Source organism: Platalea leucorodia, assembly GCF_965183815.1.
Source record: "Platalea leucorodia genome assembly, chromosome: 26".
NCBI lineage: Eukaryota > Metazoa > Chordata > Aves > Pelecaniformes > Threskiornithidae > Platalea > Platalea leucorodia.
The window spans coordinates 27,725-99,813 of NC_138848.1; the positions used below are offsets into that span (position 1 = coordinate 27,725).

Below are 72,089 nucleotides of genomic sequence, written 5' to 3' on the forward strand. Positions count from 1 at the left end.
AGGACCGCCTGGAAACCTCCCAGATGCCAGACCGATCCACGCCGCACGTTTGGAACGCCAGAAAAGAAGTGCCCGATCGGCACTGGGTCGACGGATACACGCGTTCGAGATGCTAGGGATGATGCCCAACTCACAACACCTGAGGCGCACGGCACCCTCCTTGGGCACAAAGGCAACATCGAGACCCAACAAAGTCCTAAGACACACAAGACACACCACGCAAACTGCACAACAACAGACACAGCCTGGAACCGCCCTGCCCGGCACACGCTGCCATCCTGCTGAAGACTAACCTGCTCCCTTTACCCGACCAGAGGGCACTGTTCCCAGACAGCCCTCTCCGCTGCGCTACACTTAGAAACCCCACCCCGCAACGGCCAACCTCGCACCCTCCCTCCCCCGACCCCTCTCCGGCACCGGAGCCGCAACTTAGCTTGCAGACAGCCACGAGTCCAAATCCATCCTGGACGAGGAAAACCACACTCGGCCCGCTGCATTCAGCCTGCCGTCACCAGGTTCCGCTCCACCGTCTGCGAAACAAGAACAACGCCGTCAGTCAGCATCACAGCAGTCATCACAGAGCTATCGCACAACATCCGCCGCCTCAGACGTGCCAAGGCGTGCCGCTGAACCGCTCCGTACCTACGCCAGAGTCCGACGCCGTGGCTCTGGTCGCTTCCAGCACCTAGGATACAAAGAGACACAAAATGACCTATGCGCTTGCCAAAAACACACCAGCCCCACGCTCCCTACTCCCCAGCTCACCTCAAACGCTCCTCCGCTTCCAAATGCGACCCGCACAGAGCCTGCAAAACCAAAGAGAAACACTGCAACTCCATGGCCATACAAGACTTGGCTATGAGACACCAACGCAAACCACAACCACCTCACCTTCCAGGAACGCTCCTCAGCGGGCGGCATTGCCCCTCCAAACGGCACCTACAAAAACCAAAGCCAAAAGGCACTTCCTGAAACACTGCCCAAAACCACAGCCTGCCCACACCTATCCCCTTCTCCCCCTCCTTTACCTTCAACAGCTTGCCTCCCCCGCCTCCGTCACTTTGGGTTCCCGCTTGGAGGCTGACGCACCACCTCTAAGATGCAAACAACAGGGGTGGCTTAGAACCGCACCAGCCACACGCAGCACCTGAAAAATAACCCCTCCTTCAGCCCACCCATCCCCGAGTCAGCTCCAGGGCCCATACCCCACATTGCTCCTCGCTTGGAACCTTCACGTTAAAAAAAAAAAAAAAAAAAAAAAAAAAAGTCAGAAACACCATAAAGTAGTCAAAGAACCACCAGTCACATCTTCCCTCTAACCCCTCAGCTACTCCGTCCAACCCGACTGAACCACCTTTGCCTCAACAGTCTAGGCAGAGCAATGCATTAGCCACAGACCCTTCGCACTACTCCACCTACCCCCTGACTCTACACCCGCCGGGCAGGGCGGCTCCAGGCCACACGCACACCCCGACGATCCACAGCGCACTACAAACAATGTGCCTTAAAAGACGAGAGAGAGAACTCTCGGTAATAAGAACGACACCCGGACGGAAGACGCCGTCCGGCGAGAAGACCTGCGGGACCGTGACGGCCATGTGATGAGGTTCTACGGCAGCCCCAGAAAAAGAGAGGAACGTCACGGCCCCCGACAAGGGGTTATTCTGAAAACCGAGAGGACGCAGGCGCAACAATCCCGGCTTCAAGACCTAAGAACGTAAGGACGCAGGCGAGAAAGCCCAGTCCACAAAAACGGACCGCAAGAGAGCAGAGCTGCTGACGCAGCCGAGAACGACGCCGCAAAAAAGGACCGCCTGGAAACCTCCCAGATGCCAGACCGATCCACGCCGCACGTTTGGAACGCCAGAAAAGAAGTGCCCGATCGGCACTGGGTCGACGGATACACGCGTTCGAGATGCTAGGGATGATGCCCAACTCACAACACCTGAGGCGCACGGCACCCTCCTTGGGCACAAAGGCAACATCGAGACCCAACAAAGTCCTAAGACACACAAGACACACCACGCAAACTGCACAACAACAGACACAGCCTGGAACCGCCCTGCCCGGCACACGCTGCCATCCTGCTGAAGACTAACCTGCTCCCTTTACCCGACCAGAGGGCACTGTTCCCAGACAGCCCTCTCCGCTGCGCTACACTTAGAAACCCCACCCCGCAACGGCCAACCTCGCACCCTCCCTCCCCCGACCCCTCTCCGGCACCGGAGCCGCAACTTAGCTTGCAGACAGCCACGAGTCCAAATCCATCCTGGACGAGGAAAACCACACTCGGCCCGCTGCATTCAGCCTGCCGTCACCAGGTTCCGCTCCACCGTCTGCGAAACAAGAACAACGCCGTCAGTCAGCATCACAGCAGTCATCACAGAGCTATCGCACAACATCCGCCGCCTCAGACGTGCCAAGGCATGCCGCTGAACCGCTCCGTACCTACGCCAGAGTCCGACGCCGTGGCTCTGGTCGCTTCCAGCACCTAGGATACAAAGAGACACAAAATGACCTATGCGCTTGCCAAAAACACACCAGCCCCACGCTCCCTACTCCCCAGCTCACCTCAAACGCTCCTCCGCTTCCAAATGCGACCCGCACAGAGCCTGCAAAACCAAAGAGAAACACTGCAACTCCATGGCCATACAAGACTTGGCTATGAGACACCAACGCAAACCACAACCACCTCACCTTCCAGGAACGCTCCTCAGCGGGCGGCATTGCCCCTCCAAACGGCACCTACAAAAACCAAAGCCAAAAGGCACTTCCTGAAACACTGCCCAAAACCACAGCCTGCCCACACCTATCCCCTTCTCCCCCTCCTTTACCTTCAACAGCTTGCCTCCCCCGCCTCCGTCACTTTGGGTTCCCGCTTGGAGGCTGGCGCACCACCTCTAAGATGCAAACAACAGGGGTGGCTTAGAACCGCACCAGCCACACGCAGCACCTGAAAAATAACCCCTCCTTCAGCCCACCCATCCCCGAGTCAGCTCCAGGGCCCATACCCCACATTGCTCCTCGCTTGGAACCTTCACGTTAAAAAAAAAAAAAAAAAAAAAAAAAAAAGTCAGAAACACCATAAAGTAGTCAAAGAACCACCAGTCACATCTTCCCTCTAACCCCTCAGCTACTCCGTCCAACCCGACTGAACCACCTTTGCCTCAACAGTCTAGGCAGAGCAATGCATTAGCCACAGACCCTTCGCACTACTCCACCTACCCCCTGACTCTACACCCCCCGGGCAGGGCGGCTCCAGGCCACACGCACACCCCGACGATCCACAGCGCACTACAAACAATGTGCCTTAAAAGACGAGAGAGAGAACTCTCGGTAATAAGAACGACACCCGGACGGAAGACGCCGTCCGGCGAGAAGACCTGCGGGACCGTGACGGCCATGTGATGAGGTTCTACGGCAGCCCCAGAAAAAGAGAGGAACGTCACGGCCCCCGACAAGGGGTTATTCTGAAAACCGAGAGGACGCAGGCGCAACAATCCCGGCTTCAAGACCTAAGAACGTAAGGACGCAGGCGAGAAAGCCCAGTCCACAAAAACGGACCGCAAGAGAGCAGAGCTGCTGACGCAGCCGAGAACGACGCCGCAAAAAAGGACCGCCTGGAAACCTCCCAGATGCCAGACCGATCCACGCCGCACGTTTGGAACGCCAGAAAAGAAGTGCCCGATCGGCACTGGGTCGACGGATACACGCGTTCGAGATGCTAGGGATGATGCCCAACTCACAACACCTGAGGCGCACGGCACCCTCCTTGGGCACAAAGGCAACATCGAGACCCAACAAAGTCCTAAGACACACAAGACACACCACGCAAACTGCACAACAACAGACACAGCCTGGAACCGCCCTGCCCGGCACACGCTGCCATCCTGCTGAAGACTAACCTGCTCCCTTTACCCGACCAGAGGGCACTGTTCCCAGACAGCCCTCTCCGCTGCGCTACACTTAGAAACCCCACCCCGCAACGGCCAACCTCGCACCCTCCCTCCCCCGACCCCTCTCCGGCACCGGAGCCGCAACTTAGCTTGCAGACAGCCACGAGTCCAAATCCATCCTGGACGAGGAAAACCACACTCGGCCCGCTGCATTCAGCCTGCCGTCACCAGGTTCCGCTCCACCGTCTGCGAAACAAGAACAACGCCGTCAGTCAGCATCACAGCAGTCATCACAGAGCTATCGCACAACATCCGCCGCCTCAGACGTGCCAAGGCATGCCGCTGAACCGCTCCGTACCTACGCCAGAGTCCGACGCCGTGGCTCTGGTCGCTTCCAGCACCTAGGATACAAAGAGACACAAAATGACCTATGCGCTTGCCAAAAACACACCAGCCCCACGCTCCCTACTCCCCAGCTCACCTCAAACGCTCCTCCGCTTCCAAATGCGACCCGCACAGAGCCTGCAAAACCAAAGAGAAACACTGCAACTCCATGGCCATACAAGACTTGGCTATGAGACACCAACGCAAACCACAACCACCTCACCTTCCAGGAACGCTCCTCAGCGGGCGGCATTGCCCCTCCAAACGGCACCTACAAAAACCAAAGCCAAAAGGCACTTCCTGAAACACTGCCCAAAACCACAGCCTGCCCACACCTATCCCCTTCTCCCCCTCCTTTACCTTCAACAGCTTGCCTCCCCCGCCTCCGTCACTTTGGGTTCCCGCTTGGAGGCTGGCGCACCACCTCTAAGATGCAAACAACAGGGGTGGCTTAGAACCGCACCAGCCACACGCAGCACCTGAAAAATAACCCCTCCTTCAGCCCACCCATCCCCGAGTCAGCTCCAGGGCCCATACCCCACATTGCTCCTCGCTTGGAACCTTCACGTTAAAAAAAAAAAAAAAAAAAAAAAAAAGTCAGAAACACCATAAAGTAGTCAAAGAACCACCAGTCACATCTTCCCTCTAACCCCTCAGCTACTCCGTCCAACCCGACTGAACCACCTTTGCCTCAACAGTCTAGGCAGAGCAATGCATTAGCCACAGACCCTTCGCACTACTCCACCTACCCCCTGACTCTACACCCCCCGGGCAGGGCGGCTCCAGGCCACACGCACACCCCGACGATCCACAGCGCACTACAAACAATGTGCCTTAAAAGACGAGAGAGAGAACTCTCGGTAATAAGAACGACACCCGGACGGAAGACGCCGTCCGGCGAGAAGACCTGCGGGACCGTGACGGCCATGTGATGAGGTTCTACGGCAGCCCCAGAAAAAGAGAGGAACGTCACGGCCCCCGACAAGGGGTTATTCTGAAAACCGAGAGGACGCAGGCGCAACAATCCCGGCTTCAAGACCTAAGAACGTAAGGACGCAGGCGAGAAAGCCCAGTCCACAAAAACGGACCGCAAGAGAGCAGAGCTGCTGACGCAGCCGAGAACGACGCCGCAAAAAAGGACCGCCTGGAAACCTCCCAGATGCCAGACCGATCCACGCCGCACGTTTGGAACGCCAGAAAAGAAGTGCCCGATCGGCACTGGGTCGACGGATACACGCGTTCGAGATGCTAGGGATGATGCCCAACTCACAACACCTGAGGCGCACGGCACCCTCCTTGGGCACAAAGGCAACATCGAGACCCAACAAAGTCCTAAGACACACAAGACACACCACGCAAACTGCACAACAACAGACACAGCCTGGAACCGCCCTGCCCGGCACACGCTGCCATCCTGCTGAAGACTAACCTGCTCCCTTTACCCGACCAGAGGGCACTGTTCCCAGACAGCCCTCTCCGCTGCGCTACACTTAGAAACCCCACCCCGCAACGGCCAACCTCGCACCCTCCCTCCCCCGACCCCTCTCCGGCACCGGAGCCGCAACTTAGCTTGCAGACAGCCACGAGTCCAAATCCATCCTGGACGAGGAAAACCACACTCGGCCCGCTGCATTCAGCCTGCCGTCACCAGGTTCCGCTCCACCGTCTGCGAAACAAGAACAACGCCGTCAGTCAGCATCACAGCAGTCATCACAGAGCTATCGCACAACATCCGCCGCCTCAGACGTGCCAAGGCATGCCGCTGAACCGCTCCGTACCTACGCCAGAGTCCGACGCCGTGGCTCTGGTCGCTTCCAGCACCTAGGATACAAAGAGACACAAAATGACCTATGCGCTTGCCAAAAACACACCAGCCCCACGCTCCCTACTCCCCAGCTCACCTCAAACGCTCCTCCGCTTCCAAATGCGACCCGCACAGAGCCTGCAAAACCAAAGAGAAACACTGCAACTCCATGGCCATACAAGACTTGGCTATGAGACACCAACGCAAACCACAACCACCTCACCTTCCAGGAACGCTCCTCAGCGGGCGGCATTGCCCCTCCAAACGGCACCTACAAAAACCAAAGCCAAAAGGCACTTCCTGAAACACTGCCCAAAACCACAGCCTGCCCACACCTATCCCCTTCTCCCCCTCCTTTACCTTCAACAGCTTGCCTCCCCCGCCTCCGTCACTTTGGGTTCCCGCTTGGAGGCTGACGCACCACCTCTAAGATGCAAACAACAGGGGTGGCTTAGAACCGCACCAGCCACACGCAGCACCTGAAAAATAACCCCTCCTTCAGCCCACCCATCCCCGAGTCAGCTCCAGGGCCCATACCCCACATTGCTCCTCGCTTGGAACCTTCACGTTAAAAAAAAAAAAAAAAAAAAAAAAAAAAGTCAGAAACACCATAAAGTAGTCAAAGAACCACCAGTCACATCTTCCCTCTAACCCCTCAGCTACTCCGTCCAACCCGACTGAACCACCTTTGCCTCAACAGTCTAGGCAGAGCAATGCATTAGCCACAGACCCTTCGCACTACTCCACCTACCCCCTGACTCTACACCCCCCGGGCAGGGCGGCTCCAGGCCACACGCACACCCCGACGATCCACAGCGCACTACAAACAATGTGCCTTAAAAGACGAGAGAGAGAACTCTCGGTAATAAGAACGACACCCGGACGGAAGACGCCGTCCGGCGAGAAGACCTGCGGGACCGTGACGGCCATGTGATGAGGTTCTACGGCAGCCCCAGAAAAAGAGAGGAACGTCACGGCCCCCGACAAGGGGTTATTCTGAAAACCGAGAGGACGCAGGCGCAACAATCCCGGCTTCAAGACCTAAGAACGTAAGGACGCAGGCGAGAAAGCCCAGTCCACAAAAACGGACCGCAAGAGAGCAGAGCTGCTGACGCAGCCGAGAACGACGCCGCAAAAAAGGACCGCCTGGAAACCTCCCAGATGCCAGACCGATCCACGCCGCACGTTTGGAACGCCAGAAAAGAAGTGCCCGATCGGCACTGGGTCGACGGATACACGCGTTCGAGATGCTAGGGATGATGCCCAACTCACAACACCTGAGGCGCACGGCACCCTCCTTGGGCACAAAGGCAACATCGAGACCCAACAAAGTCCTAAGACACACAAGACACACCACGCAAACTGCACAACAACAGACACAGCCTGGAACCGCCCTGCCCGGCACACGCTGCCATCCTGCTGAAGACTAACCTGCTCCCTTTACCCGACCAGAGGGCACTGTTCCCAGACAGCCCTCTCCGCTGCGCTACACTTAGAAACCCCACCCCGCAACGGCCAACCTCGCACCCTCCCTCCCCCGACCCCTCTCCGGCACCGGAGCCGCAACTTAGCTTGCAGACAGCCACGAGTCCAAATCCATCCTGGACGAGGAAAACCACACTCGGCCCGCTGCATTCAGCCTGCCGTCACCAGGTTCCGCTCCACCGTCTGCGAAACAAGAACAACGCCGTCAGTCAGCATCACAGCAGTCATCACAGAGCTATCGCACAACATCCGCCGCCTCAGACGTGCCAAGGCATGCCGCTGAACCGCTCCGTACCTACGCCAGAGTCCGACGCCGTGGCTCTGGTCGCTTCCAGCACCTAGGATACAAAGAGACACAAAATGACCTATGCGCTTGCCAAAAACACACCAGCCCCACGCTCCCTACTCCCCAGCTCACCTCAAACGCTCCTCCGCTTCCAAATGCGACCCGCACAGAGCCTGCAAAACCAAAGAGAAACACTGCAACTCCATGGCCATACAAGACTTGGCTATGAGACACCAACGCAAACCACAACCACCTCACCTTCCAGGAACGCTCCTCAGCGGGCGGCATTGCCCCTCCAAACGGCACCTACAAAAACCAAAGCCAAAAGGCACTTCCTGAAACACTGCCCAAAACCACAGCCTGCCCACACCTATCCCCTTCTCCCCCTCCTTTACCTTCAACAGCTTGCCTCCCCCGCCTCCGTCACTTTGGGTTCCCGCTTGGAGGCTGACGCACCACCTCTAAGATGCAAACAACAGGGGTGGCTTAGAACCGCACCAGCCACACGCAGCACCTGAAAAATAACCCCTCCTTCAGCCCACCCATCCCCGAGTCAGCTCCAGGGCCCATACCCCACATTGCTCCTCGCTTGGAACCTTCACGTTAAAAAAAAAAAAAAGTCAGAAACACCATAAAGTAGTCAAAGAACCACCAGTCACATCTTCCCTCTAACCCCTCAGCTACTCCGTCCAACCCGACTGAACCACCTTTGCCTCAACAGTCTAGGCAGAGCAATGCATTAGCCACAGACCCTTCGCACTACTCCACCTACCCCCTGACTCTACACCCCCCGGGCAGGGCGGCTCCAGGCCACACGCACACCCCGACGATCCACAGCGCACTACAAACAATGTGCCTTAAAAGACGAGAGAGAGAACTCTCGGTAATAAGAACGACACCCGGACGGAAGACGCCGTCCGGCGAGAAGACCTGCGGGACCGTGACGGCCATGTGATGAGGTTCTACGGCAGCCCCAGAAAAAGAGAGGAACGTCACGGCCCCCGACAAGGGGTTATTCTGAAAACCGAGAGGACGCAGGCGCAACAATCCCGGCTTCAAGACCTAAGAACGTAAGGACGCAGGCAAGAAAGCCCAGTCCACAAAAACGGACCGCAAGAGAGCAGAGCTGCTGACGCAGCCGAGAACGACGCCGCAAAAAAGGACCGCCTGGAAACCTCCCAGATGCCAGACCGATCCACGCCGCACGTTTGGAACGCCAGAAAAGAAGTGCCCGATCGGCACTGGGTCGACGGATACACGCGTTCGAGATGCTAGGGATGATGCCCAACTCACAACACCTGAGGCGCACGGCACCCTCCTTGGGCACAAAGGCAACATCGAGACCCAACAAAGTCCTAAGACACACAAGACACACCACGCAAACTGCACAACAACAGACACAGCCTGGAACCGCCCTGCCCGGCACACGCTGCCATCCTGCTGAAGACTAACCTGCTCCCTTATACCCGACCAGAGGGCACTGTTCCCAGACAGCCCTCTCCGCTGCGCTACACTTAGAAACCCCACCCCGCAACGGCCAACCTCGCACCCTCCCTCCCCCGACCCCTCTCCGGCACCGGAGCCGCAACTTAGCTTGCAGACAGCCACGAGTCCAAATCCATCCTGGACGAGGAAAACCACACTCGGCCCGCTGCATTCAGCCTGCCGTCACCAGGTTCCGCTCCACCGTCTGCGAAACAAGAACAACGCCGTCAGTCAGCATCACAGCAGTCATCACAGAGCTATCGCACAACATCCGCCGCCTCAGACGTGCCAAGGCGTGCCGCTGAACCGCTCCGTACCTACGCCAGAGTCCGACGCCGTGGCTCTGGTCGCTTCCAGCACCTAGGATACAAAGAGACACAAAATGACCTATGCGCTTGCCAAAAACACACCAGCCCCACGCTCCCTACTCCCCAGCTCACCTCAAACGCTCCTCCGCTTCCAAATGCGACCCGCACAGAGCCTGCAAAACCAAAGAGAAACACTGCAACTCCATGGCCATACAAGACTTGGCTATGAGACACCAACGCAAACCACAACCACCTCACCTTCCAGGAACGCTCCTCAGCGGGCGGCATTGCCCCTCCAAACGGCACCTACAAAAACCAAAGCCAAAAGGCACTTCCTGAAACACTGCCCAAAACCACAGCCTGCCCACACCTATCCCCTTCTCCCCCTCCTTTACCTTCAACAGCTTGCCTCCCCCGCCTCCGTCACTTTGGGTTCCCGCTTGGAGGCTGACGCACCACCTCTAAGATGCAAACAACAGGGGTGGCTTAGAACCGCACCAGCCACACGCAGCACCTGAAAAATAACCCCTCCTTCAGCCCACCCATCCCCGAGTCAGCTCCAGGGCCCATACCCCACATTGCTCCTCGCTTGGAACCTTCACGTTAAAAAAAAAAAAAAAAAAAAAAAAAAAGTCAGAAACACCATAAAGTAGTCAAAGAACCACCAGTCACATCTTCCCTCTAACCCCTCAGCTACTCCGTCCAACCCGACTGAACCACCTTTGCCTCAACAGTCTAGGCAGAGCAATGCATTAGCCACAGACCCTTCGCACTACTCCACCTACCCCCTGACTCTACACCCCCCGGGCAGGGCGGCTCCAGGCCACACGCACACCCCGACGATCCACAGCGCACTACAAACAATGTGCCTTAAAAGACGAGAGAGAGAACTCTCGGTAATAAGAACGACACCCGGACGGAAGACGCCGTCCGGCGAGAAGACCTGCGGGACCGTGACGGCCATGTGATGAGGTTCTACGGCAGCCCCAGAAAAAGAGAGGAACGTCACGGCCCCCGACAAGGGGTTATTCTGAAAACCGAGAGGACGCAGGCGCAACAATCCCGGCTTCAAGACCTAAGAACGTAAGGACGCAGGCAAGAAAGCCCAGTCCACAAAAACGGACCGCAAGAGAGCAGAGCTGCTGACGCAGCCGAGAACGACGCCGCAAAAAAGGACCGCCTGGAAACCTCCCAGATGCCAGACCGATCCACGCCGCACGTTTGGAACGCCAGAAAAGAAGTGCCCGATCGGCACTGGGTCGACGGATACACGCGTTCGAGATGCTAGGGATGATGCCCAACTCACAACACCTGAGGCGCACGGCACCCTCCTTGGGCACAAAGGCAACATCGAGACCCAACAAAGTCCTAAGACACACAAGACACACCACGCAAACTGCACAACAACAGACACAGCCTGGAACCGCCCTGCCCGGCACACGCTGCCATCCTGCTGAAGACTAACCTGCTCCCTTTACCCGACCAGAGGGCACTGTTCCCAGACAGCCCTCTCCCCTGCCCTACCTTTCAAAACCCCTTCTTGCAATGGCCAGCCCCGTCTCCTCACCCCCTTCCCGGTGCCAGCCCCTCAGCTTAATCTTTCAGAGGGCCAGTGGGTCCGCATCCATCCTTGACCACCCACACATCGGCTAGCTGATATTTTCCTGCACTCCCCAGGTTCCTCTTCCTCACCTGCAAAACAAAACCCCACGGCACCAGCAGTAAGCATCGCGACTGTGAAAAGCAACCTTTTCTGCGCCACCTTCTACCCTCGTAAGCGCTGCAGCATTCCGCTCGCCTCCTCCACGCCCATTCCAGAGTTGGAGGCCGGAGGCTGCGGCCGTCATTCCTTGTGGTGCCCAAGATGCTAAGAGACACAAAATTACCTTTGCGCTCGTGAAAAGTCACAAGTCCCACACTCCTCCTCTCTACTTCCCCCCTCGCCTCCAATGCTCATCCGATTCCAAAGACGGCCCGCACAGAACCTGCAAAACCAAAGAGAAAAGCTTCACCGAGTTGCCGCAGGATACTTGACTCTCGGGCGCCAACAGGCCTGCAACCACCTCACCTTCTCAGACCTCTCAGCAAGTTGCTGCTTCGCTCCTCTGACGCTACATGCATAATCTACAACAATCAAAGCAAACACATGCTGAGAAACTACCCAATTAAGAGCCCACCCACACTGATTCCCATCTCCTGCTCCTTTACCTTGGCCAGTTGCCTGCACTGCCTCTGTTGTTTTCAGGTTGCCATGTTGAGGTGCGGGTACCACCTGTAAAACCCAAACAAGAAAGGATCCTTAAAGCTTCACCCACAAGATGACACCTGAAAACTAACTGCGACACTTGCCCGCTAGTCATTGCTCATCATGCCTGAGTCAGCTCTGGTGCCCATATCCCACGTGGCTTCACATGTTCAAAAGAAAGCCAAAAACCCAAACCGTAACCTAGTGGTATACCCGCCAGTCACATCTCTCTAACACCACACACCGACCCACCTTAACTCTGTCACCCTGCACAGCTCGTCCTTCTGCATCTGCAAAACAGTAATATCAAAGAAGTCACACAGATGCAGAGCGACAGCTTAACAATTCCAGAGGTCTTGTTCCCATTAGGAATACCATCTAGAGCCCAACTACAGCCTGCCATTAAAAGAAATATGTAACTCAAACATGAAGCCCCGCCCATACAAGCCTTAAGACCTTTGAGATTCAATCTGCTCAACTAGCAGCGCCCTAGTGCCACTCCCAAACAGCTCTGGTCATCCCCTCAGCACCCGCAAAATGCTACGGAAATTACTGTCCTCGCCTGCTGCCGATGGCTGCTTGCTCTGAGATGGGCTGTACAGCCTTGGCCAAAGCAGTCTAGGCATATTAACATTAACCAGATGCTCTTAGTGCTAATCTTCCCCTGACTCTACCATTGCCACGCCCCTAGGCAGAGCAGCTCCAACCCACACACAGACACGCACAGACCGACGCTGCACTCAAACGCTACAAACGACACGACCCAGAGACCTAAGAAAACTCTCAGCAAGAGGAACAAGTCCCAGCCCAGAGATGCTGTCAGTCAAGAAGATCGACGGGGCCGCAAGGAAGAATCTACGGCAGCCCCTGAAAAGTCAAATGCCATCGCCAATGGTAGAAAGATATGTATAAACATATGTCCGTAACTGTGATGGCAGATGCATGAGAAGCCGGGCTTAAAGACCCAAGAACATTAAGACGCAGGGAAGAAATCCCAGAAAAGTGCTCTGGGAAAAGCGACCACTCTTGAGCGACGATGCTAACGCTGCCTTAATCACCAGCACAATAAATTGCCATCGATAATCATCTGATACACAAGACACACAAGAAAGATACGTGCCTTAGACTTAAAGTGTGATAAAGGAAGCGCTCAGTTAGTGTTATGATGATGAGCCGAGGCTTGCAAGACCCTGGGTATTTCAATGTTCCCACTGGACACAGAGAAGACTGAAGACATCAAGACCTGAGTAAGGTATGGTATGAGACACAGAAGACAGACTACACAGTAACACAGACACAGGCTGGACCTGCCCTGCCTGGTAGATGTTCTTGTTTTACGGAAAGGACCCCGCGTCCTCTCCGTGCCCAAACGTGCCTGATCTCAAACCGCCTTCTCCACTACACTGATTTTATAACCACTGCCCGCCCCACCTGCGCTTCCCCCACCCAACCGACCACCTGCACAAAGATAGCGTCAGCCCCTCAACTTGCCTTTCAGAGGGCTGGGACTCAGAAACCATCTTCTAAAAAGACCCCATCGGCTACCCAGGATGTCACTGCAATCACCCAGATCCTCTTCATCATCTGCAAACACGGAGTGCCATCACTCAGCATCACGCCAGTCAACGCTGACCTCTTCCGCAAGGACACCCTCCTCAGAAGCACCGTGGCATGCCACTCGGTCCCGGTCTAATGCCAGATGTTGCCGCCGGCATCACCCGTGGCACCTAGAAAACCAGTGATGCAAAGCGCCCATCGCGCCTGGAAGCGGTCCCTGCTCACAAACTATTCTACACACCTCAAAAATAACTGCTGCTATGGTTTGCTGTTCATTGCTCACCTTGCCTGACAAGCTCAGGGCAGACATTCCTCCACTGGCCTCCCGTGCCACACCTCCGGGGTCAGCATCGACGTCAGGTACACGCTCGTATAGTCCATCTCCAATGACTCGAGAACCGTAACCTTCGATGCCGAGCCCGCCTTGGGAGATTGCGGAGACACACACAGATGTTATATACTGCTTTCCAAAAGAGAGCCCACCATGCAAATCCCTTGGACTGACTTACGTACTCAGGCAACACAGAGACCCCAAAACCACAAATCCCAAAATGATTGACCTCAACCTCCATCATGGCCCATGATGCCGCCTGCTCACCTTTGCTGTCATTCCTCACTCGACTGTGCTGCTTTGCCCAGACCTATTACTTAAACTGCAAGAATAAGTCAAACCACTCACCGACACACAATAATTAGTTACTGCCAGATGACTCAAATATAGGCAAAGACCAACAGGCCAAACACCAAAAGAGCTACAAGTAGCAAATGACCATAGCTGGTGTAATGACAGACTCTTCCTTTACGGATAAGTAACTCCTAAATGACTCCATGAACTGCAGCATGGAGAACCCCTCGGTGGACAGCATGCTCGCATGAGAGCGCCGACATATACGGGACAGGACAGTGGGCTGCCAGAAGCTGCTTGCATACACAATGCTACCGTTAGACAACGCGGCACTATAAAGTCTTAAGCCAGAACTGCATAGTAGTTACAGGAGACCTGACAGCAGACAGATGCTGAACATGACTTGATGGTCACAGAATCTCATGGAGACGGGTGCCAAAAATCTCATGGAGGCCCCTCAGACCCCCCAAACGCTTGATGAGAGATGCTTCTTGCCAAAATACAAGCTCAACAAGGAAAAGCCAAAGGTGATGCGCAGCGAGCTATTCAAATCTCCGTACAGAAGCATGCATTACTTCAGATGGCGGGACAGTCCTGCCAGGTCAGTCAAACCCAAGCACTGGGTTCTAATGCGTGTCCAGCGGTGTCCATGATATTTCTCACGGCCTCCCATGTCACAGACAGCTCCCCCATCTGGGACCGTGTTGTGCATGTCCCAGCCCCTGGCCACCCCCGTGATGGAAATCAAACAGAACAAATAAGGACTCTACTTGATCACCTTGGCCTCCTAAAGAAGCTTCCTTCCTCTGCTGACAGTCAACACTGCTATCCTGGTGCTGTTCCTTGAATGCGGGCTGGCCCTCGGATGCCTCTACTGCCGAAGGAAGAGAAAATGATTATGCTCCTACAACGCGCTCCATCCTCCTCTTGTTCAAGAAATCAAAAGACAGCTACCATCCCTGACCGCTACACAACAGGAGTCTGTGCAGGAGATGGCTGAGCCCCTCCCCATAAACGGAAAACTCTGCTATGACCCTGCTTTGCCTTGTGGCACCAGCACCCACCATCAGGGTGCCCCAAACCCATTCGTGACTCCCTAGGAAAATCCAATATAATTAGCTCAAAACACCTGGCAAATAAGATACCACCTAAAAACACATGTACTCCACCTGATCCCAAAACAGTCAGATAGCTGGCTTCCTCCTACACAAAACTCACATCTTCAACAAATACACAAAACAGAGCAACACGACACCAAACATAACAAAATCCTTACCCTCTGACACACTCTGAAAGGGACTAGTGCACCCACATAATACATGCTCACACTATCGACCCGCATACCAGACTTCCTCAGGGTCAGACCTGCAGAGACAGGAGGAATCCTGACACTGCCTCCCCAGATGCCCCCAGAGCTCCGCTCTCATCATGGGAAAATGCTGGTGAGGATAAGTACAAAAGAAAAAAAGGAAAAAAAAAAAAAAAAAGAGAGGAAAGACAGCCACAGGGACCTGGATGTCAAAAGCCTGACCTTACCTGCAGGAATAAACAACAGAAATCCTGCAAAAAAAGTTCTAACCAAAACCCAGAAAATATGAAAAACCCAGGAACCTCAAAAAAAGCTCAGAACATTGTACCACGTGGCAACCGAGACTGCCTGACAGATGCCACCACAAGGACGAGAGGTCTGCCTCAAGAGCGGCTCGAGACCCTTGAGCCCAATGACCTACAAAGCCCCTTAGGGAATTACACCAGCAGTCTACCGATGGAGAAACCGCAATGGCTTAACACAGCAACTCAGAGATCTGAAATGGGCACCTGATGACTACAGAAACCAGTGCTAAAAACACTATAAACAAGAACATCGTTATCATGACCAACACTAGAGCAAGCCTCCTTGGGCGCTCAAGGCAAAGGGCAAAAAGAAAAATAGAAAAAGTTTGCGTGCCCAGGACTGCGATAAAAGACACAGCCCTCCCTAGAGATTTCTAAGAGCACAAATAATACACATCCTCTGCTCCAGAAGAGGAGAAGGGAAGGGAAGACAGCAACACAAGCCTGCGCTGGAAATAAGTGTCCAGTCAATGCCTCTAAGTAACAGTTTCTGTGACATCCTGATGGACAGATGCAAAAATTAGCTCAGGGAGTGAAATGAGAAAGAAGCAAAGAGGAGTGGAGACCCGAGAATTCCAGAGGGTACATTTTCATGTACCTTAACGTACCCAGTGCTTTCCGAGTTGAGACTTGTCTGATGTTTGTCCCCGCACGTTGAGATGCACAGGTCCAGATAGTTTACGCTGCGTCTCTCATGACTCCGTTGTTTCTCCTGTTGGCCATGGAGAGACAAAAACAGAACAGACCTGATCAAAATCTAAATAAAACTGCACAACCCATCTGAGAAAGGCTGGTGAACCTGCCTCCCTTTCCCAACCATCCCCTGCTCCGAAGACTTGAGAAACACCTACTCTTCTCCCGACGTGGCAGGGAAGGAAGGTTGCTCCTTCCCGACAGCTCCTGCCCTGTATTTGCACCCCTGAAGCCCCCATGTCAGCTGCTCCTTGGGAGCTGCTCTTCTGAGCTGTGCCCCATGTTCTGCGAGCACCTCTCATCTTTCATCTTCGCAAAGACTCCGGGCTCTGGAGCAGACCCACAAAGTAACTGAAGTCCTGAAGCTTATCATCTAGGAGGGGCCTGCTGCAAACCCAAAAGATTCTAGGGACAACATAGTACTCTGGAAACAATTAGGAACAGTGATTAATTATTCCATACGCTGAAAGACTCTACCCCTTATGACCTGGCTGCTTTCTTGAAAAAAGCTAAAATTCCATATACAGATGCCCACCTTAACCCCTGCTAGATCACCTCACCATCACTTCTATTAAGAAATAGTGTCACCAACTTACACAGCAAAACTGGTGAGGAAAACAAGGTTCTGTCTTCAATAAAATCAGGAATTCCAGAAAAAATACAATCCATTTTCAATCAAAAAAAAAAAAAAAAAAACCACCATACAAACTCAGACTGTTAAACCATCGTGCCACCCCTGAACACCCATACAACATTGCTGAGCAGGAAAAAAAAAGAAAAGAAAAAAAAAAACTGCATTCAAGTGTACTTTCTACTATATAATGCTGCTGAACCTTGACTGGTCCTGAGGCCCTTACCTCAAACACACACACCTGCCCAAATAGTTGAGGCAGGTCAAAAATCTGCAATCACCTGAAGGAACAGCAGAGCACTGACACCAATGAAGCCAGGGAGCAGAATGAGCCCCCTGAGCCAAGGCTGTGGCTCATATACCCCTGGCCCTGCCCACCACCCTTCCCACAATCCCCTGGGAAAGGGGAGGGGCAAACCACCAGAAGGCATAAGGGCTGCCCGAGGAGCAGCAGGGAGGTTTCTCCTGTGCCTTAGATTTGCAATGTGCAAAGCACTTAAATGGGGAAAGTGACCCTTACTAGAAACAAGACCTGCTCTTGTACAACAACTACATCTATTGCATCAGCAATGCAACCGGGTAAGGAATTAAATGTATTTTTTCTAGGGTGTGGATTGAATGAGGTCAACATCCTGCTAAGCTGTGTAGGAAAGAAGCTCGTTAAACTCATTAGCACTGTTATTATAAAAAAAATAAAAAACACAAGATGCTATGGGGTTACGCTTCATTTCTAGCAAGACCACGCGTGCTACCTAACTTCTACTGGAAGTACGTTCTGGATAGGACTGAATGACAAAGCACAATTAGATCCCATAAAAACCCTTTCTCAAAAATTCCTCCAGTTGCAAAGTAAATCACTTACTGTAAATCACCGACAGTTCAGAGTCCCCTCGACGGTCTCTCCGACAGACTCCCTTAGCAGAACCAGATGAGTCCCAAGAGACAAAAACCACAAAAACCCTATAGAAATACAAAAAATGTCTCAGAGGCCGTATGAAGCAGCTGAATGAACGCCTAAGTAGCTAGAACAAACATAAATTGCAAAACACAACCAAAAAACCCACAGGAGATCTGTCGATAAAAATAGAGGAAGGCTATCGCCTTCTCTGAAAAAGTCAAGGGGAGATCTGAGCCGACGATAAATGTCTTTGGGGTACCAACCGCCAAATAGAAACGTACCGTAAGACAAAAAACCTAAGGGACTGCTGCGGAGCACAAAGATGGCTTTAGAAAAGGTTCTGACAGAATGAGAGGCATCGTTGCAGGGATCAGAGAGGCCCCAAAGGGGCCAGAGAGACCAAAGAAGCCTTGAGGACGCAATGAGTTCAAAAGGGAGTTCAACAAAGGACGGGTGTCCTCGGGGACCGAACGGAGGTGCGCCGAACAAGGGAGAGGACGGAAGGACTGACCAAGGGAATTGAAGTGGACTCAGGAAGGGTTTGGAGGGGAAAAGAGGTGTGCAAAGTGCCCTGCCGAGCTAAAACGGGGCTCTAGGGCGTAGGAGATGTCTCACGAGAGCTCGGCAATGGGAGCGGAGGAGTCCCGAGGGGGCCTGAGAGACCAAAGAAGCCTCAGAGGTATCAATGAGGAACTCCGAGGGGGATTTCAACAAGTACAGATGTTGTCAGGGGGGCGGGGGCTGAACGAAGGCATTCTAAATACCAAAGAGGAAGATAAGAGCACTCTGAAGTGCACAAAACAAAAAAATTGAACTGCAGCTAAAGTGCTACGAGACTGCTGGGGAGTACGAGAAAGGACTCGGGAGGCATCGTTATATAGATTAGAGGAATTATGAGGGGGCAGGGTAAGAAAAAATGGCTTGGAGACACAGGGAGAGCCTCGGGGTCTCAGGAGAACATCTAGGCAAACTCCACATGAGAGTGAGAGAGGAACCGAACGAAGACACCCTCGACGGCAGAGAGATGAAAGAACACTGCGTAGCAAAGAAAGACGGGAGGCTCCGACTGAACGAGAGAGATGGGAAGGGAGATACGGTGCTACAGGGTGCTGTAGAGAATGAGGAAGGTCTCGGGAGGTGTCGCGACTGTGGGGAGAGGGGCGCTGAGGGGGGCTGAGGGACGAGAGGCGGCTTGGGACGACAAGGAGGAACTTGGGTGATCGTCTGAGCGGAGTACAGATGGTCTCGGGCAGCCGGGGACCGAACACGGGAATCTTAGCATAGAGGAACGAATGAGGGCTGTATGGCTCAAAGTGCTATGAGAACGAGGTGGAGCACAAGGAAAGGTCCCTGGAGGCATCATGAGTGGGAAAAAAAAATGCCCCGAGGGAGGCAGAGAAAAAGAAAAAGGACTGGGGACACGACGATTAAATCCGGAGGGGATCTGAACCGACTAAACTCGTCATTGGACGACCAGGGAATGAATAGAGGCACAGCTAGAGGGAAGAGAGGCTGGGATAACCGGGCCGGTCACAGATCTGGACTCGGGAAGTCTTCTGAGGGAACAAGAGGGGCACGAGGTCCGCTACAAAGCTAAAGGCGCGCTAAGGGCGACCTCGAAGGCATAGATAGGCATCGCGATGCCATTAGAGGGGTCCCGAATGGGCCAGAGAGACCAAAGAAGGCTCAGGACACAAGGAAGACATCTGGAGGGGATCAGAACTTTAGCTAGAAAATCAGGTGAAAAGACCAGGTTAAAAAAAAAAAAACAAAAAAACCCCCAAAAAACTCAAAAACACAAAAAACCACACACACCTAAAAGCCTAAGCCAAAAATGGGAATGTGCTTTATGTACTTTTTAATAAAACATCTGTAGTTTTAAAATAACTTCATGCTGACATTGGTCAGAGACGTAAAAACGTTAAAGGGAACGGCGATGAAGGAACTAAGGAAGAAACTAAAAAATAGCATTGGTGAACTGAAACGGAGAGAGAAAAGAAAATTTCAAAAGTGGTGGCACCGAGGAAAGACAAGGAAGGACAATTCAAAACTAACGACAGCAACCGAGATAAAAGTAGAACATTTTAAAAGCCAAAGGACTGAGAGAAGAAGGAACCAACCCACGGTGAACTACAACACAGGCTTAAATGGCAATTTTAAAAGGTGACCGCACTAAGGAAGGACAAAAAGCATTAATAAAATAATTAAAACAAATACAGTGAGATAAAGATAATGCATGGGATAAAAGCAGACAGAACATTTTAAAAGCAATAGTGATTAAAGCAATATTGAATAAATTAAGAATTAGTGATGACAAACTAAAATGGAGATATAGAAATGAAATGTTAAAAGCGAGGGCGCAAAGGAAAGACAAGATACAATTGAAAAAATAAAGACAGAAAAGACAGGGAACACAACAGAAATAAAAAACTTAAATAGTTATGGGAATTAGGGCAATAAAGAGAAAAACTATGAAACAGGGGCAACAAACTAAAACAGAGTTATAGAAAGAAAATTTAAAAGCCAAAGCACTAATAAAGACAAGATATAATTTAAAAATAAAGACAGCGAATGGAATAAAAGTAGAAAATTTTAGGAACAAATAGGATTTAGGAAATAAGGAATAAATTAATCAAAACGGTGAACTAAAAGAGAGACGTAGAATTAAAATTATAAAATTGTAAAAGCAATGGCAGTAAGAAAAAGCAAGAAAAAATAATTAACACCTAATGACATCAAAGGAGATAAAAGTAGAAAATTTTAAAACCCAAAGATTAAGAAAGGAAAAAAGAAAAACCCAAAGATTAAGATCAAGAAAGGAAAGCACTAAAAAATGGGGACAGCTAACTGCCACGCAGACATAAATAGAAATTTTAAAAAGCAAAGGCACTAAGGAAAGACAAGAAATCATTAAAAAATAAGGACAGTGAACAGGATAAAAGTAGGCATAGAAAGAAAACTAAAAGAAAGAGAACTAAAAGAGAGATGTAGAAAGAAAACTTTAAAAGGGAGGGCACTAAGGAAAGACAAGAAATAATTAAAGATAAATACATCAAAATAAAGACAGGAAATGGTATAAAAACAGACAGAAACTTTTAAAAGCAATGGTGATTAAGGAAATAAGGAAAAAATTTGAAAATCACATCGGTGAACTAAAACGGAGATGGAAAAGAAGATTTAAAAAGCAATGGCAGTAAGGAAAAACAAGAAAGAATAATTAAAAATTAATGCCAGCAAACAAGATGCAAGTAGAAATTTTAAAAGCCAAAGGATTAAGAGAGGAAAGCAGTACAAAGTAGCAACATTGAACTACAATGCAGACATAGACAGAAATTTTTAAAAGCGACAGCGCTAAGGAAAGACAAGAAATCGTTAAAAATAAAGACTGTGAATGGGATAAAAGTAGGCAGAGAAAGAAAACTTAAAAAGCAATGAGCATTAGGGACAGCACACTAAAACAGAGATGTAGAAACAGAATTTTAAAAGCGAGGGCACTAAGGAAAGACAAGAAATAATTAAATATAAAGACAGTGACTGGAATAAAAGCAGGCAGAAAGATTTAAAAGCAATGGTGATTAAAGAAATACAGAAAAATTAATAAAAAGTGACGGCAAACTAAAACAGAGATGTAGAAATAAAATTTTAAGAGTGAGGGCACTGAGGAAAGAGAAGAAATAATTAAAAATAAAGACATCAAAGGGAAAAACGTAGGCATAGAAAGAACATTTTTAAAGCAATGAGGATTAGGGAAATGAAGGGAAAAATTTAAAAATAGCAAATTAAAAGAGATGGAGAAAGAAAATCTGAAATTTTGCTTAAGTTAAAACACGCATGGAAATGTAACTTAAAAAGTGACAGGGTACACAACACACGGGAATAAATAAAAAAATCTGGATAGGGATCTTTATAAAAGTAGACTTAGAATGAAAGTTGAAAAAGCAACGGGGTTCAGGACAGACAGGGAAAAATTTAAAAATAAAGACAGTAAAATGGTTAAAGTAGACACAGAAAGAAAATTTTAAAAGCAACTGGGTAAAGGACAAGCAGGAAAAAAAATTAAAAATTTTTTAGAAAATTAAAAAAAACAGAAAGCTGGTTAAAAGTTGACATAGAAAATTTTAAAAGCAAAAGCATTAAGACGGGGGAAAAAATAAATTAAGGGTAGGGTGATAGAGAGATATAGGAAGAAAATTATAAAAGCGGAGGCATTAAGGAAAGACAAGGGAAAAGTTACAAAATAAGAATCGGGAGAAAAATACAGAGATGCATAGGAAGAAAATTTCAAAAGCAATTAGGTACAAGACAGATGAGAAACAAATGCAAAAGACAGTGAATTGGTTAAAGGAGACACAGAAAGAAAATTTTAAAAGCTACAGGGTACAGGATAGACAGGAAAACAAAAAATAGGGACAGCAAAGTAGATAAACTTTGGCGTAGAAAGAAAATGTAAAATGTGATGGCTTTAAGGAAAGACAGGAATAAATCAAAAAATAAGAATGGGGAAAAAAATAGACACACACATAAAAGTAAATTTTAAAGTCAACAGGGTACACAACACAGGAAAGAATTAAAAACTATGGATAGGGAGCTTGATAAAAGCAGACATAGAAAGAAAATTCAAGAAGCAACAGGGTACAGGACGGACAGGAGAGAATTAGAAAATAAAGACAGTGAGCTGGCTAAAAGTAGCCATAGAAACAAAGTTTTAAATCGACAGAAAAAAAGAAGAACAGAAAACTAAATAAATGGAGACATAGAAAGAAATTTTTTACAGCAACTGGGTACAGGACAGAGAGGGAGAAATTAAAAAATAGGGACAAGGAATCAGATAGCGGGAGACATAGAAAGAAATTTTAAAAAGCAACAGGCTACAAGAAATACAGGAAATAATTAAAAAATAGGAACAGGGATGAGAATAGAAGGAAATATTGAAAGGAAATCTTAAAAGCGAGAGGGTATGCAGATGAAAGGGAGGAATTAAAGTTCAGGGAAAGGGAGCCAGATAAAAAGACTTCTTGAAAGAGACATCAAATAGCAATGGGGTACAAGAAATAGAGGGAAGAATTTTAAAAATCAAGAAAGGAAGCCTGATAGAGAGAGACCTAGAAGGAGTTTTAAAAAGCAACTGAGTACCAGAAACATAGACAAGAATTAAAACATAGGGACAGGGAGATGGATAAAGGACAACGTAGAAAGAAACTTTAGACAGCTATCAGGTACAAGAAATGGGAATCTTAGAAAAGCAGGGACAGGGAGATGGATAGAAGGAACCATAGAAAGAAAATTTTAAAAGCTATGGGGTGCAGGACAGGGAGGAATTAAAAAATAGGGACAAGGCACTGGAGAGAGGGAAATGCAGAGAGAGAAATTAAAATCCAATGGGGTACAAAAAATACAGGAAAGCATTAAAAAATAGGGAGAGGGAGCCACAAAGAGGGAAACAGAAAAAAATTAATAGGTGAAGTGGTACAGGGCAGAGTTCATAGCAGAGTAACAAGCTTTGGGGAGCCAGACAGGTAGGTGGGCCAGCAGAGAGGGAGGCAGAATCAGGGACAGGCAGGGAGGCAGGCAGGCAGAGATCTGGGGAAGGGCAGCAGAGATGGACCAGGATGCACACGAGAGAACACGCGACTCAACGCAGCTCCTGGCACCGGCAAGAGACCTTCACCGCCCTGACGCTTTTCTGTCAGTGAGCCGCGTAGTGGGAGACACAGAAATAAAACTTAAAAAGCAATGGGGTACAGGACAAATAGGAAAACATTAAGAAATAATGACAGGGAGACAAAAAAGGGGATACACAGAAAGAGAAAGTGGTGGGGTACAGGAAACACAGGAAAGAATTTTAAAACAGGGACAGGGTGGAAGATAGAGGGACAAACAGAAAGAAAATTCAAGAAGCAATGGGGTACAATTCGCACAGGCGAGAATTAAAAAATAAGGCCAGGGAGACGACGAGAGAGATACATACATATGAAGAAATTTTAAAACAAATGGGGCAAAGAAAAGAGTGAGAAGAAATAAAAAATAGGAGAATGGAGCCAAATAGAGGGAGGCATAGAAAGAAAGTTTGAAAAGCAATGGGGTACAGAGCAGAGGGAGATATTAAAAAAACATAGGGTCAGGGAGCTGGATAGGGGGGAGATATAGAAATTAAAATTTAAAAGTAATAGGCTACAAGGCAGTGCAGAAAAACTAAAAACTAGGGAGAGGGAGCTGGCTAGAGAGACACATAGAAAAAATTTAAAATGCAATGGGGTATTCTCCAGAGTTGGCAGAAGAATAACAAGTTTTGGGGAGCCACACAGGGAGGTGGGCAGAGAGGGAGACCGAGGAAGGGAGGCAGGCAGACATCTGGAGAAGGGTGGCAGAGATGGGCCGGGATGCAGAGGAGAGGACGCGTGACTCACCACAGCTCCTGGTGCCAGCAGGAGACCTTCATCGCCTCGACGCTTCTCTCTCTGCCTCTGCCCCTTCCTCCTCTGCAGTGCTGCATGCCGGACCCTCGCCCATTCAGCAGCATGCAACGGACACCTCTATGCTCCTCATCCACAAGGCTTCCTCAATACCTGGTGGCTCGCCAACAGAGGCACTGAGCTCCTAGCACTGTGTGCTGGAGTCCGCCCTGTCGGGGACAGCTCGGAGGGATCCTTCCTCACCACACAGACTGGCCATTCCTTGCTGGAGGCACCTGCCTGCAGGACTCCCTCCTCAGCCCATTCCCCTTCACCAGCTTTCTCAAGCAGGCATGCCCAGGCAGCCCCTTTTACAGCTGGAGCCCCTTCACCCAGCAGGGCCAGCCCCATCCTCAGCCTCACTGGCCACACCTGGGGCTGCCCTAGACCCCGCTGGAGCCCCTTCACCCAGCAGGGCCAGCCCCATCCTCAGCCTCACTGACCACACCTGGGGCTGCCCTAGACCCAGCTGGAGCCCATCAGGAACAGGGGCCATTGCCAACACCCCACAGCACATCACCCCCTCCCCTGCACCTCTCCACAGCCACATGCTCTGCACCCAGGGGCTGCAAACACATCCAGGGGCACAGAGGAGGCAGGAAAAGTTTATTCATTAATGCACATAAGAAACCCCAGCTGTAAGAAATTGCAAGTTTCACTGCCCAAATGCAGGAGGAGAGAGGGAAAGAGAAAAGCAGTGGGAAAGTCAGAGGGACACAGAGAAGAGATGTGGGACAGGGAGCCAGAAAATGGGATGCTGCAAACAGGAGAGGGATGGGGAGGAGGACAACAGTGTAGAGAGAGCAGAGAGATGGAGGAATAAATAAGAGAGACAGGGAGCAGGAGAGAGAGGCGGAAGGGACCAGCAGGACAACAAGATAGAGACAAGGGACACAGAAAAATTCTAAAGGGGGTGGGGGGGTGGAAACGTAGGCAAGAAATTAAAAAATAGAAACAGCCCGATAGAGGTAGATGTAGAAAGAAAATTCTCAAAAAGCAACGGGGTGCAAGAAACATAGGCAAGAACTAACAAATAAATAGAGACAGGGAGCTAGAAAGAGGGAGATCTAGAAAGAAAGTGTAAAAAGTGACAGGGTAGAGGACAGAGAGGGAAGAATTAAGAGTTAGAGACAGAGATGGATAGAGGGAGACATAGAAAGAAAATTTCCTAAGTGACAGGATACAAGAATCATACACGAGAATTAAAAAATAAGTACACAGAGCTGCATAGAGGGAGATGTAGGAAGAAAATTTGAAAAGCAACAGGGCATAAGAAACACTGGCAAGAAATGAAAGAGAGGGGGAAAGGTAGCAAGAAAATTTAAAAAGCAACTGAGTTTGAGAAATATATGCAAGATTTTAAAAAAATAGGGATGGAGAAGTAGAAAATAAGTTTCAAAAGCAATGGGGTACAAGAAACATAGGCAAGAATTAAAAAATAGGGGCAGAAAAGAAAGCAACTGTGGTGGGTTGACCTCGGCTGGCTGCCGGGTGCCCACCAAGCCGCTCTATCGCTCCCCCTCCTCAACAAGACAGGGGAAGAAAACACAAGAAAAAACCTTGTAGGTCAAGATAAGGACAAAGAGATCACTCACCCATTACTGTCACAGGCAAAACAGACTCAACTTGGGGTAATTAAATTTATTGTTAATCAAAATCAAGATTAGAACAATAAGAAATAAGAACAAATCTAAAAAACAGCCCGCTCTTTTTTCCTGGGCTCATCTTCACAACTCCTGACCTCCCTACATCCCACCCCCGAGCAATGCAGGGGGACAGGGAGCAGGGGCCGCACTCAGTTCATCACACATCATCTCTGCCGCTCCTTCCTCCTCACGCTGTTGTTCTGCTCCAGTGTGGGCTCCACTCCACGGGGCCACAGGTGCTGCCAGGAGCCTGCTCCAGCACAAGCTCTCCATGGGGTCAAAGCTTCCTTCAGGCACATCCACCTGCTGCGGCATGGGGTCCTCCACGGGCTGCAAGTGCATGTCTGCTCCACCGCGGACCTCCACGGGCTCCAGGAGGACGACCTGCCTCACCATGGCCTTCACCACAGCCTGCAGGGGAATCTCTGCTCCAGGAGTGCCAGGAGCATCTCCTCCCCCTCCTTCTTCACCAACCTTAGTGCCTGCAGGGCTGTTTCACACTCACGTTTTCTCCATCACAGCATCTGCACAGCATTTTTTACCCCTTCTTAAATGTCCATCCCAGAGGCACAACCATCATTGCCGATGGGCTCGGCTTGGACCGGCAGCAGATCCGTCTTGGAGCCGGAACTGGCTGTGCCTGACACGGGGCCAACTCCTGGTGTCTTCTCGCAGAACCCACCCCTGCACCCCCTCCCCTGCCCCAGCTAACAGAACCTTGCCACGTAAACCCAATCCAACAGCGATCGGCTACAGGGCAGAGAAGGAGGACTGAAAAATAGGGAAAGGGAGCCAGAGAGGGAGAGGTACAGGGGGGAAAAAAATAGTGATGGGCTACGGGCCAGAGAGGAGGAAGCAACAGGGAATCAGCCTGAGAGAGACTGAGAAAAACAAAAGAATAGCGATGGGACACAGAGCAGAGAGGGAGGATTTTAAAAAGGGGACAGTGAGGTGGACAGAGATAAACTGAGAAATGCCAAAAAACCTTGATGAGCTGAAGGGCAGAGAGAGAGGAATTAAAAAAAATAGGGACATGGAGCCAGACAGAGAGGCAGGGGAATGGGAATTGTGAAGTGCTAAAGGACAGATAGGGATAAATTTAAAAAAATTGGGATAGGAAGACAGACAGATAGATGGAGAAAGACAAAAATAGTGATGGGCTGCAGGACAGAGACAGAAGATGAAAAAGAGGGACAGGGAACAGGACAGAAGCACAAAGAGAAAAAGAAAACAGAGAGGTAGAAGAGAGAAAGAGGGGAACTCATCATCTTGAGGATACAATAAGCTCAAAAGGGAATTGAAGCACGAGGGATCACAGAAGCCTGCCTCAGGGGCACCCCTGCGGCCGACATGTGGCACCAAGAGACACGAAATCACAATTGCGCTTGTAAGAAAATCACCAGTCCCATGCTCCTCCTCTCTACTACCCAGCTCACCTCAAATGCTCATCCGATTCCAAAGACGGCCCGCACAGAACCTGCAAAACCAAAGAGAAAAGCTTCACCGAGTTGCCACAGGATACTTCACTCTCAGATGCCAACTCAGCCGACAACCTCCTCGCCTTCTGGGACCACTCAATGTGCTGCTTCACTCACCTGATGGCATGTGCATCACCTGCAAAAAAAAAAAATCAAAGCAAATAACACATGCTGAAATACTACCCAAAACAAGAGCCCACCCACACTGATTCCCATCTCCTGCTCCTTTACCTTGGCCAGTTGCCTGCGCTGCCTCTGCTGTTTTCAGGTTGCCATGTTGAGGTGCGGGTACCACCTGTAAAACCCAAACAACAAGGGATGCTTATAGCTTCACCCACAGAATGACACCTGAAAACTAATTGCTACACCAGCCCGCTAGTCATTGCTCACCATGCCCGAGTCAGCTCTGGTGCCTATATCCCACATGGCTTCACACCTTCTAAATAAAACAAAAACCCCAAACCATAACCTAGTCATACAGCCACCAGTCACACCTTCCCTCTAATACCACACACCTTCTTACGATGCTCTGCTCACCTCTCCTCCATCGCCCTGCACAGGAAGCACTCAGCATTACGCTGATGAGCCGAGCCTTGCGAGACCCCCGATATTGCTACCGATGTGCCCACTAGGCACAGAGAACAATGGAGACATGAAGACCTGATTAAGGTATGGTATGAGATGCAGAAGACAGACCACACAGTAACACAGACACAGGCTGGACCTGCCCTGCCTGGCAGATGCTCTTGTTTTACAGAAAGGACCCCACGCCTTCTCCGCACCCAATCTCAAACCACCTTCTCTGCTACGCTGATTTTAAAACCCCTGCCTGCCCCACCGGCGCTTCCCCCAACTGCCCGCCCGCACAAAGATAGCGTCAGCCCCTCAACTTGCCTTTCAGAGGGCTGGGGCTCAGAAACCATCTTTTAAGAAGACCACATCGGCTACCCAGGATGTCACTGCAATCACCCAGATCCTCTTCATCATCTGCAAACACGGAGTGCCATCACTCAGCGTCACGGCAGTCAATGCTGACCTCTTCCGCAATGACGCCCTCCTCAGAAGAACTGTGGCATTCCACTCGGTCCCGGTCTAATGCCAGATGTTGCCGCCGGCATCACCCCTGGCACCTAGAAAACCAGAGATGCTGCCATTGTGACCACAATGCGACCATTGTGCCTGGAAGCAGTCGCCCGCTCACAAACTATTCTACACACCTCAAAAATAAGTGCTGCTATGGTTTGCTGCTCATCGCTCACCTTGCCCAACAAGCTCTGCGTGGAGATTCTGCTTGGCATGTAGTTTTGTGAGTCACATTACGCCTTCAAAACAGAGCGTTAGCTAGACACATAGGTGCCAACAGGGGCACGTTCCCTTCATTGCTGCGTGCAAATCTACCTTCTCACAGTGCTCTGCTCGCCTCATCCCTTTGGTGTCCAGCTCCTTATTGCGCATCTGCAGCAACAATAATACAAAGTCAAACGGGTGCTGACAAATACCCTAGCCAACACCGAACCTTCTCCATTCCAACTTCTTCGCTCCACTAACCTTGTTGATCTGTGCTTTGTGCTCTGACCTGCCAGGCTGACACAGCAACATCAGTGAGTTAAAAGAAAAAAAAAAAAAAAACAGACAGACAGTAATACCCCTAATTAGTATGCACCCTTCCCTCTTCTTTCCTCTACCCCAATAGCCGCATGCCTGACTCATCCTTTCCCCCAGCAGGCTAACATGGATCTGCTCACCTCCCATGCTGCGCCTCCGGGGTCAGCATCCATGTCAGGCGCCTGCTCGTACAGTCGGTCCTTCTCCGATGACTCAGGAACCAAACATTTGATGCCAGGCCCCCCTTGGGAAAGTGTGGAGAGGCACACAGATGTTACATACTGCTTTCCAAAAGAAAGAGCCCACCATGCAAAACAGACTAACAAATCCCTTGGACTGACTCACATACTCAGGCAACACAGAGACCCCAAAACCACAAAACCCAAACGATCGACCTCACCTCCCCCGTCACGGCCCACAATGCCGTCCACTCGCCTTTCTTGTCATGCCTTGCTCACCTGTCCTGCTCAGCCCAGACCTATTACTTAAGCTGCAATAATAAGTCAATCCACCTGCCGACACACAAAAATTACAGTTACTGCCAGATGACTCAAATATAGGCAAAGACCAATAGGCCAAACACCAAAAGAGCTACAAGTAGCAAATGACCATGGCTGGTGTAATGACAGACTCTTCCTTCACGGATAAATAACTCCTAAATGACTCCATGAACTGCAGCACGAAGAACCCCTCGGTGGACAGCATGCTCGCGTGGGAGCACTGACATATACGGGACAGGACACTGAGCTGCCGGAAGCTGCTTGCACACACGATGCTACTAACAGATAACACTGCACTATAAAGCCTGGGCACAAAGGGAGGCACTGAGGGTGCCACAAAGTGCACAGGGAGGTGCTGGAGACCTCAGGGTTCCAGTGGGTATATTTTTATGTACCTTAACGTACCTAATGCTTTCCGAGATGGGACTTGTCTGACATTCGACCCTGCACGTTGCGATGCGGAGGCCCGGACAGTTCATGCTGTGTGTCTCATGACTTAGTCGTACCTCCCGTCACCTGTGGAGAGACTAGAACAGAACAGACCTCATTGAAACCCAAATAAAACTGCAAAACCCATCAAGAAAAGCTGATGAACCCATCTCCCTTTCCCAACCATCCCCTGGTCCCAAAACTTTAGAAACCCCTTCTCTTCTCCTGACGCAGCAGGGGATCAAGCCCGCTCCTTCCCTGTATTTGCGCTCCTGAACCCCCTGCGTCGGCCCCTCCTCGGGAGCTGCTCTTCCCAGCTGTGCCCTGTGAGCATTGCTGAAGAATTTTCACCAGAAAGTGGGTATCTCTAGGTTTGCTTTATTAACAACTCAGAGTTGGGCCATCAACTCAGTGAGTGGCAACTAAGTGTTACAATTGTCACCTTATATATGTTTCTATAACAATTACGTGATTATCAAAGTCAACCTAAGGTTTCCACTGTGTTCTCCATTCTTCATTCTTCTGGTCAGCAGACAGTTCTCTATTTTCCATCGGGAAACCGGTTCTTTGCGTTCCATTTCAGTTCTTGTTTATTGACCACGTAAACCACTTCAACCACTGGTCCGATGCAAGATCATAAAAGCAGTTTATTTCCCTTCTACGTCTAGTTTCACAATGTTCTATTGAAACCCATCTTTAAATTGTAAGAATCTGACCTCTTAACTTATATTATGAATGCTTATGTTACCCTTATTCTCATCTAATGTCTACATCAGTTAAAATGTCTTAATCAGCTGTTCAATTACTCATCTTTTCTTACTACATCTATCTTTATCTACTGATTAACTTGGCTGGTGATTAATCCAGTCATGGGATAGGGCTATACAGGGACAAAATGAGTAGTATAGCATGGACTTAAATTAATATAACACACCTGTAGTTATACAATTCATGTAATTTATCTTTTCTAAATTACCCTATACAATAACTATTCTTAAACTCACAATAATATTCCAAGCCTCGATTAATTATTTGCTAACAAGCATGACTTATCTTTTGTCTTCCCGCAGACTCCAGGCTCTGCTACAGGCCCACAAAATAAGCAAAGTCCTGATGCTTATCATCTCTGAGGGGCCTGCCGCAAGCTGCCAAGGCTCTAGGGAGAACACGGTACTCCGTCGGCGATCGGGAAAGGCGATGAGCTGTCCCACACCCTGAAAGACACTATGCCGTATGGCCCTGCTGCTTTCTTGAGAAATGTGAAAGCCCATGTACAGATGGAAACAAGATGCCCACCTTAACCCCTGCTGGGTCACCTCACTGACAGTCCCATTAAGAGATGGTGTCAATAACCTGCACAGTACGCAGAAAAACTGGTGAAAGAAAAAAGGTTCAATCTTCAATCAAGCCAGGAAATCCAGGAAAATACAAAGCACTCAGGACAAAAAGAAAAAAAAAATAAAATTAAAAAAACAAAAAACAACAACAAAACACACTATTGAACCACCTAGCCATCAGTGAACACCCAAAACAAAAGGACTGACCTGAGGGGAAAAAAAAACTGATACAAATATACATTCTACTACGCATGCTGCTGAACCTCGACTGGTCCTGAAGGCCTTACCTGGAACAGACAGCTCCGCTTCTCCAAATGTCAAAACAAACCTGCGCGAACAGCAGAAACACCTCAAAATCTGCAACTAGCTGAAGGAACAACAAAACACGAACACCAAAAACACCCAGAAACACAGAGAGACCCCTAAGGAGAGGCTGTGCCTCATATACCCGGGGCCGTCCCAGGGGCGGAGCCTGTCGCTAGGGGCCGGGGCCGGGCCGTCGCCAGGGGCGGGGCCTGTCACTAGAGGACCGGGGCCAGTCCCGGGCCGGGGCATCACCAGGGGCCGGGGCGGGTCCCGGGCCGGAGCATCACCAGGGGCGGGGCCTGTGGCTACAGGGCGGGGTCGGTCCGGGGCCAAGCCATCGCCAGGGGCGGGGTAAGTCACTATGGGCCGGGGGCGGTCCGGAGCATCACAAAGGTACAGCCGGAGCCCGGCTCAGCAATTGCGAACGTCCAGGGATTCCTGCCACACCAAAGGTGCCAGGACCAAAAGCTCTTGCTGCTCTTCAAGGAGCCAGGCAACCCCATTCACAGCCCCACAAACGATGGTGCTCTCTCTTGCGACAGCCTCCCAAAGTCCAATACTAGCTGCCTGCACTCCTCGGTACGGCCAGAGCCAGGCTCAGCAATTGCAAACGTCCAGGGATTCCTCCCACACCAAAGGGGCCAGGACCAAAAGCTCTTGCTGCTCTTCAAGGAGCCACGCAACCCCATTCACAGCCCCACAAACGCTGGCACTCTCTCTTTCGAGAGACTCCCAAAGTCCAACACTAACTGCCTGCGCCGCTCGGTACAGCCGGAGCCAGGCTCAGAAATTGCGAACGCCCGGGGATTCCTGCCACGCGAACGGTGCCAGGACCAAAAGCTCTTGCTGCTCTTCAAGGAGCCACGCAACCCCATTCACAGCCCCACAAACGCTGGCGCTCTCTCTTGCGAGAGACTCCCAAAGTCCAATACTAGCTGCCTGTGCCACTCAGTACAGGCAGAGCCCGGCTCAGCAATTGCGAACATCCACGTATTCCTCCCACACCAAAGGGGCCAGGACCAAAAGCTCTTGCTGCTCTTCAAGGAGCCAGGCAACCCCATTCACAGCCCCACAAACGCTGGCGCTCTCTCTTGCGACAGCCTCCCAAAGTCCAATACTAGCTGCCTGTGCCACTCAGTACAGGCAGAGCCCGGCTCAGCAATTGCGAACGTCCAGGGATTCCTCCCACACCAAAGGGGCCAGGACCAAAAGCTCTTGCTGCTCTTCAAGGAGCCACGCAACCCCATTCACAGCCCCACAAACGCTGGCGCTCTCTCTTTCGAGAGACTCCCAAAGTCCAATACTAGCTGCCTGCGCCGCTGAGCCGCATTCTGGATCAGCAATTGCGAACGTCCAGGGATTCCTCCCACACCAAAGGTGCCAGGACCAAAAGCTCTTGCTGCTCTTCAAGGAGCCAGGCAACCCCATTCACAGCCCCACAAACGCTGGCGCGCTCTCTTGCGACAGCCTCCCAAAGTCCAAGACTAGCTGCTTGCGCCACTGAGTACACCGGAGCCCGGCTCAGTAACTGCGAACGTCCAGGGATTCCTCCCACACCAAAGGGGCCAGGACCAAAAGCTCTTGCTGCTCTTCAAGGAGCCACGCAACCCCATTCACAGCCCCACAAACGCTGGCGCTCTCTCTTGCGAGAGACTCCCAAAGTCCAATACTAGCTGCCTGCGCCACTGAGTACAGGCGGACCCCGGCTCAGCAATTGTGAACGTCCAGGGATTCCTCCCACACCAAAGGGGCCAGGACCAAAAGCTCTTGCTGCTCTTCAAGGAGCCACGCAACCCCATTCACAGCCCCACAAACGATGGCGCTCTCTCTTGCGACAGCCTCCCAAAGTCCAATACTAGCTGCCTGTGCCACTCAGTACAGGCAGAGCCCGGCTCAGCAATTGCGAACGTCCAGGGATTCCTCCCACACCAAAGGGGCCAGGACCAAAAGCTCTTGCTGCTCTTCAAGGAGCCACGCAACCCCATTCACAGCCCCACAAATGCTGGCGCTCTCTCTTTCGAGAGACTCCCAAAGTCCAATACTAGCTGCCTGCGCCGCTGAGCCGCATTCTGGATCAGCAATTGCGAACGTCCAGGGATTCCTCCCACACCAAAGGTGCCAGGACCAAAAGCTCTTGCTGCTCTTCAAGGAGCCACGCAACCCCATTCACAGCCCCACAAATGCTGGCGCTCTCTCTTTCGACAGGCTCCCAAAATCCAACACTAGCTGCCTGCACCACCGAGTACATCCGGAGCCCGGCTCAGGAACTGCGAACGTCCAGGGATTCCTGCCACACCAAAGGGGCCAGGACCAAAAGCTCTTGCTGCTCTTCAAGGAGCCACGCAACCCCATTCACAGCCCCACAAATGCTGGCGCTCTCTCTTGCGAGAGACTCCCAAAGTCCAATACTAGCTGCCTGTGCCACTGAGTACATCCGGAGCCCGGCTCAGCAATTGCGAACGTCCAGGGATTCCTCCCACACCAAAGGGGCCAGGACCAAAAGCTCTTGCTGCTCTTCAAGGAGCCACGCAACCCCATTCACAGCCCCACAAACGCTGGCGCTCTCTCTTGCGACAGCCTCCCAAACTCCAATACTAGCTGCCTGCACTGCTGAGTACAGGCGGACCCCAGCTCAGTAACTGCGAACGTCCAGGGATTCCTCCCACACCAAAGGTGCCAGGACCAAAAGCTCTTGCTGCTCTTCAAGGAGCCAGGCAACCCCATTCACAGCCCCACAAATGCTGGCGCTCTCTCTTTTGACAGGCTCCCAAAGTCCAATACTAGCTGCCTGCACCACCGAGTACATCCGGAGCCCGGCTCAGCAATTGCGAACGTCCAGGGATTCCTGCCACACCAAAGGGGCCAGGACCAAAAGCTCTTGCTGCTCTTCAAGGAGCCACGCAACCCCATTCACAGCCCCACAAATGCTGGCACTCTCTCTTGCGAGAGACTCCCAAAGTCCAATACTAGCTGCCTGTGCCACTGAGTACATCCGGAGCCCGGCTCAGCAATTGCGAACGTCCAGGGATTCCTCCCACACCAAAGGGGCCAGGACCAAAAGCTCTTGCTGCTCTTCAAGGAGCCACGCAACCCCATTCACAGCCCCACAAACGCTGGCGCTCTCTCTTGCGACTGACTCCCAAAGTCCAATACTAGCTGCCTGCGCCACTGAGTACAGGCAGAGCCCGGCTCAGCAATTGCGAACGTCCAGGGATTCCTGCCACACCAAAGGTGCCAGGATCAAAAGCTCTTGCTGCTCTTCAAGGAGCCAGGCAACCCCATTCACAGCCCCACAAACGCTGGCACTCTCTCTTGCGACAGCCTCCCAAACTCCAATACTAGCTGCCTGCACTGCTGAGTACAGCCCAACCCCTGCTAAGTAATTGCGAACGTCCGGGGATTCCTCCCACACCAAAGGGGCCAGGACCAAAAGCTCTTGCTGCTCTTCAAGGAGCCACGCAACCCCATTCACAGCCCCACAAACGCTGGCGCTCTCTCTTGCGAGAGACTCCCAAAGTCCAACACTAGCTGCCTGCGCCACTGAGTACACCGGAGCCCGGCTCAGCAATTGCGAACGTCCGGGGATTCCTCCCACCCCAAAGCTGCCAGGACCAAAAGCTCTTGCTGCTCTTCAAGGAGCCAGGCAACCCCATTCACAGCCCCACAAACGCTGGCGCTCTCTCTTGCGACTGACTCCCAAAGTCCAATACTAGCTGCCTGCGCCACTGAGTACACCGGAGCCCAGCTCAGCAATTGCGAACGTCCAGGGATTCCTGCCACACCAAAGGTGCCAGGATCAAAAGCTCTTGCTGCTCTTCAAGGAGCCAGGCAACCCCATTCACAGCCCCACAAACGCTGGCACTCTCTCTTGCGACAGCCTCCCAAACTCCAATACTAGCTGCCTGCACTGCTGAGTACAGCCCAACCCCTGCTAAGTAATTGCGAACGTCCGGGGATTCCTCCCACACCAAAGGGGCCAGGACCAAAAGCTCTTGCTGCTCTTCAAGGAGCCACGCAACCCCATTCACAGCCCCACAAACGCTGGCGCTCTCTCTTGCGACTGACTCCCAAAGTCCAAGACTAGCTGCCTGTGCCACTCAGTACAGCCGGAGTCCTGCTCAGTTATTGCGAACGTCCAGGGATTCCTGCCACACCAAAGGGGCCAGGACCAAAAGCTCTTGCTGCTCTTCAAGGAGCCAGGCAACCCCATTCACAGCCCCACAAACGATGGCGCTCTCTCTTGTGAGAGAATCCCAAAGTCCAATACTAGCTGCCTGTGCCGCTGAGTACAGCCGGAGCCCGGGTCAGCAATTGCGAATGTCCAGGGATTCCTCCCACACCAAAGGTGCCAGGACCAAAAGCTCTTGCTGCTCTTCAAGGAGCCACGCAACCCCATTCACAGCCCCACAAACGCTGGCACTCTCTCTTGCGACAGCCTCCCAAAGTCCAATACTAGCTGCCTGCGCCACTGAGTACACCGAAGCCCGGCTCAGCAATTGCGAACGTCCAGGGATTCCTCCCACACCAAAGGGGCCAGGACCAAAAGCTCTTGCTGCTCTTCAAGGAGCCAGGCAACCCCATTCACAGCCCCACAAACGCTGGCGCTCTCTCTTGCGAGAGACTCCCAAAGTCCAACACTAGCTGCCTCTGCTGCTCGGTACAGGCAGAGCCCGGCTCAGCAATTGCGAACGTCCAGGGATTCCTCCCACACCAAAGGGGCCAGGACCAAAAGCTCTTGCTGCTCTTCAAGGAGCCAGGCAACCCCATTCACAGCCCCACAAACGCTGGCGCTCTCTCTTGCGACTGACTCCCAAAGTCCAATACTAGCTGCCTGCGCCACTGAGTACACCGGAGCCCGGCTCAGCAATTGCGAACGTCCAGGGATTCCTGCCACACCAAAGGTGCCAGGACCAAAAGCTCTTGCTGCTCTTCAAGGAGCCAGGCAACCCCATTCACAGCCCCACAAACGCTGGCACTCTCTCTTGCGACAGCCTCCCAAACTCCAATAGTAGCTGCCTGCACTGCTGAGTACACCGGCGCCCGGCTCAGCAATTGCGAACGTCCGGGGATTCCTCCCACACCAAAGGGGCCAGGACCAAAAGCTCTTGCTGCTCTTCAAGGAGCCAGGCAACCCCATTCACAGCCCCACAAACGCTGGCGCTCTCTCTTGCGACAGCCTCCCAAAGTCCAATACTAGCTGCCTGCACCAACGAGTACAGCCGGAGCCCGGCTCAGGAACTGCGAACGTCCGGGGATTCCTCCCACACCAAAGGGGCCAGGACCAAAAGCTCTTGCTGCTCTTCAAGGAGCCAGGCAACCCCATTCACAGCCCCACAAACGCTGGCACTCTCTCTTGCGAGAGCCTCCCAAACTCCAATACTAGCTGCCTGCACCACCGAGTACAGCCGGAGTCCTGCTCAGTTATTGCGAACGTCCAGGGATTCCTGCCACACCAAAGGTGCCAGGATCAAAAGCTCTTGCTGCTCTTCAAGGAGCCAGGCAACCCCATTCACAGCCCCACAAACGCTGGCGCTCTCTCTTGCGACAGCCTCCCAAACTCCAATACTAGCTGCCTGCACTGCTGAGTACAGCCCAACCCCTGCTAAGTAATTGCGAACGTCCGGGGATTCCTCCCACACCAAAGGGGCCAGGACCAAAAGCTCTTGCTGCTCTTCAAGGAGCCAGGCAACCCCATTCACAGCCCCACAAACGCTGGCGCTCTCTCTTGCGACAGCCTCCCAAAGTCCAATACTAGCTGCCTGTGCCACTCAGTACAGCCGGAGTCCTGCTCAGTTATTGCGAACGCCCAGGGATTCCTGCCACACCAAAGGGGCCAGGACCAAAAGCTCTTGCTGCTCTTCAAGGAGCCAGGCAACCCCATTCACAGCCCCACAAACGCTGGCGCTCTCTCTTGCGACTGACTCCCAAAGTCCAATACTAGCTGCCTGCGCCACTGAGTACACCGGAGCCCGGCTCAGCAATTGCGAACGTCCAGGGATTCCTGCCACACCAAAGGTGCCAGGACCAAAAGCTCTTGCTGCTCTTCAAGGAGCCAGGCAACCCCATTCACAGCCCCACAAACGCTGGCACTCTCTCTTGCGACAGCCTCCCAAACTCCAATAGTAGCTGCCTGCACTGCTGAGTACACCGGCGCCCGGCTCAGCAATTGCGAACGTCCGGGGATTCCTCCCACACCAAAGGGGCCAGGACCAAAAGCTCTTGCTGCTCTTCAAGGAGCCAGGCAACCCCATTCACAGCCCCACAAACGCTGGCGCTCTCTCTTGCGACAGGCTCCCAAAGTCCAATACTAGCTGCCTGCGCCACTGAGTACACGGGAGCCCGGCTCAGCAATTTCGAACATCCAGGGATTCCTGCCACACCAAAGGGGCCAGGACCAAAAGCTCTTGCTGCTCTTCAAGGAGCCACGCAACCCCATTCACAGCCCCACAAACGATGGCACTCTCTCTTGCGAGAGCCTCCCAAACTCCAATACTAGCTGCCTGCACCACCGAGTACAGCCGGAGTCCTGCTCAGTTATTGCGAACGTCCAGGGATTCCTGCCACACCAAAGGTGCCAGGATCAAAAGCTCTTGCTGCTCTTCAAGGAGCCAGGCAACCCCATTCACAGCCCCACAAACGCTGGCGCTCTCTCTTGCGACAGCCTCCCAAACTCCAATACTAGCTGCCTGCACTGCTGAGTACAGCCCAACCCCTGCTAAGTAATTGCGAACGTCCGGGGATTCCTCCCACACCAAAGGGGCCAGGACCAAAAGCTCTTGCTGCTCTTCAAGGAGCCAGGCAACCCCATTCACAGCCCCACAAACGCTGGCGCTCTCTCTTGCGACAGCCTCCCAAAGTCCAATACTAGCTGCCTGTGCCACTCAGTACAGCCGGAGTCCTGCTCAGTTATTGCGAACGCCCAGGGATTCCTGCCACACCAAAGGGGCCAGGACCAAAAGCTCTTGCTGCTCTTCAAGGAGCCAGGCAACCCCATTCACAGCCCCACAAACGCTGGCGCTCTCTCTTGTGAGAGAATCCCAAAGTCCAATACTAGCTGCCTGTGCCGCTGAGTACAGCCAGAGCCCGGCTCAGCAATTGCGAATGTCCAGGGATTCCTCCCACACCAAAGGGGCCAGGACCAAAAGCTCTTGCTGCTCTTCAAGGAGCCACGCAACCCCATTCACAGCCCCACAAACGCTGGCACTCTCTCTTGCGAGAGCCTCCCAAAGTCCAATACTAACTGCCTGCGCCACTGAGTACACCGGAGCCCGGCTCAGCAATTGCGAACGTCCAGGGATTCCTCCCACACCAAAGGGGCCACGACCAAAAGCTCTTGCTGCTCTTCAAGGAGCCAGGCAACCCCATTCACAGCCACACAAACGATGGCGCTCTCTCTTGCGACAGCCTCTCAAAGTCCAATACTAGCTGCCTGCGCCACTGAGTACAGCCGGAGCCCGGCTCAGCAATTGCGAACGTCCAGGGATTCCTGCCACACCAAAGGGGCCAGGACCAAAAGCTCTTGCTGCTCTTCAAGGAGCCACGCAACCCCATTCACAGCCCCACAAACGCTGGCGCTCTCTCTTGCGACAGCCTCCCAAAGTCCAATACTAGCTGCCTGCACCAACGAGTACAGCCGGAGCCCGGCTCAGGAACTGCGAACGTCCGGGGATTCCTCCCACACCAAAGGGGCCAGGACCAAAAGCTCTTGCTGCTCTTCAAGGAGCCAGGCAACCCCATTCACAGCCCCACAAATGCTGGCGCTCTCTCTTGCGAGAGCCTCCCAAAATCCAACACTAGCTGCCTGCACCACCGAGTACAGCCGGAGCCCGGCTCAGGAACTGCGAACGTCCAGGGATTCCTCCCACACCAAAGGGGCCAGGACCAAAAGCTCTTGCTGCTCTTCAAGGAGCCACGCAACCCCATTCACAGCCCCACAAACGCTGGCGCTCTCTCTTGCGAGAGACTCCCAAAGTCCAATACTAGCTGCCTGCGCCACTGAGTACACCGGAGCCCGGCTCAGCAATTGCGAACGTCCAGGGATTCCTGCCACACCAAAGGGGCCACGACCAAAAGCTCTTGCTGCTCTTCAAGGAGCCAGGCAACCCCATTCACAGCCCCACAAACGCTGGCACTCTCTCTTGCGACAGCCTCCCAAACTCCAATAATAGCTGCCTGCACTGCTGAGTACAGCCGGACCCCTGCTAAGTAATTGCGAACGTCCGGGGATTCCTCCCACACCAAAGGGGCCAGGACCAAAAGCTCTTGCTGCTCTTCAAGGAGCCACGCAACCCCATTCACAGCCCCACAAACGCTGGCGCTCTCTCTTGCGACAGCCTCCCAAAGTCCAAGACTAGCTGCCTGTGCCACTCAGTACAGCCGGAGTCCTGCTCAGTTATTGCGAACGTCCAGGGATTCCTGCCACACCAAAGGGGCCAGGACCAAAAGCTCTTGCTGCTCTTCAAGGAGCCAGGCAACCCCATTCACAGCCCCACAAACGCTGGCGCTCTCTCTTGTGAGAGAATCCCAAAGTCCAATACTAGCTGCCTGTGCCGCTGAGTACAGCCGGAGCCCGGGTCAGCAATTGCGAATGTCCAGGGATTCCTCCCACACCAAAGGTGCCAGGACCAAAAGCTCTTGCTGCTCTTCAAGGAGCCAGGCAACCCCATTCACAGCCCCACAAACGCTGGCACTCTCTCTTGCGACAGCCTCCCAAAGTCCAATACTAGCTGCCTGCGCCACTGAGTACACCGGAGCCCGGCTCAGCAATTGCGAACGTCCAGGGATTCCTCCCACACCAAAGGGGCCAGGACCTAAAGCTCTTGCTGCTCTTCAAGGAGCCAGGCAACCCCATTCACAGCCCCACAAACGCTGGCGCTCTCTCTTGCGACAGCCTCCCAAAGTCCAATACTAGCTGCCTGCGCCACTGAGTACACCGGAGCCCGGCTCAGCAATTGCGAACGTCCAGGGATTCCTGCCACACCAAAGGGGCCACGACCAAAAGCTCTTGCTGCTCTTCAAGGAGCCAGGCAACCCCATTCACAGCCACACAAACGATGGCGCTCTCTCTTGCGACAGCCTCCCAAAGTCCAATACTAGCTGCCTTCGCCGCTCAGTACAGCCGGAGCCCGGCTCAGCAATTGCGAACATCCAGGGATTCCTGCCACACCAAAGGGGCCAGGACCAAAAGCTCTTGCTGCTCTTCAAGGAGCCAGGCAACCCCATTCACAGCCCCACAAACGCTGGCGCTCTCTCTTGCGACAGCTTCCCAAAGTCCAATACTAGCTGCCTGCACCAACGAGTACAGCCGGAGCCCGGCTCAGGAACTGCGAACGTCCGGGGATTCCTCCCACACCAAAGGGGCCAGGACCAAAAGCTCTTGCTGCTCTTCAAGGAGCCACGCAACCCCATTCACAGCCCCACAAACGATGGCGCTCTCTCTTGCGACAGCCTCCCAAAGTCCAATACTAGCTGCCTGCGCCACTGAGTACACCGGAGCCCGGCTCAGCAATTGCGAACGTCCAGGGATTCCTGCCACACCAAAGGGGCCACGACCAAAAGCTCTTGCTGCTCTTCAAGGAGCCAGGCAACCCCATTCACAGCCACACAAACGATGGCGCTCTCTCTTGCGACAGCCTCCCAAAGTCCAATACTAGCTGCCTTCGCCGCTCAGTACAGCCGGAGCCCGGCTCAGCAATTGCGAACATCCAGGGATTCCTGCCACACCAAAGGTGCCAGGACCAAAAGCTCTTGCTGCTCTTCAAGGAGCCAGGCAACCCCATTCACAGCCCCACAAACGCTGGCGCTCTCTCTTGCGACAGCTTCCCAAAGTCCAATACTAGCTGCCTGCACCAACGAGTACAGCCGAAGCCCGGCTCAGGAACTGCGAACGTCCGGGGATTCCTCCCACACCAAAGGGGCCAGGACCAAAAGCTCTTGCTGCTCTTCAAGGAGCCACGCAACCCCATTCACAGCCCCACAAACGATGGCGCTCTCTCTTGCGACAGCCTCCCAAAGTCCAATACTAGCTGCCTGTGCCACTCAGTACAGGCAGAGCCCGGCTCAGCAATTGCGAACGTCCAGGGATTCCTGCCACACCAAAGGGGCCAGGACCAAAAGCTCTTGCTGCTCTTCAAGGAGCCACGCAACCCCATTCACAGCCCCACAAACGCTGGCGCTCTCTCTTGCGACTGACTCCCAAAGTCCAATACTAGCTGCCTGCGCCACTGAGTACACGGGAGCCCGGCTCAGCAATTGCGAACATCCACGGATTCCTGCCACACCAAAGGGGCCAGGACCAAAAGCTCTTGCTGCTCTTCAAGGAGCCACGCAACCCCATTCACAGCCCCACAAACGATGGCGCTCTCTCTTGCGAGAGACTCCCAAAGTCCAATACTAGCTGCCTGTGCCACTCAGTACAGCCGGAGTCCTGCTCAGTTATTGCGAACGTCCAGGGATTCCTCCCACACCAAAGGGGCCAGGACCAAAAGCTCTTCCTGCTCTTCAAGGAGCCAGGCAACCCCATTCACAGCCCCACAAACGCTGGCGCTCTCTCTTGCGACAGCCTCCCAAAGTCCAATACTAGCTGCCTGTGCCACTGAGCCGCATTCTGGATCAGCAATTGCGAACGTCCAGGGATTCCTGCCACACCAAAGGGGCCAGGACCAAAAGCTCTTGCTGCTCTTCAAGGAGCCACGCAACCCCATTCACAGCCCCACAAACGCTGGCGCTCTCTCTTGCGACAGCCTCCCAAAGTCCAATACTAGCTGCCTGCACCCCTCGGTACGGCCGGAGCCAGGCTCAGCAATTGCAAACGTCCAGGGATTCCTGCCACACCAAAGGGGCCAGGACCAAAAGCTCTTGCTGCTCTTCAAGGAGCCAGGCAACCCCATTCACAGCCCCACAAACGCTGGCGCTCTCTCTTGCGACAGCCTCCCAAAGTCCAACAGTAGCTGCCTGTGCCACTCAGTACAGCCGGAGCCCGGCTCAGCAATTGCGAACGTCCAGGGATTCCTGCCACACCAAAGGGGCCAGGACCAAAAGCTCTTGCTGCTCTTCAAGGAGCCACGCAACCCCATTCACAGCCCCACAAACGCTGGCGCTCTCTCTTGCGACAGCCTCCCAAAGTCCAATACTAGCTGCCTGCACCAACGAGTACAGCCGGAGCCCGGCTCAGCAATTGCGAACGTCCGGGGATTCCTCCCACACCAAAGGGGCCAGGACCAAAAGCTCTTGCTGCTCTTCAAGGAGCCACGCAACCCCATTCACAGCCCCACAAATGCTGGCGCTCTCTCTTGCGAGAGCCTCCCAAAATCCAACACTAGCTGCCTGCACCACCGAGTACAGCTGGAGCCCGGCTCAGGAACTGCGAACGTCCAGGGATTCCTCCCACACCAAAGGGGCCAGGACCAAAAGCTCTTGCTGCTCTTCAAGGAGCCACGCAACCCCATTCACAGCCCCACAAACGCTGGCGCTCTCTCTTGCGAGAGACTCCCAAAGTCCAATACTAGCTGCCTGCGCCACTGAGTACACCGGAGCCCGGCTCAGCAATTGCGAACGTCCAGGGATTCCTGCCACACCAAAGGGGCCAGGACCAAAAGCTCTTGCTGCTCTTCAAGGAGCCAGGCAACCCCATTCACAGCTCCACAAACGCTGGCACTCTCTCTTGCGACAGCCTCCCAAACTCCAATAATAGCTGCCTGCACTGCTGAGTACAGCCGGACCCCTGCTAAGTAATTGCGAACGTCCGGGGATTCCTCCCACACCAAAGGGGCCAGGACCAAAAGCTCTTGCTGCTCTTGAAGGAGCCAGGCAACCCCATTCACAGCCCCACAAACGCTGGCGCTCTCTCTTGCGACAGCCTCCCAAAGTCCAAGACTAGCTGCCTGTGCCACTCAGTACAGCCTGAGCCCGGCTAAGCAATTGCGAACGTCCAGGGATTCCTCCCACACCAAAGGGGCCAGGACCAAAAGCTCTTGCTGCTCTTCAAGGAGCCAGGCAACCCCATTCACAGCCCCACAAACGCTGGCGCTCTCTCTTGTGAGAGAATCCCAAAGTCCAATACTAGCTGCCTGTGCCGCTGAGTACAGCCGGAGCCCGGGTCAGCAATTGCGAATGTCCAGGGATTCCTCCCACACCAAAGGTGCCAGGACCAAAAGCTCTTGCTGCTCTTCAAGGAGCCAGGCAACCCCATTCACAGCCCCACAAACGCTGGCACTCTCTCTTGCGACAGCCTCCCAAAGTCCAATACTAGCTGCCTGCGCCACTGAGTACACCGGAGCCCGGCTCAGCAATTGCGAACGTCCAGGGATTCCTCCCACACCAAAGGGGCCAGGACCTAAAGCTCTTGCTGCTCTTCAAGGAGCCAGGCAACCCCATTCACAGCCCCACAAACGCTGGCGCTCTCTCTTGCGACAGCCTCCCAAAGTCCAATACTAGCTGCCTGCGCCACTGAGTACACCGGAGCCCGGCTCAGCAATTGCGAACGTCCAGGGATTCCTGCCACACCAAAGGGGCCACGACCAAAAGCTCTTGCTGCTCTTCAAGGAGCCAGGCAACCCCATTCACAGCCACACAAACGATGGCGCTCTCTCTTGCGACAGCCTCCCAAAGTCCAATACTAGCTGCCTTCGCCGCTCAGTACAGCCGGAGCCCGGCTCAGCAATTGCGAACATCCAGGGATTCCTGCCACACCAAAGGTGCCAGGACCAAAAGCTCTTGCTGCTCTTCAAGGAGCCAGGCAACCCCATTCACAGCCCCACAAACGCTGGCGCTCTCTCTTGCGACAGCTTCCCAAAGTCCAATACTAGCTGCCTGCACCAACGAGTACAGCCAGAGCCCGGCTCAGGAACTGCGAACGTCCGGGGATTCCTCCCACACCAAAGGGGCCAGGACCAAAAGCTCTTGCTGCTCTTCAAGGAGCCACGCAACCCCATTCACAGCCCCACAAACGATGGCGCTCTCTCTTGCGACAGCCTCCCAAAGTCCAATACTAGCTGCCTGTGCCACTCAGTACAGGCAGAGCCCGGCTCAGCAATTGCGAACGTCCAGGGATTCCTGCCACACCAAAGGGGCCAGGACCAAAAGCTCTTGCTGCTCTTCAAGGAGCCACGCAACCCCATTCACAGCCCCACAAACGCTGGCGCTCTCTCTTGCGACTGACTCCCAAAGTCCAATACTAGCTGCCTGCGCCACTGAGTACACGGGAGCCCGGCTCAGCAATTGCGAACATCCACGGATTCCTGCCACACCAAAGGGGCCAGGACCAAAAGCTCTTGCTGCTCTTCAAGGAGCCACGCAACCCCATTCACAGCCCCACAAACGATGGCGCTCTCTCTTGCGAGAGACTCCCAAAGTCCAATACTAGCTGCCTGTGCCACTCAGTACAGCCGGAGTCCTGCTCAGTTATTGCGAACGTCCAGGGATTCCTCCCACACCAAAGGGGCCAGGACCAAAAGCTCTTCCTGCTCTTCAAGGAGCCAGGCAACCCCATTCACAGCCCCACAAACGCTGGCGCTCTCTCTTGCGACAGCCTCCCAAAGTCCAATACTAGCTGCCTGTGCCACTGAGCCGCATTCTGGATCAGCAATTGCGAACGTCCAGGGATTCCTCCCACACCAAAGGGGCCAGGACCAAAAGCTCTTGCTGCTCTTCAAGGAGCCACGCAACCCCATTCACAGCCCCACAAACGCTGGCGCTCTCTCTTGCGACAGCCTCCCAAAGTCCAATACTAGCTGCCTGCACCCCTCGGTACGGCCGGAGCCAGGCTCAGCAATTGCAAACGTCCAGGGATTCCTGCCACACCAAAGGTGCCAGGACCAAAAGCTCTTGCTGCTCTTGAAGGAGCCAGGCAACCCCATTCACAGCCCCACAAACGCTGGCGCTCTCTCTTGTGAGAGAATCCCAAAGTCCAATACTAGCTGCCTGTGCCACTCAGTACAGGCAGAGCCCGGCTCAGCAATTGTGAACGTCCAGGGATTCCTCCCACACCAAAGGGGCCAGGACCAAAAGCTCTTGCTGCTCTTCAAGGAGCCAGGCAACCCCATTCACAGCCCCACAAACGCTGGCACTCTCTCTTGTGAGAGAATCCCAAAGTCCAATACTAGCTGCCTGCGCCACTGAGTACACCGGAGCCCGGCTCAGCAATTGCGAACGTCCAGGGATTCCTCCCACACCAAAGGGGCCAGGACCTAAAGCTCTTGCTGCTCTTCAAGGAGCCAGGCAACCCCATTCACAGCCCCACAAACGCTGGCGCTCTCTCTTTCGACAGCCTCCCAAAGTCCAATACTAGCTGCCTGCGCCACTGAGTACACCGGAGCCCGGCTCAGCAATTGCGAACGTCCAGGGATTCCTGCCACACCAAAGGGGCCACGACCAAAAGCTCTTGCTGCTCTTCAAGGAGCCAGGCAACCCCATTCACAGCCCCAGAAACGCTGGCGCTCTCTCTTGCGACAGCCTCTCAAAGTCCAATACTAGCTGCCTTCGCCGCTGAGTACAGCCGGAGACCTGCTCAGCACTTGCGAACATCCAGGGATTCCTCCCACACCAAAGGGGCCAGGACCAAAAGCTCTTGCTGCTCTTCAAGGAGCCAGGCAACCCCATTCACAGCCCCACAAACGCTGGCACTCTCTCTTGCGACAGCCTCCCAAACTCCAATACTAGCTGCCTGCACCAACGAGTACAGCCGGAGCCCGGCTCAGGAACTGCGAACGTCCAGGGATTCCTCCCACACCAAAGGGGCCAGGACCAAAAGCTCTTGCTGCTCTTCAAGGAGCCACGCAACCCCATTCACAGCCCCACAAACGATGGCGCTCTCTCTTGCGAGAGAATCCCAAAGTCCAATACTAGCTGCCTGTGCCACTCAGTACAGGCAGAGCCCGGCTCAGCAATTGCGAACGTCCAGGGATTCCTGCCACACCAAAGGGGCCAGGACCAAAAGCTCTTGCTGCTCTTCAAGGAGCCACGCAACCCCATTCACAGCCCCACAAACGCTGGCGCTCTCTCTTGCGACTGACTCCCAAAGTCCAATACTAGCTGCCTGCGCCACTGAGTACACGGGAGCCCGGCTCAGCAATTGCGAACATCCACGGATTCCTGCCACACCAAAGGGGCCAGGACCAAAAGCTCTTGCTGCTCTTCAAGGAGCCACGCAACCCCATTCACAGCCCCACAAACGATGGCACTCTCTCTTGCGAGAGCCTCCCAAACTCCAATACTAGCTGCCTGCACTGCTGATCACAAACGGACGCCTGCTAAGTAATTGCGAACGTCCAGGGATTCCTCCCACACCAAAGGGGCCAGGACCAAAAGCTCTTCCTGCTCTTCAAGGAGCCAGGCAACCCCATTCACAGCCCCACAAACGCTGGCGCTCTCTCTTGCGACAGCCTCCCAAAGTCCAATACTAGCTGCCTGCGCCGCTGAGCCGCATTCTGGATCAGCAATTGCGAACGTCCAGGGATTCCTCCCACACCAAAGGTGCCAGGACCAAAAGCTCTTGCTGCTCTTCAAGGAGCCAGGCAACCCCATTCACAGCCCCACAAACGATGGTGCTCTCTCTTGCGACAGCCTCCCAAAGTCCAATACTAGCTGCCTGCACCCCTCGGTACGGCCGGAGCCAGGCTCAGCAATTGCAAACGTCCAGGGATTCCTGCCACACCAAAGGTGCCAGGACCAAAAGCTCTTGCTGCTCTTCAAGGAGCCACGCAACCCCATTCACAGCCCCACAAACGCTGGCGCTCTCTCTTGCGACTGACTCCCAAAGTCCAATACTAGCTGCCTGCGCCACTGAGTACACGGGAGCCCGGCTCAGCAATTGCGAACATCCACGGATTCCTGCCACACCAAAGGGGCCAGGACCAAAAGCTCTTGCTGCTCTTCAAGGAGCCAGGCAACCCCATTCACAGCCCCACAAACGATGGCACTCTCTCTTGCGAGAGCCTCCCAAACTCCAATACTAGCTGCCTGCACTGCTGAGTACAAACGGACGCCTGCTAAGTAATTGCGAACGTCCAGGGATTCCTCCCACACCAAAGGGGCCAGGACCAAAAGCTCTTGCTGCTCTTCAAGGAGCCAGGCAACCCCATTCACAGCCCCACAAACGCTGGCGCTCTCTCTTTCGACAGCCTCCCAAAGTCCAATACTAGCTGCCTGCGCCGCTGAGCCGCATTCTGGATCAGCAATTGCGAACGTCCAGGGATTCCTCCCACACCAAAGGTGCCAGGACCAAAAGCTCTTGCTGCTCTTCAAGGAGCCAGGCAACCCCATTCACAGCCCCACAAACGATGGTGCTCTCTCTTGCGACAGCCTCCCAAAGTCCAATACTAGCTGCCTGCACCCCTCGGTACGGCCGGAGCCAGGCTCAGCAATTGCAAACGTCCAGGGATTCCTGCCACACCAAAGGTGCCAGGACCAAAAGCTCTTGCTGCTCTTCAAGGAGCCAGGCAACCCCATTCACAGCCCCACAAACGCTGGCGCGCTCTCTTGCGACAGCCTCCCAAAGTCCAATACTAGCTGCTTGCGCCACTGAGTACACCGGAGCCCGGCTCAGCAATTGCGAACGTCCAGGGATTCCTCCCACACCAAAGGGGCCAGGACCAAAAGCTCTTGCTGCTCTTGAAGGAGCCACGCAACCCCATTCACAGCCCCACAAACGCTGGCGCTCTCTCTTGTGACAGCCTCCCAAAGTCCAATACTAGCTGCCTGCGCCACTGAGTACAGCCTGAGCCCGGCTAAGCAATTGCGAACGTCCAGGGATTCCTGCCACACCAAAGGGGCCAGGACCAAAAGCTCTTGCTGCTCTTTAAGGAGCCAGGCAACCCCATTCACAGCCCCACAAACGCTGGCGCTCTCTCTTGCGACAGCCTCCCAAAGTCCAATACTAGCTGCCTGTGCCACTCAGTACAGGCAGAGCCCGGCTCAGCAATTGCGAACGTCCAGGGATTCCTGCCACACCAAAGGGGCCAGGACCAAAAGCTCTTGCTGCTCTTCAAGGAGCCACGCAACCCCATTCACAGCCACACAAACGATGGCGCTCTCTCTTGCGACTGACTCCCAAAGTCCAATACTAGCTGTCTGCGCCACTGAGTACACGGGAGCCCGGCTCAGCAGTTGCGAACATCCACGGATTCCTGCCACACCAAAGGGGCCAGGACCAAAAGCTCTTGCTGCTCTTCAAGGAGCCACGCAACCCCATTCACAGCCCCACAAATGCTGGCGCTCTCTCTTGCGAGAGCCTCCCAAAGTCCAATACTAGCTGCCTGTGCCACTCAGTACAGCCAGAGCCCGGCTCAATAATTGCGAACGTCCAGGGATTCCTGCCACACCAAAGGGGCCAGGACCAAAAGCTCTTGCTGCTCTTGAAGGAGCCACGCAACCCCATTCACAGCCCCACAAACGATGGCGCTCTCTCTTGCGAGAGACTCCCAAAATCCAATACTAGCTGCCTGTGCCACTCAGTACAGCCGGAGTCCTGCTCAGTTATTGCGAACGTCCAGGGATTCCTCCCACACCAAAGGGGCCAGGACCAAAAGCTCTTGCTGCTCTTCAAGGAGCCACGCAACCCCATTCACAGCCCCACAAATGCTGGCGCTCTCTCTTTCGAGAGCCTCCCAAAGTCCAATACTAGCTGCCTGTGCCACTCAGTACAGCCAGAGCCCGGCTCAGGAACTGCGAACGTCCAGGGATTCCTCCCACACCAAAGGGGCCAGGACCAAAAGCTCTTGCTGCTCTTCAAGGAGCCACGCAACCCCATTCACAGCCCCACAAACACTGGCGCTCTCTCTTTCGAGAGACTCCCAAAGTCCAATACTAGCTGCCTGTGCCACTCAGTACAGCCGGAGTCCTGCTCAGTTATTGCGAACGTCCAGGGATTCCTCCCACACCAAAGGGGCCAGGACCAAAAGCTCTTGCTGCTCTTCAAGGAGCCAGGCAACCCCATTCACAGCCCCACAAACGATGGCGCTCTCTCTTGTGAGAGAATCCCAAAGTCCAATACTAGCTGCCTGTGCCGCTGAGTACAGCCGGAGCCCGGGTCAGCAATTGCGAATGTCCAGGGATTCCTCCCACACCAAAGGTGCCAGGACCAAAAGCTCTTGCTGCTCTTCAAGGAGCCACGCAACCCCATTCACAGCCCCACAAACGATGGCACTCTCTCTTGCGACAGCCTCCCAAAGTCCAATACTAGCTGCCTGCGCCACTGAGTACACCGGAGCCCGGCTCAGCAATTGCGAACGTCCAGGGATTCCTCCCACACCAAAGGGGCCAGGACCTAAAGCTCTTGCTGCTCTTCAAGGAGCCAGGCAACCCCATTCACAGCCCCACAAACGCTGGCGCTCTCTCTTTCGACAGCCTCCCAAAGTCCAATACTAGCTGCCTGCGCCACTGAGTACACCGGAGCCCGGCTCAGCAATTGCGAACGTCCAGGGATTCCTGCCACACCAAAGGGGCCAGGACCAAAAGCTCTTGCTGCTCTTCAAGGAGCCAGGCAACCCCATTCACAGCCACACAAACGATGGCGCTCTCTCTTGCGACAGCCTCTCAAAGTCCAATACTAGCTGCCTTCGCCGCTGAGTACAGCCGGAGCCCGGCTCAGCAATTGCGAACATCCAGGGATTCCTCCCACACCAAAGGGGCCAGGACCAAAAGCTCTTGCTGCTCTTCAAGGAGCCAGGCAACCCCATTCACAGCCCCACAAACGCTGGCGCTCTCTCTTGCGACAGCCTCCCAAAGTCCAATACTAGCTGCCTGCACCAACGAGTACAGCCGGAGCCCGGCTCAGGAACTGCGAACGTCCGGGGATTCCTCCCACACCAAAGGGGCCAGGACCAAAAGCTCTTGCTGCTCTTCAAGGAGCCACGCAACCCCATTCACAGCCCCACAAACGCTGGCGCTCTCTCTTGCGACAGCCTCCCAAAGTCCAATACTAGCTGCCTGCACCCCTCGGTACGGCCGGAGCCCGGCTCAGCAATTGCGAACGTCCAGGGATTCCTCCCACACCAAAGGGGCCAGGACCAAAAGCTCTTGCTGCTCTTTAAGGAGCCAGGCAACCCCATTCACAGCCCCACAAACGCTGGCGCTCTCTCTTGCGACAGCCTCCCAAAGGCCAATACTAGCTGCCTGCGCCACTGAGTACACGGGAGCCCGGCTCAGCAATTGCGAACATCCAGGGATTCCTGCCACACCAAAGGGGCCAGGACCAAAAGCTCTTGCTGCTCTTCAAGGAGCCAGGCAACCCCATTCACAGCCCCACAAACGATGGCACTCTCTCTTGCGAGAGCCTCCCAAACTCCAATACTAGCTGCCTGCACTGCTGAGTACAAACGGACGCCTGCTAAGTAATTGCGAACGTCCAGGGATTCCTGCCACACCAAAGGGGCCAGGACCAAAAGCTCTTGCTGCTCTTCAAGGAGCCAGGCAACCCCATTCACAGCCCCACAAACGCTGGCGCTCTCTCTTGCGACAGCCTCCCAAAGTCCAATACTAGCTGCCTGCGCCGCTGAGCCGCATTCTGGATCAGCAATTGCGAACGTCCAGGGATTCCTCCCACACCAAAGGGGCCAGGACCAAAAGCTCTTGCTGCTCTTTAAGGAGCCAGGCAACCCCATTCACAGCCCCACAAACGCTGGCGCTCTCTCTTGCGAGAGCCTCCCAAAGTCCAATACTAGCTGCCTGTGCCACTCAGTACAGCCGGAGCCCCGCTCAGCAATTGCGAACGTCCAGGGATTCCTCCCACACCAAAGGGGCCAGGACCAAAAGCTCTTGCTGCTCTTCAAGGAGCCACGCAACCCCATTCACAGCCCCACAAACACTGTCGCTCTCTCTTTCGAGAGCCTCCCAAAATCCAACACTAGCTTCCTGCACCACCGAGTACAGCCGAAGCCCGGCTCAGGAACTGCGAACGTCCAGGGATTCCTCCCACACCAAAGGGGCCAGGACCAAAAGCTCTTGCTGCTCTTCAAGGAGCCACGCAACCCCATTCACAGCCCCACAAATGCTGGCGCTCTCTCTTGCGAGAGCCTCCCAAAGTCCAATACTAGCTGCCTGTGCCACTGAGTACAGCCGGAGCCCGGCTCAGCAATTGCGAACGTCCAGGGATTCCTGCCACACCAAAGGTGCCAGGACCAAAAGCTCTTGCTGCTCTTCAAGGAGCCAGGCAACCCCATTCACAGCCCCACAAACGCTGGCGCTCTCTCTTGCGAGAGACTCCCAAACTCCAATACTAGCTGCCTGCACTGCTGAGTACAGGCGGACCCCGGCTCAGTAACTGCGAACGTCCAGGGATTCCTGCCACACCAAAGGTGCCAGGACCAAAAGCTCTTGCTGCTCTTCAAGGAGCCAGGCAACCCCATTCACAGCCCCACAAACACTGTCGCTCTCTCTTTCGAGAGCCTCCCAAAATCCAACACTAGCTGCCTGCACCACCGAGTACAGCCGAAGCCCGGCTCAGGAACTGCGAACGTCCAGGGATTCCTCCCACACCAAAGGGGCCAGGACCAAAAGCTCTTGCTGCTCTTCAAGGAGCCACGCAACCCCATTCACAGCCCCACAAATGCTGGCGCTCTCTCTTGCGAGAGCCTCCCAAAGTCCAATACTAGCTGCCTGTGCCACTCAGTACAGCCGGAGCCCGGCTCAGTAATTGCGAACGTCCAGGGATTCCTCCCACACCAAAGGGGCCAGGACCAAAAGCTCTTGCTGCTCTTCAAGGAGCCAGGCAACCCCATTCACAGCCCCACAAACACTGGCGCTCTCTCTTTCGAGAGACTCCCAAAGTCCAATACTAGCTGCCTGTGCCACTCAGTACAGCCGGAGTCCTGCTCAGTTATTGCGAACGTCCAGGCATTCCTCCCACACCAAAGGGGCCAGGACCAAAAGCTCTTGCTGCTCTTCAAGGAGCCACGCAGACCCATTCACAGCCCCACAAACGCTGGCGCTCTCTCTTTCGACAGCCTCCCAAAGTCCAATACTAACTGCCTGCACCGCTCGGTACAGCCGGAGCCGGGCTCAGCAATTGCGAACGTCCAGGGATTCCTCCCACACCAAAGGGGCCAGGACCAAAAGCTCTTGCTGCTCTTCAAGGAGCCAGGCAACCCCATTCACAGCCCCACAAACGCTGGCGCTCTCTCTTGCGACTGACTCCCAAAGTCCAATACTAGCTGCCTGCGCCACTGAGTACACCGGAGCCCGGCTCAGCAATTGCGAACGTCCAGGGATTCCTGCCACACCAAAGGGGCCAGGACCAAAAGCTCTTGCTGCTCTTCAAGGAGCCACGCAACCCCATTCACAGCCCCACAAACGATGGCACTCTCTCTTGCGACAGCCTCCCAAAGTCCAATACTAGCTGCCTGCACTGCTGAGTACAGCCGGACCCCTGCTAAGTAATTGCGAACGTCCGGGGATTCCTCCCACACCAAAGGGGCCAGGACCAAAAGCTCTTGCTGCTCTTCAAGGAGCCACGCAACCCCATTCACAGCCCCACAAACGATGGCGCTCTCTCTTGCGACAGCCTCCCAAACTCCAATACCAGCTGCCTGCACTGCTGAGTACAGGCGGACCCCGGCTCAGTAACTGCGAACGTCCAGGGATTCCTGCCACACCAAAGGGGCCAGGACCAAAAGCTCTTGCTGCTCTTCAAGGAGCCAGGCAACCCCATTCACAGCCCCACAAATGCTGGCGCTCTCTCTTTCGACAGCCTCCCAAACTGCAATACTAGCTGCCTGTGCCACTCAGTACAGCCACAGCCCGGCTCAGGAACTGCGAACGTCCAGGGATTCCTCCCACACCAAAGGGGCCAGGACCAAAAGCTCTTGCTGCTCTTCAAGGAGCCACGCAACCCCATTCACAGCCCCACAAATGCTGGCGCTCTCTCTTGCGAGAGCCTCCCAAAGTCCAATACTAGCTGCCTGTGCCACTCAGTACAGCCAGAGCCCGGCTCAGTAATTGCGAACGTCCAGGGATTCCTGCCACACCAAAGGGGCCAGGACCAAAAGCTCTTGCTGCTCTTCAAGGAGCCAGGCAACCCCATTCACAGCCCCACAAACGCTGGCGCTCTCTCTTGCGAGAGACTCCCAAAGTCCAATACTAGCTGCCTGCGCCGCTCGATACAGCCAGAGCCCAGCTCATCAATTGCGAACGTCCAGGGATTCCTCCCACACCAAAGGGGCCAGGACCAAAAGCTCTTGCTGATCTTCAAGGAGCCACGCAACCCCATTCACAGCCCCACAAACGCTGGCACTCTCTCTTGCGAGAGACTCCCAAAGTCCAATACTAGCTGCCTGCGCCACTGAGTACACCGGAGCCCGGCTCAGCAATTGCGAACGTCCAGGGATTCCTCCCACACCAAAGGGGCCAGGACCAAAAGCTCTTGCTGCTCTTTAAGGAGCCAGGCAACCCCATTCACAGCCCCACAAACGCTGGCGCTCTCTCTTGCGACTGACTCCCAAAGTCCAATACTAGCTGCCTGCGCCACTGAGTACACCGGAGCCCAGCTCAGCAATTGCGAACGTGCGGGGATTCCTCCCACACCAAAGGGACCAGGACCAAAAGCTCTTGCTGCTCTTCAAGGAGCCAGGCAACCCCATTCACAGCCCCACAAACACTGTCGCTCTCTCTTTCGAGAGCCTCCCAAAATCCAACACTAGCTTCCTGCACCACCGAGTACAGCCGAAGCCCGGCTCAGGAACTGCGAACGTCCAGGGATTCCTCCCACACCAAAGGGGCCAGGACCAAAAGCTCTTGCTGCTCTTGAAGGAGCCACGCAACCCCATTCACAGCCCCACAAATGCTGGCGCTCTCTCTTGCGAGAGCCTCCCAAAGTCCAATACTAGCTGCCTGTGCCACTGAGTACAGCCGGAGCCAAGCTCAGCAATTGCGAACGTCCAGGGATTCCTCCCACACCAAAGGGGCCAGGACCAAAAGCTCTTGCTGCTCTTCAAGGAGCCAGGCAACCCCATTCACAGCCCCACAAACGCTGGCGCTCTCTCTTGCGACAGCCTCCCAAAGTCCAATACTAGCTGCCTGCGCCACTGAGTACACCGGAGCCCTGCTCAGGAACTGCGAACGTCCGGGGATTCCTCCCACACCAAAGGGGCCAGGACCAAAAGCTCTTGCTGCTCTTCAAGGAGCCACGCAACCCCATTCACAGCCCCACAAACGCGGGCGCTCTCTCTTGCGACTGACTCCCAAAGTCCAATACTAGCTGCCTGCGCCACTGAGTACACGGGAGCCCGGCTCAGCAATTGCGAACATCCAGGGATTCCTGCCACACCAAAGGGGCCAGGACCAAAAGCTCTTGCTGCTCTTCAAGGAGCCAGGCAACCCCATTCACAGCCCCACAAACGATGGCACTCTCTCTTGCGAGAGACTCCCAAAGTCCAATACTAGCTGCCTGCACTGCTGAGTACAAACGGACGCCTGCTAAGTAATTGCGAACGTCCAGGGATTCCTCCCACACCAAAGGGGCCAGGACCAAAAGCTCTTCCTGCTCTTCAAGGAGCAACGCAACCCCATTCACAGCCCCACAAACGATGGCGCTCTCTCTTGCGAGAGACTCCCAAAGTCCAATACTAGCTGCCTGTGCCACTGAGTACACCGGAGCCCGGCTCAGCAATTGCGAACGTCCAGGGATTCCTGCCACACCAAAGGGGCCACGACCAAAAGCTCTTGCTGCTCTTCAAGGAGCCAGGCAACCCCATTCACAGCCCCACAAACGCTGGCGCTCTCTCTTGCGACAGCCTCCCAAAGTCCAATACCAGCTGCCTGTGCCACTGAGTACACCGGAGCCCGGCTCAGCAATTGCGAACGTCCAGGGATTCCTGCCACGCCAAAGGTGCCAGGACCAAAAGCTCTTGCTGCTCTTCAAGGAGCCAGGCAACCCCATTCACAGCCCCACAAACGATGGCGCTCTCTTTTGCGAGAGACTCCCAAAGTCCAATACTAGCTGCCTGTGCCACTCAGTACAGCCGGAGTCCTGCTCAGTTATTGCGAACGTCCAGGGATTCCTCCCACACCAAAGGGGCCAGGACCAAAAGCTCTTGCTGCTCTTCAAGGAGCCACGCAACCCCATTCACAGCCCCACAAACGATGGCGCTCTCTCTTGCGAGAGACTCCCAAAGTCCAATACTAGCTGCCTGCGCCGCTCGATACAGCCAGAGCCAAGCTCAGCAATTGCGAACGTCCAGGGATTCCTGCCACACCAAAGGTGCCAGGACCAAAAGCTCTTGCTGCTCTTTAAGGAGCCAGGCAACCCCATTCACAGCCCCACAAACGCTGGCGCTCTCTCTTGCGAGAGACTCCCAAACTCCAATACTAGCTGCCTGCACTGCTGAGTACAGGCGGACCCCGGCTCAGTAACTGCGAACGTCCAGGGATTCCTGCCACACCAAAGGTGCCAGGACCAAAAGCTCTTGCTGCTCTTCAAGGAGCCAGGCAACCCCATTCACAGCCCCACAAACACTGTCGCTCTCTCTTTCGAGAGCCTCCCAAAATCCAACACTAGCTGCCTGCACCACCGACTACAGCCGAAGCCCGGCTCAGGAACTGCGAACGTCCAGGGATTCCTGCCACACCAAAGGGGCCAGGACCAAAAGCTCTTGCTAATCTTCAAGGAGCCACGCAACCCCATTCACAGCCCCACAAATGCTGGCGCTCTCTCTTGCGAGAGCCTCCCAAAATCCAACACTAGCTGTCTGCACCACCGAGTACAGCCGAAGCCCGGCTCAGGAACTGCGAACGTCCAGGGATTCCTCCCACACCAAAGGGGCCAGGACCAAAAGCTCTTGCTGCTCTTCAAGGAGCCAGGCAACCCCATTCACAGCCCCACAAACGCTGGCGCTCTCTCTTGCGACAGCCTCCCAAAGTACAATACTAGCTGCCTGCACTGCTGAGTACAGGCGGACCCCGGCTCAGTAACTGCGAACGTCCAGGGATTCCTCCCACACCAAAGGGGCCAGGACCAAAAGCTCTTGCTGCTCTTCAAGGAGCCACGCAACCCCATTCACAGCCCCACAAACACTGGCGCTCTCTCTTTCGAGAGCCTCCCAAAATCCAACACTAGCTGCCTGCACCACCGAGTACAGCCGAAGCCCGGCTCAGGAACTGCGAACGTCCAGGGATTCCTCCCACACCAAAGGGGCCAGGACCAAAAGCTCTTGCTGCTCTTCAAGGAGCCACGCAACCCCATTCACAGCCCCACAAATGCTGGCGCTCTCTCTTGCGACAGCCTCCCAAAGTCCAATACTAGCTGCCTGTGCCACTCAGTACAGCCAGAGCCCGGCTCAGTAATTGCGAACGTCCAGGGATTCCTGCCACACCAAAGGGGCCAGGACCAAAAGCTCTTGCTGCTCTTCAAGGAGCCAGGCAACCCCATTCACAGCCCCACAAACACTGGCGCTCTCTCTTTCGAGAGACTCCCAAAGTCCAATACTAGCTGCCTGTGCCACTCAGTACAGCCGGAGTCCTGCTCAGTTATTGCGAACGTCCAGGGATTCCTCCCACACCAAAGGGGCCAGGACCAAAAGCTCTTGCTGCTCTTCAAGGAGCCAGGCAACCCCATTCACAGCCCCACAAACGCTGGCGCTCTCTCTTTCGACAGCCTCCCAGAGTCCAATACTAGCTGCCTGCACCGCTCGGTACAGCCAGAGCCCGGCTCAGCAATTGCGAACGTCCAGGGATTCCTCCCACACCAAAGGGGCCAGGACCAAAAGCTCTTGCTGCTCTTGAAGGAGCCAGGCAACCCCATTCACAGCCCCACAAACGCTGGCGCTCTCTCTTGCGACTGACTCCCAAAGTCCAATACTAGCTGCATGCGCCACTGAGTACACCGGAGCCCGGCTCAGCAATTGCGAACGTCCGGGGATTCCTGCCACACCAAAGGGGCCAGGACCAAAAGCTCTTGCTGCTCTTCAAGGAGCCACGCAACCCCATTCACAGCCCCACAAACGCGGGCGCTCTCTCTTGCGACAGCCGCCCAAAGTCCAATGCTACCTGCCTGCGCCCCTCGGTACGGCCGGAGCCCGGCTCAGTAATTGCGAACGTCCAGGGATTCCTCCCACACCAAAGGGGCCAGGACCAAAAGCTCTTGCTGCTCTTCAAGGAGCCACGCAACCCCATTCACAGCCCCACAAACACTGGCGCTCTCTCTTTCGAGAGCCTCCCAAAATCCAACACTAGCTTCCTGCACCACCGAGTACAGCCGAAGCCCGGCTCAGGAACTGCGAACGTCCAGGGATTCCTCCCACACCAAAGGGGCCAGGACCAAAAGCTCTTGCTGCTCTTCAAGGAGCCAGGCAACCCCATTCACAGCCCCACAAATGCTGGCGCTCTCTCTTGCGAGAGCCTCCCAAAGTCCAATACTAGCTGCCTGTGCCACTCAGTACAGGCAGAGCCCGGCTCAGCAATTGCGAACGTCCAGGGATTCCTCCCACACCAAAGGGGCCAGGACCAAAAGCTCTTCCTGCTCTTCAAGGAGCCACGCAACCCCATTCACAGCCCCACAAACGCTGGCGCTCTCTCTTTCGACAGCCTCCCAAAGTCCAACACTAGCTGCCTGTGCCACTCAGTACAGCCTGAGCCCGGCTAAGCAATTGCGAACGTCCAGGGATTCCTCCCACACCAAAGGGGCCAGGACCAAAAGCTCTTGCTGCTCTTCAAGGAGCCACGCAACCCCATTCACAGCCCCACAAACGCTGGCGCTCTCTCTTGCGACAGCCTCCCAAAGTCCAATACTAGCTGCCTGCACTGCTGAGTACAAACGGACCCCTGCTAAGTAATTGCGAACGTCCAGGGATTCCTCCCACACCAAAGGGGCCAGGACCAAAAGCTCTTGCTGCTCTTCAAGGAGCCAGGCAACCCCATTCACAGCCCCACAAACGCTGGCGCTCTCTCTTGCGAGAGACTCCCAAAGTCCAATACTAGCTGCCTCTGCCACTCAGTACAGCCGGAGTCCTGCTCAGTTATTGCGAACGTCCAGGGATTCCTCCCACACCAAAGGGGCCAGGACCTAAAGCTCTTGCTGCTCTTCAAGGAGCCAGGCAACCCCATTCACAGCCCCACAAACGCTGGCGCTCTCTCTTTCGACAGCCTCCCAAAGTCCAATACTAGCTGCCTGCACCGCTCGGTACAGCCGGAGCCCGGCTCAGCAATTGCGAACGTCCAGGGATTCCTCCCACACCAAAGGGGCCAGGACCAAAAGCTCTTGCTGCTCTTTAAGGAGCCAGGCAACCCCATTCACAGCCACACAAACGCTGGCGCTCTCTCTTGCGACAGCCTCCCAAAGTCCAATACTAGCTGCCTGCGCCACTGAGTACACCGGAGCCCGGCTCAGCAATTGCGAACGTCCAGGGATTCCTGCCACACCAAAGGGGCCAGGACCAAAAGCTCTTGCTGCTCTTCAAGGAGCCACGCAACCCCATTCACAGCCCCACAAACAATGGCACTCTCTCTTGCGACAGCCTCCCAAACTCCAATACTAGCTGCCTGCACTGCTGAGTACAGCCGGACCCCTGCTAAGTAATTGCGAACGTCCGGGGATTCCTCCCACACCAAAGGGGCCAGGACCAAAAGCTCTTGCTGCTCTTCAAGGAGCCACGCAACCCCATTCACAGCCCCACAAACGCTGGCGTGCTCTCTTGCGACAGCCTCCCAAACTGCAATACTAGCTGCCTGCACTGCTGAGTACAGGCGGACCCCGGCTCAGTAACTGCGAACGTCCAGGGATTCCTGCCACACCAAAGGGGCCAGGACCAAAAGCTCTTGCTGCTCTTCAAGGAGCCACGCAACCCCATTCACAGCCCCACAAACGCTGGCGCTCTCTCTTGCGAGAGCCTCCCAAAATCCAACACTAGCTGCCTGCACCACCGAGTACAGCCGAAGCCCGGCTCAGGAACTGCGAACGTCCAGGGATTCCTCCCACACCAAAGGGGCCAGGACCAAAAGCTCTTGCTGCTCTTCAAGGAGCCAGGCAACCCCATTCACAGCCCCACAAATGCTGGCGCTCTCTCTTGCGAGAGACTCCCAAAGTCCAATACTAGCTGCCTGTGCCGCTGAGTACAGCCGGAGTCCTGCTCAGTAATTGCGAACGTCCAGGGATTCCTGCCACACCAAAGGGGCCAGGACCAAAAGCTCTTGCTGCTCTTCAAGGAGCCAGGCAACCCCATTCACAGCCCCACAAACACTGGCGCTCTCTTTTGCGAGAGACTCCCAAAGTCCAATACTAGCTGCCTGTGCCGCTGAGTACAGCCGGAGTCCTGCTCAGTTATTGCGAACGTCCAGGGATTCCTCCCACACCAAAGGGGCCAGGACCAAAAGCTCTTGCTGCTCTTCAAGGAGCCACGCAACCCCATTCACAGCCCCACAAACGCTGGCGCTCTCTCTTGCGACAGCCTCCCAAAGTCCAATACTAGCTGCCTGCACCGCTCGGTACAGCCGGAGCCCGGCTCAGTAATTGCGAACGTCCAGGGATTCCTGCCACACCAAAGGGGCCAGGACCAAAAGCTCTTGCTGCTCTTTAAGGAGCCAGGCAACCCCATTCACAGCCCCACAAACGCTGGCGCTCTCTCTTGCGACTGACTCCCAAAGTCCAATACTAGCTGCCTGCGCCACTGAGTACACCGGAGCCCGGCTCAGCAATTGCGAACGTCCAGGGATTCCTGCCACACCAAAGGGGCCAGGACCAAAAGCTCTTGCTGCTCTTCAAGGAGCCAGGCAACCCCATTCACAGCCCCACAAATGCTGGCGCTCTCTCTTGCGAGAGACTCCCAAAGTCCAATACTAGCTGCCTGTGCCGCTGAGTACAGCCGGAGTCCTGCTCAGTTATTGCGAACGTCCAGGGATTCCTGCCACACCAAAGGGGCCAGGACCAAAAGCTCTTGCTGCTCTTCAAGGAGCCAGGCAACCCCATTCACAGCCCCACAAACGCTGGTGCTCTCTCTTTTGAGAGAATCCCAAAGTCCAATACTAGCTGCCTGCACCGCTCGGTACAGCCGGAGCCCGGCTCAGTAATTGCGAACGTCCAGGGATTCCTGCCACACCAAAGGGGCCAGGACCAAAAGCTCTTGCTGCTCTTCAAGGAGCCAGGCAACCCCATTCACAGCCCCACAAACGATGGCACTCTCTCTTGCGACAGCCTCCCAAAGTCCAATACTAGCTGCCTGCACTGCTGAGTACAGCCCAACCCCTGCTAAGTAATTGCGAACGTCCAGGGATTCCTCCCACACCAAAGGGGCCAGGACCAAAAGCTCTTGCTGCTCTTCAAGGAGCCACACAACCCCATTCACAGCCCCACAAACGATGGCGCTCTCTCTTTCGACAGCCTCCCAAACTCCAATACTAGCTGCCTGCACTGCTGAGTACAGGCGGACCCCGGCTCAGTAACTGCGAACGTCCAGGGATTCCTGCCACACCAAAGGGGCCAGGACCAAAAGCTCTTGCTGCTCTTCAAGGAGCAACGCAACCCCATTCACAGCCCCACAAATGCTGGCGCTCTCTCTTGCGACAGCCTCCCAAAGTCCAATACTAGCTGCCTGTGCCACTGAGTACAGCCGGAGCCCGGCTCAGCAATTGCGAACGTCCAGGGATTCCTGCCACACCAAAGGGGCCAGGACCAAAAGCTCTTGCTGCTCTTCAAGGAGCCAGGCAACCCCATTCACAGCCCCACAAACGCTGGCGCTCTCTCTTGCGAGAGAATCCCAAAGTCCAATACTAGCTGCCTGTGCCACTCAGTACAGGCAGAGCCCGGCTCAGCAATTGCGAACGTCCAGGGATTCCTCCCACACCAAAGGGGCCAGGACCAAAAGCTCTTGCTGCTCTTCAAGGAGCCAGGCAACCCCATTCACAGCCCCACAAACGCTGGCGCTCTCTCTTGCGACAGCCTCCCAAAGTCCAACACTAGGTGCCTGCACCACCGAGTACAGCCGAAGCCCGGCTCAGCAATTGCGAACGTCCAGGGATTCCTCCCACACCAAAGGGGCCAGGACCAAAAGCTCTTGCTGCTCTTCAAGGAGCCAGGCAACCCCATTCACAGCCCCACAAACGCTGGCGCTCTCTCTTGCGACAGCCTCCCAAACTCCAATACTAGCTGCCTGCACTGCTGAGTACAGGCGGACCCCGGCTCAGTAACTGCGAACGTCCAGGGATTCCTGCCACACCAAAGGGGCCAGGACCAAAAGCTCTTGCTGCTCTTCAAGGAGCCACGCAACCCCATTCACAGCCCCACAAACGCTGGCGCTCTCTCTTGCGACAGCCTCCCAAAGTCCAATACTAGCTGCCTGCACTGCTGAGTACAGGCGGACCCCGGCTCAGTAACTGCGAACGTCCAGGGATTCCTGCCACACCAAAGGGGCCAGGACCAAAAGCTCTTGCTGCTCTTCAAGGAGCCACGCAACCCCATTCACAGCCCCACAAACACTGGCGCTCTCTTTTGCGAGAGACTCCCAAAGTCCAATACTAGCTGCCTGTGCCGCTGAGTACAGCCGGAGTCCTGCTCAGTTATTGCGAACGTCCAGGGATTCCTGCCACACCAAAGGGGCCAGGACCAAAAGCTCTTGCTGCTCTTCAAGGAGCCACGCAACCCCATTCACAGCCCCACAAACGCTGGCGCTCTCTCTTGCGACAGCCTCCCAAAGTCCAATACTAGCTGTCTGCACCACCGAGTACAGCCGGAGCCCGGCTCAGTAATTGCGAACGTCCAGGGATTCCTGCCACACCAAAGGGGCCAGGACCAAAAGCTCTTGCTGCTCTTTAAGGAGCCAGGCAACCCCATTCACAGCCCCACAAACGCTGGCGCTCTCTCTTGCGACTGACTCCCAAAGGCCAATACTAGCTGCCTGCGCCACTGAGTACACCGGAGCCCGGCTCAGCAATTGCGAACGTCCAGGGATTCCTGCCACACCAAAGGGGCCAGGACCAAAAGCTCTTGCTGCTCTTCAAGGAGCCAGGCAACCCCATTCACAGCCCCACAAATGCTGGCGCTCTCTCTTGCGAGAGACTCCCAAAGTCCAATACTAGCTGCCTGTGCCGCTGAGTACAGCCGGAGTCCTGCTCAGTTATTGCGAACGTCCAGGGATTCCTGCCACACCAAAGGGGCCAGGACCAAAAGCTCTTGCTGCTCTTCAAGGAGCCAGGCAACCCCATTCACAGCCCCACAAACGCTGGTGCTCTCTCTTTTGAGAGAATCCCAAAGTCCAATACTAGCTGCCTGCACCGCTCGGTACAGCCGGAGCCCGGCTCAGTAATTGCGAACGTCCAGGGATTCCTGCCACACCAAAGGGGCCAGGACCAAAAGCTCTTGCTGCTCTTCAAGGAGCCACGCAACCCCATTCACAGCCCCACAAACGCTGGCGCTCTCTCTTGCGACAGCCTCCCAAAGTCCAATACTAGCTGCCTGCACCCCTCGGTACGGCCGGAGCCCGGCTCAGCAATTGCGAACGTCCAGGGATTCCTGCCACACCAAAGGGGCCAGGACCAAAAGCTCTTGCTGCTCTTTAAGGAGCCAGGCAACCCCATTCACAGCCCCACAAACGCTGGCGCTCTCTCTTGCGACTGACTCCCAAAGTCCAATACTAGCTGCCTGCACCACTGAGTACACCGGAGCCCGGCTCAGCAATTGCGAACGTCCAGGGATTCCTGCCACACCAAAGGTGCCAGGACCAAAAGCTCTTGCTGCTCTTCAAGGAGCCAGGCAACCCCATTCACAGCCCCACAAACGATGGCACTCTCTCTTGCGACAGCCTCCCAAAGTCCAATACTAGCTGCCTGCACTGCTGAGTACAGCCGGACCCCTGCTAAGTAATTGCGAACGTCCAGGGATTCCTCCCACACCAAAGGGGCCAGGACCAAAAGCTCTTGCTGCTCTTCAAGGAGCCAGGCAACCCCATTCACAGCCCCACAAACGATGGCGCTCTCTCTTTCGACAGCCTCCCAAACTCCAATACTAGCTGCCTGCACTGCTGAGTACAGGCGGACCCCGGCTCAGTAACTGCGAACGTCCAGGGATTCCTGCCACACCAAAGGGGCCAGGACCAAAAGCTCTTGCTGCTCTTCAAGGAGCAACGCAACCCCATTCACAGCCCCACAAATGCTGGCGCTCTCTCTTGCGAGAGCCTCCCAAAGTCCAATACTAGCTGCCTGTGCCACTGAGTACAGCCGGAGCCCGGCTCAGCAATTGCGAACGTCCAGGGATTCCTGCCACACCAAAGGGGCCAGGACCAAAAGCTCTTGCTGCTCTTCAAGGAGCCAGGCAACCCCATTCACAGCCCCACAAACGCTGGCGCTCTCTCTTGCGAGAGAATCCCAAAGTCCAATACTAGCTGCCTGTGCCACTCAGTACAGGCAGAGCCCGGCTCAGCAATTGCGAACGTCCAGGGATTCCTCCCACACCAAAGGGGCCAGGACCAAAAGCTCTTGCTGCTCTTCAAGGAGCCAGGCAACCCCATTCACAGCCCCACAAACGCTGGCGCTCTCTCTTGCGACAGCCTCCCAAAGTCCAACACTAGGTGCCTGCACCACCGAGTACAGCCGAAGCCCGGCTCAGCAATTGCGAACGTCCAGGGATTCCTCCCACACCAAAGGGGCCAGGACCAAAAGCTCTTGCTGCTCTTCAAGGAGCCAGGCAACCCCATTCACAGCCCCACAAACGCTGGCGCTCTCTCTTGCGACAGCCTCCCAAACTCCAATACTAGCTGCCTGCACTGCTGAGTACAGGCGGACCCCGGCTCAGTAACTGCGAACGTCCAGGGATTCCTGCCACACCAAAGGGGCCAGGACCAAAAGCTCTTGCTGCTCTTCAAGGAGCCACGCAACCCCATTCACAGCCCCACAAACGCTGGCGCTCTCTCTTGCGACAGCCTCCCAAAGTCCAATACTAGCTGCCTGCACTGCTGAGTACAGGCGGACCCCGGCTCAGTAACTGCGAACGTCCAGGGATTCCTGCCACACCAAAGGGGCCAGGACCAAAAGCTCTTGCTGCTCTTCAAGGAGCCACGCAACCCCATTCACAGCCCCACAAACACTGTCGCTCTCTCTTTCGAGAGCCTCCCAAAATCCAACACTAGCTGTCTGCACCACCGAGTACAGCCGAAGCCCGGCTCAGGAACTGCGAACGTCCAGGGATTCCTGCCACACCAAAGGGGCCAGGACCAAAAGCTCTTGCTGCTCTTCAAGGAGCCAGGCAACCCCATTCACAGCCCCACAAACACTGGCGCTCTCTCTTTCGAGAGACTCCCAAAGTCCAATACTAGCTGCCTGTGCCACTCAGTACAGCCGGAGTCCTGCTCAGTAACTGCGAACGTCCAGGGATTCCTCCCACACCAAAGGGGCCAGGACCAAAAGCTCTTGCTGCTCTTCAAGGAGCCACGCAACCCCATTCACAGCCCCACAAACACTGGCGCTCTCTCTTTCGAGAGCCTCCCAAAATCCAATACTAGCTGCCTGTGCCACTCAGTACAGCCAGAGCCCGGCTCAGTAATTGCGAACGTCCAGGGATTCCTGCCACACCAAAGGGGCCAGGACCAAAAGCTCTTGCTGCTCTTCAAGGAGCCAGGCAACCCCATTCACAGCCCCACAAACACTGGCGCTCTCTCTTTCGAGAGACTCCCAAAGTCCAATACTAGCTGCCTGTGCCACTCAGTACAGCCGGAGTCCTGCTCAGTTATTGCGAACGTCCAGGGATTCCTGCCACACCAAAGGGGCCAGGACCAAAAGCTCTTGCTGCTCTTCAAGGAGCCAGGCAACCCCATTCACAGCCCCACAAACGCTGGCGCTCTCTCTTTCGACAGCCTCCCAGAGTCCAATACTAGCTGCCTGCACCGCTCGGTACAGCCAGAGCCCGGCTCAGCAATTGCGAACGTCCAGGGATTCCTCCCACACCAAAGGGGCCGGGACGAAAAGCTCTTGCTGCTCTTTAAGGAGCCAGGCAACCCCATTCACAGCCCCACAAACGCTGGCGCTCTCTCTTGCGACTGACTCCCAAAGTCCAATACTAGCTGCATGCGCCACTGAGTACACCGGAGCCCGGCTCAGCAATTGCGAACGTCCGGGGATTCCTGCCACACCAAAGGGGCCAGGACCAAAAGCTCTTGCTGCTCTTCAAGGAGCCAGGCAACCCCATTCACAGCCCCACAAACGCGGGCGCTCTCTCTTGCGACAGCCGCCCAAAGTCCAATGCTACCTGCCTGCGCCCCTCGGTACGGACGGAGCCCCGCTCAGCAATTGCGAACGTCCAGGGATTCCTGCCACACCAAAGGGGCCAGGACCAAAAGCTCTTGCTGCTCTTCAAGGAGCCACGCAACCCCATTCACAGCCCCACAAACACTGTCGCTCTCTCTTTCGAGAGCCTCCCAAAATCCAACACTAGCTTCCTGCACCACCGAGTACAGCCGAAGCCCGGCTCAGGAACTGCGAACGTCCAGGGATTCCTCCCACACCAAAGGGGCCAGGACCAAAAGCTCTTGCTGCTCTTCAAGGAGCCAGGCAACCCCATTCACAGCCCCACAAATGCTGGCGCTCTCTCTTGCGAGAGCCTCCCAAAGTCCAATACTAGCTGCCTGTGCCACTCAGTACAGGCAGAGCCCGGCTCAGCAATTGCGAACGTCCAGGGATTCCTCCCACACCAAAGGGGCCACGACCAAAAGCTCTTCCTGCTCTTCAAGGAGCCACGCAACAACATTCACAGCCCCACAAACGCTGGCTCTCTCTCTTTCGACAGCCTCGCAAAGTCCAACACTAGCTGCCTGTGCCACTCAGTACAGCCTGAGCCCGGCTAAGCAATTGCGAACGTCCAGGGATTCCTCCCACACCAAAGGGGCCAGGACCAAAAGCTCTTGCTGCTCTTCAAGGAGCCAGGCAACCCCATTCACAGCCCCACAAACGATGGCACTCTCTCTTGCGAGAGCTTCCCAAACTCCAATACTAGCTGCCTGCACTGCTGAGTACAAACGGACCCCTGCTAAGTAATTGCGAACGTCCAGGGATTCCTCCCACACCAAAGGGGCCAGGACCAAAAGCTCTTGCTGCTCTTCAAGGAGCCAGGCAACCCCATTCACAGCCCCACAAACGCTGGCGCTCTCTCTTGCGAGAGACTCCCAAAGTCCAATACTAGCTGCCTCTGCCACTCAGTACAGCCGGAGTCCTGCTCAGTTATTGCGAACGTCCAGGGATTCCTCCCACACCAAAGGGGCCAGGACCAAAAGCTCTTGCTGCTCTTCAAGGAGCCAGGCAACCCCATTCACAGCCCCACAAACGCTGGCGCTCTCTCTTGCGACAGCCTCCCAAAGTCCAATACTAGCTGCCTGCACCGCTCGGTACATCCGGAGCCCGGCTCAGCAATTGGGAACGTCCAGGGATTCCTCCCACACCAAAGGGGCCAGGACCAAAAGCTCTTGCTGCTCTTTAAGGAGCCAGGCAACCCCATTCACAGCCACACAAACGCTGGCGCTCTCTCTTGCGACAGCCTCCCAAAGTCCAATACTAGCTGCCTGCGCCACTGAGTACACCGGAGCCCGGCTCAGCAATTGCGAACGTCCAGGGATTCCTGCCACACCAAAGGGGCCAGGACCAAAAGCTCTTGCTGCTCTTCAAGGAGCCACGCAACCCCATTCACAGCCCCACAAACGATGGCACTCTCTCTTGCGACAGCCTCCCAAACTCCAATACTAGCTGCCTGCACTGCTGAGTACAGCCGGACCCCTGCTAAGTAATTGCGAACGTCCGGGGATTCCTCCCACACCAAAGGGGCCAGGACCAAAAGCTCTTGCTGCTCTTCAAGGAGCCACGCAACCCCATTCACAGCCCCACAAACGCTGGCGCTCTCTCTTGCGACAGCCTCCCAAACTGCAATACTAGCTGCCTGCACTGCTGAGTACAGGCGGACCCCGGCTCAGTAACTGCGAACGTCCAGGGATTCCTGCCACACCAAAGGGGCCAGGACCAAAAGCTCTTGCTGCTCTTCAAGGAGCCACGCAACCCCATTCACAGCCCCACAAACGCTGGCGCTCTCTCTTGCGAGAGCCTCCCAAAATCCAACACTAGCTGCCTGCACCACCGAGTACAGCCGAAGCCCGGCTCAGGAACTGCGAACGTCCAGGGATTCCTGCCACACCAAAGGGGCCAGGACCAAAAGCTCTTGCTGCTCTTCAAGGAGCCAGGCAACCCCATTCACAGCCCCACAAACGATGGCGCTCTCTCTTTCGACAGCCTCCCAAAGTCCAATACTAGCTGCCTGTGCCACTCAGTACAGCCGGAGTCCTGCTCAGTTATTGCGAACGTCCAGGGATTCCTGCCACACCAAAGGGGCCAGGACCAAAAGCTCTTGCTGCTCTTCAAGGAGCCAGGCAACCCCATTCACAGCCCCACAAACGCTGGCGCTCTCTTTTGCGAGAGACTCCCAAAGTCCAATACTAGCTGCCTGTGCCGCTGAGTACAGCCGGAGTCCTGCTCAGTTATTGCGAACGTCCAGGGATTCCTGCCACACCAAAGGGGCCAGGACCAAAAGCTCTTGCTGCTCTTCAAGGAGCCACGCAACCCCATTCACAGCCCCACAAACGCTGGCGCTCTCTCTTGCGACAGCCTCCCAAAGTCCAATACTAGCTGCCTGCACCGCTCGGTACAGCCGGAGCCCGGCTCAGTAATTGCGAACGTCCAGGGATTCCTGCCACACCAAAGGGGCCAGGACCAAAAGCTCTTGCTGCTCTTTAAGGAGCCAGGCAACCCCATTCACAGCCCCACAAACGCTGGCGCTCTCTCTTGCGACTGACTCCCAAAGTCCAATACTAGCTGCCTGCGCCACTGAGTACACCGGAGCCCGGCTCAGCAATTGCGAACGTCCAGGGATTCCTGCCACACCAAAGGGGCCAGGACCAAAAGCTCTTGCTGCTCTTCAAGGAGCCAGGCAACCCCATTCACAGCCCCACAAATGCTGGCGCTCTCTCTTGCGACAGCCTCCCAAAGTCCAATACTAGCTGCCTGTGCCGCTGAGTACAGCCGGAGTCCTGCTCAGTAATTGCGAACGTCCAGGGATTCCTCCCACACCAAAGGGGCCAGGACCAAAAGCTCTTGCTGCTCTTCAAGGAGCCAGGCAACCCCATTCACAGCCCCACAAACGATGGTGCTCTCTCTTTTGAGAGAATCCCAAAGTCCAATACTAGCTGCCTGCACCGCTCGGTACAGCCGGAGCCCGGCTCAGTAATTGCGAACGTCCAGGGATTCCTGCCACACCAAAGGGGCCAGGACCAAAAGCTCTTGCTGCTCTTCAAGGAGCCACGCAACCCCATTCACAGCCCCACAAACGCTGGCGCTCTCTCTTGCGACAGCCTCCCAAAGTCCAATACTAGCTGCCTGCACCGCTCGGTACAGCCGGAGCCCGGCTCAGTAATTGCGAACGTCCAGGGATTCCTGCCACACCAAAGGGGCCAGGACCAAAAGCTCTTGCTGCTCTTCAAGGAGCCAGGCAACCCCATTCACAGCCCCACAAACGCTGGCGCTCTCTCTTGCGACTGACTCCCAAAGTCCAATACTAGCTGCCTGCGCCACTGAGTACACCGGAGCCCGGCTCAGCAATTGCGAACGTCCAGGGATTCCTGCCACACCAAAGGTGCCAGGACCAAAAGCTCTTGCTGCTCTTCAAGGAGCCAGGCAACCCCATTCACAGCCCCACAAACGATGGCACTCTCTCTTGCGACAGCCTCCCAAAGTCCAATACTAGCTGCCTGCACTGCTGAGTACAGCCGGACCCCTGCTAAGTAATTGCGAACGTCCGGGGATTCCTCCCACACCAAAGGGTCCAGGACCAAAAGCTCTTGCTGCTCTTCAAGGAGCCACACAACCCCATTCACAGCCCCACAAACGATGGCGCTCTCTCTTGCGACAGCCTCCCAAACTCCAATACTAGCTGCCTGCACTGCTGAGTACAGGCGGACCCCGGCTCAGTAACTGCGAACGTCCAGGGATTCCTGCCACACCAAAGGGGCCAGGACCAAAAGCTCTTGCTGCTCTTCAAGGAGCAACGCAACCCCATTCACAGCCCCACAAATGCTGGCGCTCTCTCTTGCGAGAGCCTCCCAAAGTCCAATACTAGCTGCCTGTGCCACTCAGTACAGGCAGAGCCCGGCTCAGCAATTGCGAACGTCCAGGGATTCCTCCCACACCAAAGGGGCCAGGACCAAAAGCTCTTGCTGCTCTTCAAGGAGCCAGGCAACCCCATTCACAGCCCCACAAACGCTGGCGCTCTCTCTTGCGACAGCCTCCCAAAGTCCAACACTAGGTGCCTGCACCACCGAGTACAGCCGAAGCCCGGCTCAGCAATTGCGAACGTCCAGGGATTCCTCCCACACCAAAGGTGCCAGGACCAAAAGCTCTTGCTGCTCTTCAAGGAGCCACGCAACCCCATTCACAGCCCCACAAACGCTGGCGCTCTCTCTTGCGACAGCCTCCCAAACTCCAATACTAGCTGCCTGCACTGCTGAGTACAGGCGGACCCCGGCTCAGTAACTGCGAACGTCCAGGGATTCCTGCCACACCAAAGGGGCCAGGACCAAAAGCTCTTGCTGCTCTTCAAGGAGCCACGCAACCCCATTCACAGCCCCACAAACGCTGGCGCTCTCTCTTGCGACAGCCTCCCAAAGTCCAATACTAGCTGCCTGCACTGCTGAGTACAGGCGGACCCCGGCTCAGTAACTGCGAACGTCCAGGGATTCCTGCCACACCAAAGGGGCCAGGACCAAAAGCTCTTGCTGCTCTTCAAGGAGCCACGCAACCCCATTCACAGCCCCACAAACACTGGCGCTCTCTCTTTCGAGAGACTCCCAAAGTCCAATACTAGCTGCCTGTGCCACTCAGTACAGCCGGAGTCCTGCTCAGTTATTGCGAACGTCCAGGGATTCCTCCCACACCAAAGGGGCCAGGACCAAAAGCTCTTGCTGCTCTTCAAGGAGCCAGGCAACCCCATTCACAGCCCCACAAACGCTGGCGCTCTCTCTTTCGACAGCCTCCCAAAGTCCAATACTAGCTGCCTGCACCGCTCGGTACAGCCGGAGCCCGGCTCAGCAATTGCGAACGTCCAGGGATTCCTCCCACACCAAAGGGGCCGGGACCAAAAGCTCTTACTGCTCTTTAAGGAGCCAGGCAACCCCATTCACAGCCCCACAAACGATGGCGCTCTCTCTTGCAACAGCCTCCCAAAGTCCAATACTAGCTGCCTGCGCCACTGAGTACACCGGAGCCCGGCTCAGCAATTGCGAACGTCCGGGGATTCCTCCCACACCAAAGGTGCCAGGACCAAAAGCTCTTGCTGCTCTTCAAGGAGCCAGGCAACCCCATTCACAGCCCCACAAACGATGGCGCTCTCTCTTGCGAGAGACTCCCAAAGTCCAACACTAGCTGCCTGCGCCGCTCGATACAGCCAGAGCCCGGCTCAGCAATTGCGAACGTCCAGGGATTCCTCCCACACCAAAGGGGCCAGGACCAAAAGCTCTTGCTGCTCTTTAAGGAGCCAGGCAACCCCATTCACAGCCCCACAAACGCTGGCGCTCTCTCTTGCGAGAGAATCCCAAAGTCCAATACTAGCTGCCTGTGCCACTCAGTACAGGCAGAGCCCGGCTCAGCAATTGCGAACGTCCGGGGATTCCTCCCACACCAAAGGGGCCAGGACCAAAAGCTCTTGCTGCTCTTCAAGGAGCCAGGCAACCCCATTCACAGCCCCACAAACGCTGGCGCTCTCTCTTGCGACAGCCTCCCAAAGTCCAACACTAGCTGCCTGTGCCACTCAGTACAGCCTGAGCCCGGCTAAGCAATTGCGAACGTCCAGGGATTCCTCCCACACCAAAGGGGCCAGGACCAAAAGCTCTTGCTGCTCTTCAAGGAGCCAGGCAACCCCATTCACAGCCCCACAAACGATGGCACTCTCTCTTGCGAGAGACTCCCAAACTCCAATACTAGCTGCCTGCACTGCTGAGTACAAACGGACCCCTGCTAAGTAATTGCGAACGTCCAGGGATTCCTCCCACACCAAAGGGGCCAGGACCAAAAGCTCTTGCTGCTCTTCAAGGAGCCACGCAACCCCATTCACAGCCCCACAAACGCTGGCGCTCTCTCTTGCGACAGCCTCCCAAACTCCAATACTAGCTGCCTGTGCCACTCAGTACAGGCAGAGCCCGGCTCAGCAATTGTGAACATCCAGGGATTCCTGCCACACCAAAGGGGCCAGGACCAAAAGCTCTTGCTGCTCTTCAAGGAGCCACGCAACCCCATTCACAGCCCCACAAACGCTGGCGCTCTCTCTTGCGACAGCCTCCCAAAGTCCAATACTAGCTGCCTGCGCCGCTGAGTACAGCCGGAGCCCGGCTCAGCAATTGCGAACGTCCAGGGATTCCTGCCACACCAAAGGGGCCAGGACCAAAAGCTCTTGCTGCTCGTCAAGGAGCCAGGCAACCCCATTCACAGCCCCAC

The 72,089-nt window shown here is 54.6% G+C and overlaps 1 long non-coding RNA gene across 1 annotated transcript; it reads right to left on the reverse strand.

Annotated features, from left to right (window-relative positions):
• Positions 1 to 28,902: 28,902 nt before the first annotated feature.
• On the reverse strand, positions 28,903 to 29,558 carry LOC309600967. The gene is made up of 4 exons (XR_014230508.1): positions 29,493 to 29,558; positions 29,233 to 29,336; positions 29,036 to 29,071; positions 28,903 to 28,942 (listed from the first exon to the last, which is right to left on the reverse strand). It is a non-coding gene; the product is annotated as an uncharacterized lncRNA (long non-coding RNA).
• Positions 29,559 to 72,089: the final 42,531 nt, after the last annotated feature.